General features: G+C 42.7%; 1 protein-coding gene across 2 annotated transcripts; it reads left to right on the top strand.

Moving 5' to 3' along the window:
* The first annotated feature begins 10,227 nt into the window (after positions 1 to 10,227).
* LOC116324938 (immunoglobulin superfamily member 1-like) lies at positions 10,228 to 35,039 on the top strand. Of its 2 annotated transcripts, XM_039611136.1 has the most exons (22): positions 10,228 to 10,270; positions 13,228 to 13,309; positions 13,518 to 13,590; positions 14,548 to 14,583; positions 14,672 to 14,986; positions 15,867 to 16,175; positions 16,548 to 16,835; positions 16,939 to 17,232; positions 17,368 to 17,661; positions 17,749 to 18,042; positions 18,177 to 18,470; positions 18,603 to 18,896; positions 19,035 to 19,328; positions 19,463 to 19,756; positions 20,107 to 20,400; positions 20,490 to 20,783; positions 20,921 to 21,214; positions 21,434 to 21,727; positions 21,849 to 22,142; positions 32,324 to 32,668; positions 33,634 to 33,762; positions 33,857 to 35,039. In XM_039611136.1, the coding sequence occupies exons 3-22, from the start codon at positions 13,560 to 13,562 to the stop codon at positions 33,994 to 33,996; spliced, it is 5,121 nt and encodes a 1,706-aa protein (XP_039467070.1). In that variant the 5' UTR covers positions 10,228 to 10,270; positions 13,228 to 13,309; positions 13,518 to 13,559; the 3' UTR covers positions 33,997 to 35,039. The 2 variants fall into 2 exon arrangements, with proteins under 2 accessions (XP_039467070.1, XP_039467071.1); XM_039611137.1 differs by lacking the exon at positions 19,463 to 19,756.
* Positions 35,040 to 66,735: the final 31,696 nt, after the last annotated feature.

Raw genomic sequence — 66,735 nt, 5'->3', positions numbered from 1 at the left:
TGGTCCATTTGATTGACCTTTGTTGTTATTATTAATTTTATTTTATTTTCAGTTGTTACAGATGGGACAGACATGACCGGGGGGAGGGAGGGAAACAAAGACAGCGGGGAAGAGGAATAGTGATGAAGGGCAAAGAAAAGGGAAAAGAAAGGGGGGGGGGCAAAAAACAAACAAACATATTTTTATATATATCACCTAGATCACCTGTTGAGAGAAAAAAAAAAGAGAAAACAAGCAAACAAGAATAGCAATAATAAACACAACACCATCGCGATACTCTATGTGTATATAGCAGTAAATATTAAATATTGAATATTATTATGCAGCACGTAAGATTTACAGTGCACAGTGTGCTTTGAGGTAGGAGCCAAAAAGGGTGTAGTTTGTGTGTGTGAGCACCCTTGTGTACACCTGTGAGCATGAGCGCGCTTGTATTTAAAAGGTTCCTTCATGTAATGATCTGCTAGAGCAGGGGTGCCCAATCCCAGTCCTCGAGAGCTACTGCCCTGCAGCTTTTAGATGCGTCCTTGTTCCAGCACACCTGAATCAAATGAATGGCTCGTTATCAGGCCTTTGCCAGACTTGATGGCATGCCGAATTGGTAATCCAACTATTTGATTCAGCTGTGTTGGAGTAGGGATGCATCTAAAAGCTGCAGGACAGTAGCTCTCGAGGACTGGGATTGGGCACCCCTGTGCTAGAGGGTGTGTGGAGCCATAGCCCTGTCCTCCAGGGCTTGAAGCAGGTATGGAGGAGATCTAGGCCCCAGACATCTAGAGGCCCTCAGAGCACGAGCGACATCAAGAAAGAGAGAGAGAGAGAGAGAGAGAGAGAGAGAGAGAGAGAGAGAGAGAGAGAGAGAGAGAGAGAGAGAGAGAGAGAGAGATCAAGGAAGAGATCTGTTCCTTCTAATATATGTTCTAAGTATTTGATTCCTTTACCACTCCAATCTGGAAAGTTTATCATATTATTGTTTTGTAATATGTCAGGGTTGTTCCAGATAGGTGTACATTTGCATGGGATTAATGAAGACTCTGTCAATTTTAGAAACTCCCACCATGCTGTCAGAGAAGAGCTGATGTTGACGCTTTTGAAGCATTCATGTCGTTGGATGTTTAAGCTGATAAATGGTAGGTCTGAAATCTCAAGATTATTGCAAAGTGCTTGTTCTACATCTTGCCAAGGTTCGTCTAAGAAGGTATGTTTTAGCCATCTTGAGATAAATTGAAGCCTGTTGGCTAAGAAGTAGTGCTGAAAGTTAGGTAGATCTACAGGGAGTGCAGAATTATTAGGCAAGTTGTATTTTTGAGGAATAATTTTATTATTGAACAACAACCATGTTCTCAATGAACCCAAAAAACTCATTAATATGAAAGCTGAATGTTTTTGGAAGTAGTTTTTAGTTTTAGCTATTTTAGGGGATATCTGTGTGTGCAGGTGACTATTACTGTGCATAATTATTAGGCAACTTAACAAAAACAAATATATACCCATTTCAATTATTTATTTTACCAGTGAAACCAATATAACATCTCCACATTCACAAATATACATTTCTGACATTCAAAAACAAAACAAAAACAAATCAGCGACCAATATAGCCACCTTTCTTTGCAAGGACACTCAAAAGCCTGCCATCCATGGATTCTGTCAGTGTTTTGATCTGTTCACCATCAACATTGCGTGCAGCAGCAACCACAGCCTCCCAGACACTGTTCAGAGAGGTGTTCTGTTTTCCTCCTTGTAAATCTCACATTTGATGATGGACCACAGGTTCTCAATGGGGTTCAGATCAGGTGAACAAGGAGGCCATGTCATTAGTTTTTCTTCTTTTACCCTTTCTTGCCAGCCACGCTGTGGAGTACTTGGACGCTGCGTGTGATGGAGCATTGTCCTGCATGAAAATCATGTTTTTCTTGAAGGATGCAGACTTCTTCCTGTACCACTGCTTGAAGAAGGTGTCTTCCAGAAACTGGCAGTAGGACTGGGAGTTGAGCTTGACTCCATCCTCAACCCGAAAAGGCCCCACAAGCTCATCTTTGATGATACCAGCCCAAACCAGTACTCCACCTCCACCTTGCTGGCGTCTGAGTGGGACTGGAGCTCTCTGCCCTTTACCAATCCAGCCACGGGCCCATCCATCTGGCCCATCAAGACTCACTCTCATTTCATCAGTCCATGAAACCTTAGAAAAATCAGTCTTGAGATATTTCTTGGCCCAGTCTTGACGTTTCAGCTTGTGTGTCTTGTTCAGTGGTGGTCGCTCTTCAGCCTTTCTTACCTTGGCCATGTCTCTGAGTATTGCACACCTTGTGCTTTTGGGCACTCCAGTGATGTTGCAGCTCTGAAATATGGCCAAACTGGTGGCAAGTGGCATCTTGGCAGCTGCACGCTTGACTTTTCTCAGTTCATGGGCAGTTATTTTGCGCCTTGGTTTTTCCACACGCTTCTTGCGACCCTGTTGAGTATTTTGAATGAACGCTTGATTGTTCGATGATCACGCTTCAGAAGCTTTGCAATTTTAAGACTGCTGCATCCTCTGCAAGATATCTCACTATTTTTGACTTTTCTGAGCCTGTCAAGTCCTTCTTTTGACCCATTTTGCCAAAGGAAAGGAAGTTGCCTAATAATTATGCACACCTGATATAGGGTGTTGATGTCATTAGACCACACCCCTTCTCATTACAGAGATGCACATCACCTAATATGCTTAATTGGTAGTAGGCTTTCGAGCCTATACAGCTTGGAGTAAGACAACATGCATGAAGAGGATGATGTGGACAAAATACTCATTTGCCTAATAATTCTGCACTCCCTGTAATCCTTCTTTATCCTTGGTCTTTTGTAGTGTTTTTAAGCTTATACGTGGGGGTTTGTCTTTCCAAAGGAATTTGGACATATATGAATCTAGAGATCTGAACCAATCTTGTGGTGGTTTAGTTGGGATCATTGAGAATAAATAATTTATTTTTGGTAAGACCATCATTTTTATAGTGGCAACCCTTCCCATGAGTGATATGGGTAGACATTTCCATCTAGCCAGATCGCCTTCTACTTCTCTTTAAAAGTGGGATATGGTTTAATTTAGTCAGATCTGCAAGCTTGGGAGAAACATTAACGCCTAAATATTTTATATTTCCCGATTGCAGTGGTGTAGAAGAAGAATTATGGAAGGAGCAATTAATCGGAAGGACTGTAGATTTTGACCAGTTAATCTGATATTCTTGCAAAAGAGTTTATCAATGCAATCACCCCAGAGAGATTGGTTTGTGAGTTTTGGAGAAAAAGTAACACATCATCCACATAAAGGCTGATTTTATGTTCCACGTTCTTGCATTTTATGCCCTTAATTACTGTATTCTGTCTAATTGCTGCTGCTAGTGGTTCAATAAAAATTGCAAACAGTGAAGGGGAGAGTGGGCATCCCTGCCTGGTGTCCCTCAGGAGACAGAAACTGGAGGATGTTTGGTCATTTGTTTTGACACAAGCTGTTGGGGAATTGTATAATATTTTTAACCAGTTAATGAAAGAGGATCCAAAACCAAATTTGTGTAAATTTGCAAATAGAAATTTCCAGTTAACTCTGTCAAACGCTTTTTCTGCATCTAAAGAAAATATTGTAGTTTCAATGTTTTTACTGTATGAGTAGTCTATCAAATTAAGTAATCTACGTGTATTTGTTGATGAGTGCCTACCTTTTATGAAACCAGTTTGGTCAGGATGAATTAAGAGGGGGGTTATTTTCTCTAGTCTCTTTGAGAGAGCTTTGCAGATTATTTTGAGGTCTACATTTATAAGGGATATTGGACGATAGCTTGAGGGATATACAGGGTCTTTGCCTGGTTTTAGCAGGAGATTAATGTTTGCAGAATTCATATTTGATGGAAGTCTGCCCTTTTCTTTGATTTCCAACAACGTTCTGTAAAAAACTGGTGCTAGAATCGTCCAGAATTCTTTGTAAAATTCTGCAGGAAAGCCGTCTGGACCTGGAGCCTTATTATTGGGCATACTTATCAGGGCTTCCTGGAGTTCACCTGGCGTCAGTGGTGAATCTAGTGCCATTGCTTGAGTGTCTAATAATTTTGTAAGTGTTATGTTGTCCAGTTACTGATCAATTTCCTTTTTAGATGGGTTTATTTGTAGTGAATACAACGTTTTATAGAAATCCCTGAAAATGTCGTTTATTTGTTTCGGGTCATATATTGTGTTGCCAGATAAATCTTGAACAGCACATATAGTTGTTTTTTCTTTCTTTATTTTTAGCTGGTTCGCTAGAAATTGACCGGATTTATTACCATGTTCATAATTTTGTAAGTGTAGTCTTTGTACTAAGAATTTTGTTTTTTTATTAATTATCTCATTTTGTTTTGTGTATTTTGTTCAATGTTTCCTGATCTTGGTGTGACATGTAGGCTTCTTCTAGAGATTTGATGGTTTTTTCTAGTTCCTGAATATTTTTGTTTTCTTCTTTCTTTTTATGCGATGAGAAAGAAATTATTTTACCTCTCATCACAGCTTTCCCTGCTTCCCATAGAACAGAAGCTGATGTTCCGGGAGTGTCATTATAGTCTGAATATAGAGTCCATTCTTTTTTAAAATATTTAATAAAGTCTTCATCTTTAAGCAGTGATGTATTAAATGTCCAGTTTTTACTTGGCGTAGTATTATTCTTGTGTATTAGTGTTAGAGATACAGGAGCATGATCGCTGACAGCTATAGGGTGAATCTCAGTGTCTGAAATGTCACTCAGCAGTGAGCTGCTGACCAAAAAATAATCCAGACGAGAGTAGGAGTGATGGACATGTGAGAAGAAAGAGTATTCCTTACTGTTGGGGTGAAGGGAGCGCCATGCATCGCAAAGACCAAAGTCACTCATATACTGTTTGATTATATTTGTGGACTGCCAATTACACTGAGTTCCTGCTGTATTGAGCCAATCCATTTCTTCATTTAGTCCAAGGTTGAGGTCGCCTCCAAGAACAAGATGAGGGATCATCAACATTTGGACCATATACACTTACAATACATAGCTTTTTATCAAGCATAGATAGTTTCATGATTAAGAATCTGCCCTCTGGATCTATAACTGTATCGAGTACTGTGAAATTAATATTTTTATGGATTAAAATTGCTACTCCCCTTTGTCTAGAATTATAACAAGCTGAAAACACATCTCAGGTGTTTTAAGTTCATTCGAACCTCTAAGAGGTCTGTGGGTCTCTTGTAAAAGGACAACATCTGCCTGTAGTTTTTTGAGTTGGTTAAATATTTTTAACCTCTTTTCTCTGGAGCCAGCTCCATTTACCTAAAAAACCTAAACATTCACATTCTTTCTCTCACACGGCGCCTAAGTTATGACCTCGGCTCCTTGTTTTTCTGCTCCCAACAAGGTGGTGGTATGGAATGTGGTCTGTCTCTTCTATTATCGGCACAAGGCCCTCTGCACCCAACGTTCTCTTCATGATTCAGCAGTATGAAATGTCAAGAAACAGTGTAACACATTCACAGCAGTATCGGATAATGCAAATCAATTTAACAAATGTAATAGTTATTACCTTCTCCTAATTCTGGAGAATAATGCAAACTAAAACTACATAATAGTTTCACAATCATTAATCAGGGGTATAACATGGCATAAGATAATATAATAATCTCACAGCCTTCTTCATGACGAGATCCTGGAAGCACTGATCGAAATATAGATGACATTCGTGTGGAAGATGTCCATGTGAGTGACCATAGCTGCATATATTTTAACTTGTCATTTTATTTGGAACCTTCGGCTCCCAAAATAATGATTGAAAGGTGAATTATAAACCAGAACGCTACCAAAAGGTTCTCTGCCATGTTTGACACTGAAATGACTTATAATGATTTGGACTCCGTTGTCTCATCTTTTAATAATCAGTGTAATTCTATTTTAGACATGGTGGCACCTCTGAAAAAAAGTACTGTGCTATGTTTGAAATCTCGTCCTTGGATAAATGAAAACATTTGTAATTTCAGGAGATATTGTCGTAAGCTAGAACGTTTGTGGAAGGCTTCCAAGCTTGAGGTTTATAGGTTACACCTTAAAGAATCTATCCTCTTACTAAATGACATGTGGAAAAATGCCAGAACAGAGTATTTTTCCCACCTCATAGCCTAAATTCTTGTTTAAAACAATTAAGAGTATTGTTTCTCCTGATGCTCCTTGTCCACCAGTTCACTCAACATCTGAATGCAATGAGTTTATGAACTATTTCACAAATAAGGTCACTGCCATCAGGTCAAATATCTCTCCATCATCTTCTCAATATCAAACTTGCAATTTGCTCTGTTCTGATACTTGGTCCTCTTTTACTCCTGTTACATTACAAGACATCAGAGTCCTGCTTTGTCATATAAAACAGACTTCAAGCCCCCTTGATGTCCTTCCATCGTCACTTTTCACTAGTGTGTTTGATTCCATTGGCCCCTGTATTGTGGAAATGATAAATATTTCTCTTCATACTGGCTCAGTTCCCAGCTTCTTTAAACAAGCTGTTGTTGAGCCAATATTAAAGAAACCTCAGCTGGATCCATCTCTTCCTAACAGCTATAGGCCAATATCCAAATTGCCTTTTATAGCTAAGATTTTAGAAAAAGTAGTTGTAGAACAACTTAACTATTTCCTGGATAAAAACGCTGTTATGGACACTTTCCAGTCTGGTTTTTGTAAACTGCATTCCACTGAAACGGCCTTACTTAGAGTATCTAGTGATATCTTGATGGCAGCAGACTCTGGAGAGTATACAGTTCTGGTCCTGTTGGATCTCAGCTCTGCTTTTGATATTGTAGATCACAGTAGCATGATAAACAGACTCAAGAACTTGTTTGGGATTACTGGTGTTGTTTTAAAATGGTTTATGTCATATTTGTCTGAGAGATCTTTTACTGTTTGCATGAATCATGTGATGTTAGACTTAACAGTTTTGCCATGTGGGATACCTCAGGGATCTGTCCTGGGTCCAATTCTCTTTCTACTTTATGTATTCCCCCTAGGCCAAATTATTAAGTGCTATAACAATATCTCCTATCATCTCTATGCTGATGACATTCAACTGTACTGTTCCTTCAGGATTTCTGAGTTTTATAAACTGTCTAATTTAAGTAATTGCCTGACCGAAATCAACCAATGGTTGAATGACAATTTTCTCCAACTAAACTCTGATAAAACAGAAACTCTAATTATTGCTCCAGACCACATGGTCTCAGAAATTAGGCAGCATATCAGCTTCTTAGACCCTTATGTTAAATCGAGCCTCAGAAACCTCTGTGTCATATTTGACAGCTCGATGTCGCTCGAGCAGCATTCTAAGCAGCTGTTCCGAAACTGTTTTTATCATTTACGGAATATTTCTAAACTCAGACTAATGGTGTCAAAGCCTGAACTTGAGATGATTATTCATGCTTTTATTTCATCCCGTTTAGACTACTGTAACTGTCTTTTTGCTTGTTTTAACAAATCAGCCTTAAATCGTCTTCAGACTGTGCAGAATGCTGCAGCACGTCTCTTAACAGGCACGAAGAGAAGATCTCACATTACTCCAGTTTTAGCCTCCCTTCACTGGTTGCCTGTAAGTTTTAGGTTTCACTTTAAAATTTTAGTTCTAACCTTTAGGGCCCTACATGGTCAAGCTCCCTAATATTTATCTGACCTTCTGAAACCACATTCATCTTCTCGAGCTTTAAGGTCATTAGATCAGAGACTGCTGGTGGTACCGCGCACTCGTTTTAAAACTCGTGGTGATCGGGCCTTTCACGGAGTGGCACCACAGTTGTGGAATTCTCTTCCACTGTCTCTACGCTGCACGGACTCCATTGATTCTTTTAAAAAACAGCTGAAGACACTTTTATTTAGAAAAGCATTTTATTAATTTCCTTTTACGTTACTGTTATTGTTTTACATTGCTATTTACTGTTACATTGTTTTATATTTCCATTTCTTTCATTGTAAAGCACTTTGTGATTTTTTTATCTGTGAAAAGCGCTATATAAATAAATTTTACTTACTTACTTACTTTAATTTTCCACCAAAATCTCCGGGGTCTGACGTCAGTTACCACATGAGTCGCTTACCTTGTCCGTCACTTCCGTCACTTACCTCTCCCGTCACTTCCACTTCTGTGGGAAATATTAGGATTTTGAATCTTTGTTATATCTGTCTGACAGATGGTCAGATCAGACTAGCTGGGTCTGGGTCAATAATGTGGCCTGTTCAGGAACTGAAAGCTCTCTAACTGTGTGTCGACACAGAGGATTTGGGACACATAACTATGGACATGGTGAAGATGCTGGTGTCACATGTTCAAGTGAGACGACTCACCATGAAGCATTAGCAGCTCCTAAATAACTTGTTTAATTTGTTATGTACTATTATTCCTTCCCCAATAGGCTTACATAAGCTAATGAATCAGACTTATTACAAGCCAAACCAAGACAAAGGTGTACTACAATGTCAGCTGATCAGCTTATGACCACTTGTTCAATCTCAACTCAGCATTTAGGTGGAACATTGACTCTGCAGCAGACCTGAGGCTCATTCAGGAAAAAACAAATATCGAATACAAACTCTGTTACCTTTAATATCCCTCAAGTGATTTTGTCACTTGAGGGATATTAATGAGGAGGATATTAATGAGAAGAAGCCTGCAGCCTTGCCGCTCTGGCTGCAGGCGCCTTCTCATCACTCACCCAACATGGAAACACACTGAAATGAACGCAGTACATACACTTTATAATCCCAGGTCCAGCACCAGCACCCCATGAGAGGGAATCTGCCCCCAGACCCATGAGATGGTTTAAAAATATAGTAAAAACTTAGTGTTTAAAAAGTTTACCATCTTTATGATAAAATAAAACTTCAGTTCCGCTTCTAACAGCATGTTTGCCACTGCAGAATTCTCCCTGCAGCTGAAGTCTGTGGTAGCACGTGGAAATATGCCATACAAAAAGCTGCCAAACAGGAAGCAAATGTTCCACCGACTCAGCATCACTTTTTGGGACTGTTCTAAAGAAAATAATATCATTTGTCCTCTAGAGGTCACTGCAGTAAGTAAAAACATGTTTTTGTTTATCAATGCCCGGCTCACTCACTGCTGCTTTCTGCTCAGTTGTTTTTTATTGTGTGCACCTCTTGATGTCACCGTCTGTCTACACAGTGTTACTGCCTCACTACTTCCCTGCTGTCAGGTACAATTCATCTCTATTTCAGTGTTGTCCCCTTTACTGTGTGGTGAGGTAACACTGGAAAGTCTCACATGCAGTACGTTCAATAAAGAAGCATCACTCTCTTATAAATTGTGAAAATATGTGTTTTTGTCTTTGGTAAATTCTGCTGTTCACAGTGATTTTATAAATATCTTTAGGCTGATACCAGTACAGGACTTTGAAAATCAGTACTGGGCGGTGGTCAGAGGTGCAGGAGAAGAAGATCTTTGAGTGGAAATAAACCAAATTCAAATACTGTATGTTTTGGATTTATGGAGGAACTACCAGATTACTGATTTGCAGTAATTACTGATAGGTGTAAAGAGACCAATTCTTAGCACCCATCACCTCTGTCATTCAGCGGTATGCTGTGTGAGCTTAGTTTGTATGGAGCATCAGCCTTTTCCATCCATCCAACCAGTTTCTTCCACTTATCCAGTTCAGGGTAGGTTGTGTGAATCTATCAAGGCTGTAATAGTATGAGAGGCGGAGTACCCCTTGTTTACTCTTTGGGCAAACAGGGTAAACTCTAACCACAGCAACAGAAGAAGTTGAAGTACGAGAATTTTCTTCAGTTCATTGAACTGAACTGAACTGAAGAAGCTTCTTGGACAAGACGTGAAACATCTTCAAGAAACTTAAAGAAGTCAAGACGCTTTTCTTTCCAAGCTCCTTAGACTATGATGACCTGTTGAAGTTGAAGTACATTTATTTGACATTTAAATACAAAGTATGATCACGAGTATGGGAAGCTAAAAACTCAAGAACTTTAACTGTGTTAAATTTGGTACATTCATCCTCATCTTTTCTCAGAGAGGTACCAGTACAGCTTTAACCTCACTTCATCCAAGACACGTTGTGCCCTTTTGTACATCGTTCAACTATGACCTCTCCCTGGAAGTCCACATCTGACCACTTGCACATTTTCAGTGTGGGATGGGTCTTGAACACAGCAATAAAAAGCTGAATCTTGAACTTAAATTTCACTTCACTGCAGAAAGAAGAAGAGGAAAACCTCACATTAAGGGAACTTAATCTGGTGAGTAAAACTGGTGGTAAGCAATAATAATAGCATTAATAGCCCCATTAATGCCTACCATGGTTATTATAGCATTTAATCTTACATTAAAAACATCATTTAGACGTCCTTAATTTGATTTTTTCATTTTAGTTCTTAGTTGTTAAGTTTTAGTTTTAGAATATTTATGGTATTAAAAAAGGTCCAAACAGATATTACAATTTTTAAAAAACACACAATAGGTCTCAGTAAACATATGTGAGGAAGCTTGTTTATTTTGGTTATGTGAAAAATTGTTCAAAATGACTAAAGATGTGCCCAGGTCAGTAGGAGACTTGTTCCAAATAACAGGACCACAGAAACTGAGGCACACTTGGATCTCAATCTATGGTCAGTTGAAAGGTCTGCAGCTGATGACCTGAGTGATCTGACTGGGATTTGAACAGTGAGCAAGTAAAAGATGTAGTAGGGGGTCAACCCATAGAGTGCTTTGGGAATTAATACAATCATTTTAGATTGCACTGGAAGCCAATGATGTGATCCTGGTACTGGGGTAATATAGTCAGATCTCTGCAGACCTGTAAGCACTCTGACTGGTACATTTTGAATGTGCTGAAGTTGTCTTACTGATGATTTGGAGTGTACAGAAGATAGAGCATATAATGACCTAACCTGCTTGATATGGAAGCATAGTCTGTGCTTTGATATCAAGCAAACTGTTCAAATTTAATAATGTCTACTTTATTGATCCTGTAGGAAATTGCTTAGTCCTCTGCATTTTACCCATTAACTCAGTGGGCAGCTAACAATTCAGCGCCCGGGGAGCAGTGTGTAGAGACGGTACCTTAGGCGAGCTGTTCAGTGGATTTGAACCTCTGACTTTTTGATCATGGGGCGAAGACTCTACCTACTGAACTATCTCTGCCCTTCTTCACCGAACCCACTTCATTTTAGAAAAAGCAATGATAAATATTCTCTGACTTTTTTTGGACCAACAGCAAATGTTTCTGTCTTCACTCTGTTTAGTCCTAAAAAGTTATGTCATTAAGTGATTAATGCCATCAGTGCAGCTCATTAGTTTCTGAATAGAGGTTAGATCATCAGAGGAAAACTGATAAGTATTATGTGCACAAGAAGAGTAGGATATGTTATGATTCTTTGTGACAGTACCAAGTGGGAGCATGTAATTGTTAAAGAGTAATGGACCCAAAGGACCGAGCCTTGAGGAACACCTGATTGAATTTTTATTTGTGCAAATATTAAACCGCTAATAGACACACAAAAACCCCTCAAGTCTTCAATATGATGAGAGCCAACCATCAACCAACCTGTTAAACCAACAGAGCCATGAAGCCTTTGAATTAAAATGTCCCGCTCCAGTGTCAAATGCAGCACTGAGACTGAGCAGGACTCAGTCTGCTATTTCTGTGCTGTGATTGGATCTGAAACCTCCCTGGTAAAGTAAAGACTGCGACATGTAAGATATTCATTTAGTTACTTGTAATAAAATGTTTTCAATTTTTGATGAGGAATAAAAGATTAGAAATAAGTCTATAATTATTAAACACCAATGAGTCCAAGTTATTTTTTGTGATTAGTTGTGTGATTACAGCACATTTAAGAGAAACAGGGAAAATGTTCTCCAAGTCCCTGTGTTGGTTTCCTCCGGTATCCTATCCTATAAAGTTTGACGTATTTTGGTTAAGATATGACTTATTGTCTAAACTGCTTTGATTGGTCAGTGAAAGTTGCAAAGTGTGCACACATGACTTCATTACATTAATAAAAGCACTGATACAGTGTTAAAGCCAACTGTACTCAGCAATAAATCCTAGGATATCCTGTGAGGGCTGAACTCAAGTCAGGGTTCAGACTGGGCAGTATAGATGAAAAACTTTCTATTTCAAAAGAAGAAGTTGATCTCTACAAACAGCTTATTTTGCAAATTTACCTCCTCAAAAATCAGCAGTTCTTTCATTCTTGAGGATACAAAAGTTCTCTAAACAAAAACTGATGACCCTGCTGCTGATGCCCAATTTAATACAGCAATATTATTAATGTTGTACTGTTACCACTACGTGTTGGATACACTGTGTATGTTAATGCAGGTCAACAGCAAGCCAAACTCAATTTTCATGAGCCAGGAAACTGAGCGTCTTGCTCTTTTATTACAGTCTTCTTGACAGCTTACAATCCTTTACAATTGTGGCTTGAATAGCTCGATGAAAGTAATGTAATAAACTTACAGCCATTGCTTTTGATGGTGTATATAAAGATTCAGGCCACAGGAGATGAAGTTTAAACACGGATATGCAGGTTTTCTGTACAATGTTTTTTTCCAACTGACTGCGGCTTCTGCTTCCCACAATGCATTCTGAACACAGATTACTCCTTCAAAATAAGATACAGAAAAGCTAATGCTGACTGTATAGAAAATATTTTTTAACTAAATGACTCTCTTTTTTAACATAAATTACCACAGATGAAATATGACATTTTTATCACTAATTTAATATGAACTATTTTTAATCTTTTACTTGGGACAGAACAAATGTCATTAGGGTATGAGTGATGATGCTGACCTCAGAAACTGAAGTTATAAAGTTCAGTTACAATCACTGTGAGGTCTGATTTACACAATAATGGAATACATGTTACATAATGTTACTTTTGAGGGGGAAAAATGTCCCAGCTGGCCAAAACTAAGACCAACATATAGAATAACAGAGGTAAAGACTGCACTACCATTCCACCCACTATGCTTACCAAGTAATATAATTATTGCTTAAACATAACTTTTCAGGAACAGAACAGAAGAAATCATGTCCCAAAAACCACAGAGAGACTGTGTTGGTGTTTGTGATCAAAGAAGAAAACATTTATATGAGCTGAAGTGTTTAACTCTTCAACATATGTGACAACATGATTCCACTGTATCACATGCAGAGTAATCCATTAAATTCACCAAATCTCCCCAGGCCACTGTGGCTCCAGCATTGAAACTGAGCATCTTCTGAAGCTAGCAAGAACTCGTGAACGCTCATGAAATAAGCCATTCAGGTAAGTATCTGTTTTACATTAAGCTAATTTAAATTTATTTTGGACTGATCATTCATAAGAGATAGCATTATGCTTTGAGTGAGTCAATATGACCCTCTGTCTCAGTGTAGCTTGTAGCTTCAGAAAAATGTTAGGTTTTCAAACATTAACACTCTGATGCTGTTACTGGTGGACAAGCAGCAAACCTCACTGCTGTGCTATCTTACAGTTTCTGTCTAACTGTTGAGCTGGAAAACCTTCGTTCACCAGGATGTGCGGTCACGTAGAGAGACTGGTTTTAGGTGAGTTAAGAGAGGGTTTTCTTTATGTGTGAAAGAGGTCTGTGTGACTGGCCATGTCTAAAGAAGCTGCAGCTACTTTCAGCTTATTCACAAAGGGTCACCACAGCAGGTAGCTCAGTGTATTTATGCACTGGATCCCCCTCTTTGCACAGCCCCACATCCTTTGATCTTGATCTTTTCAAGATCAAAGGAAAATTATTAGTGCTTTATCCCAACAAATTTAGTTTTTGGATCATTACCAAAACACAAAATAATACATTAAAAAACTATAAAATAAAGTTCTGTAAACCACAAACATGTAGAATCACTGGTGGAAATGAAAATTCCTCTGCTGTTATGTCTTTTATCAATGAAGGGTAACAGCGTTGAACACAGAATAAAACACGATGTTTTAGAAAGAAGATATAGAAATTAGCAAAAAATAATTTAATGTTAAAATGGCTGTGGTAGTGTTAGAGTGCTGATTTTTCTAGTAAACAGAACTTGGGAGCAGTTTACACTGTTGAAAACCCTTAAATGGCCAACATCACCTTCAAGCTTTAGATACAAAAGTTGTGCATGTAATCATTGATTTAAGAACAAAGCTGCAAGAAGCCTGATGTATTTCTCTTTCTTTGTTCACCCTGAAACACTGAAAGAGCAAAAATACATCATTTTAAAAATATTTCATATTTAGCATAGCACCGGCCATATTCTTTATAGAAAAAAAAATTACAGAGAAATTGGAAAAAAATTCAGCTCTTCACTGAAATTCTTGTTTTCTCAAGTTGAATGAGCCACAGTTTTACCATTTATAACATAGAATTTTACATGGACAAAGTAGAAATGCAGTCGTGGTCTCAGTCATTCATTTCAAAACAATTGTTACCATTTATTGCTTTGCACTGTGAAACCAACATGTGCTTTAATACATTCTCTGCTAACACACTGATGCACAGTTTTGATTCTTCTCTCTAGTCTCTTTTCTCTTCATGACATCTTCACCGGTTGCAGGTTGGTCCATTCTACCATGTAACAAACTCCTGCTTTTGTTCTGTGTGAAATATTTGGATTTTGAATCTTTGTTATATCTGTCTGACAGATGGTCAGATCAGACTAGCTGGGTCTGGGTCCACTCGGTGCTCTGGAAGAGTTGAAATCTATCACAGTGGCTCCTGGGGAACAGTGTGTGATGATGACTGGGACTTAAATGATGCTGGCGTGGTCTGCAGACAGCTGGGCTGTGGGGCAGCAGAGAGTGTCCATCAATCAGCTCACTTTGGTCAAGGTACAGGACAAATCTGGCTTGATAATGTGGCCTGTTCAGGAACTGAAAGTTCTCTAACCGCGTGTCAACACAGAGGATTTGGGACACATAACTGTGGGCATAGTGAGGATGCTGGTGTCACATGTTCAGGTGAGATGACTCTTTCAAAAATTTCGTGGTTGGTTCAAGCTTAACAAAACGAATATGTATCTTTGGACATTTCGTTAAAGCTACCTTTGTCATTGATGCTACAAAATGTCCTAACTCATCTGTTTTGGTAAATCCAAATCACATTTTCTGACAATCTGATATTCTAATTCTACTTATTTTTGGCTTGAAAACAAAACAAAATAGACAAAAAAGCAGAGTTCATCTCCAAATGATACAAGAAAACAACTCAACTAGACTCTTTTTCATTGCTGAGACCCAAAGATTTTTTTTTCATTTACTGGTAGAATGTCTGAAACCATGCATGCAGTGGTTAACACTGTTGCTTCACAGCTTGAAGATCCTAGGTTTGAATCTAGTCTGGGACCTCTCTGTGTGGAGTTTGCATGTTCTCCCCAAGTATTCTGGCTTCCCCAGTCCAAGGTTAAGACATCAATGTGGTTAGATTAATTGGTGATTCTAAATTGACCTTGCATGTAAATGTGTGAATGGTTGGATGTGTTAGCCTCAGAAGTGAAGTAACTCAGAAGTGAAAGAAAATCGATGGATGGATGTTTTACCTGCATCTGTTACATTCGAGTTTGAATGTTTTTATTCTTAGTTGACACAGGTTGTAGCAACATTTACTGTATATTCAGTTTGTGATACTGTAAGTATGTTGTTCCATGGCTCTGACTGTTACACCTGCTAACTCTGAATTTCTCTCTTAATGTGCAACATAGGACCACCTGTTCGTTTTGCATTTGTTTTAGTTGAGCAAATTCTGCAGGCTTCTCCTGTGTATATAGATTTAATGATAATTTCCATGTGTTTTGTGTGTAAAACCTTGAAACTCTGTTAATCTTCTCTAATTTTTTCATAGTTGGCCAGATAAGATTAGTTGGATCAACTCGGTGCTCTGGAAGAGTTGAAATCTATCACAGTGGCTCCTGGGGAACAGTGTGTGATGATGACTGGGACTTAAATGATGCAAAAGTGGTCTGCAGACAGCTGGGCTGTGGGGCAGCAGTGAATGCCTATCCATCAGCTCACTTTGGTCAAGGTACAGGACAAATTTGGCTTGATGATGTGGCCTGTTCAGGAAGTGAAAGCTCTCTAACTGCATGTCGCTACAGTGGATTTGGGACACATAACTGTGGGCATGGTGAGGATGCTGGCGTTGCCTGTTTAGGTGAGAAGAAAGATTCATTTATAAATACTCTGTAAGGTATAGTTGGTCATCACTTTAGAAGTCACACAAAATTCTGAAGTAACAACTAATAACTGCTTGAATTAACCATGAACTAAAGATATTAGATATCAGATATTAAATGTTGTAACCATTCAATCTTTTTAGAAGAAAAACCAAACCAAAGGTGTGCCTGAGAGTCTGCATACTCTCTCTAAATGTTCAAAAACAGTCATTTGTTTGAGTTACATTATTTTTAAAAAATGCAGTTTTCTGCTTATTATGACTACATGCTCACTATTTGCCTCTTTTAATTTTAAAACTGAAAATGAAGATGTTATACATTAAACTCTATGTTGTTATGCTTTTCAACAGACAAACCAAAACCCAGGATTTCCATCAATCCTTCTGGTCAAGTTACCTGGGGTCAGAATGTCGCTATCACATGTTCGATCACAGGTGATCAGTTAAGTGGAGCATTTATCTTCACAAAGACCTCAGGCTCATTCAGCAGGAGAATAACATCAAGCAGAAACGCTGCTACCCTCAGTATCTCTAATGTAAACCTTGACAATGAGGGATCATACCAGTGTCAGTTTCAGAGGGATTTGATTCCAGACTCCAACGCCCCTCTAAGTGATTCTGTGAGACTCTCAGTGACAGGTAGTTTTTAATAAATTTGAAGGATGATCCACTTAATCCCTAATGAAAAGTTCCTTCTTTAGTTTAAAGGAAAAATGAACTTTTCACATATGTTATTTTTCAGTCAACCTCCCAAAGCCCAGAATCACCAAGAATATTATTGGTGCAGTAACCTGGGGTCAAGCTGTTACCATCACTTGTTCAATATCAACTCAGCATTTAGGTGGAACATTCACTCTGCAGCAGACCTCAGGCCCATTCAGAAAAAGCCAAACATCGAGCACAAACTCTGTTACCTTTAATATCCCTCAAGTGACCTTCAGTAACGAGGGATCGTACCAGTGTCAGTATCAGACAAGAGTTTCAAGTCGAGACTTCAGATCCCCACAGAGTGATTCTATGAGAGTTTCTGTTACTGGTAAGAGACAAAGATATTTCCTTTTTTTTATTTTTTGTTAACTTTAAATAAAAGTTCAGTTGAAACCAAGTTAAAATGTAAACTCATACCTTTCCTCAAAGGAAACACTCACTATGTTATTTATTTATTCTTCAGTGATCCTGCCAAAGCCCAGCATCTCCATGATTCCTGTGGGGAATGTGACCTGGGGCCAAACTGCTAGCATCACTTGTTCAATCTCAACTCAGCATTTAGGTGGAACATTCACTCTGCAGCAGAGCTCAGGCTCATTCAGAAAAAGCCAAACATCGAGCACAAACTCTGTTACCTTTAATATCCCTCAAGTGACCTTCAGTAATGAGGGATCGTACCAGTGTCAGTATCAGACAAGGATTTCAGGTCGAGACTTCAGCTCCCCTCAGAGTGACCCTGTCAGAGTTTCTGTTACTGGTAAGAGACAAACATATGTCTTTTTTTAAACTGTGTTTCAATTACTTTTATTTCTTTTAATTACTATGTTATTTATTTATTTTTCAGTAATCCTCCCAAAGCCCAGCATCTCTAAGAGTCCAGTTGGAGAGTTGACCTGGGGTCAAGACGTTAGCATCACTTGTTCAATCTCAACTCAGCATTTAGGTGGAACATTCACTCTGCAGCAGACCTCAGGCTCATTCAGGAAAAGCCAAACATCGAGCACAAACTCTGTTACCTTCAATATCCCTCAAGTGACCTTCAGTAACGAGGGATCGTACCAGTGTCAGTATCAGACAAGAGTTTCAAGTCGAGACTTCAGATCCCCACAGAGTGATTCTATGAGAGTTTCTGTTACTGGTAAGAGACAAAGATATTTCCTTTTTTTATTTTTTGTTAACTTTAAATAAAAGTTCAGTTGAAACCAAGTTAAAATGTAAACTCATACCTTTCCTCAAAGGAAACACTCACTATGTTATTTATTTATTCTTCAGTGATCCTGCCAAAGCCCAGCATCTCCATGATTCCTGTGGGGAATGTGACCTGGGGCCAAACTGCTAGCATCACTTGTTCAATCTCAACTCAGCATTTAGGTGGAACATTCACTCTGCAGCAGACCTCAGGCTCATTCAGGAAAAGCCAAACATCGAGCACAAACTCTGTTACCTTCAATATCCCTCAAGTGACCTTCAGTAACGAGGGATCGTACCAGTGTCAGTATCAGACAAGAGTTTCAAGTCGAGACTTCAGATCCCCACAGAGTGATTCTATGAGAGTTTCTGTTACTGGTAAGAGACAAAGATATTTCCTTTTTTATTTTTGTTAACTTTAAATAAAAGTTCAGTTGAAACCAAGTTAAAATGTAAACTCATACCTTTCCTCAAAGGAAACACTCACTATGTTATTTATTTATTCTTCAGTGATCCTGCCAAAGCCCAGCATCTCCATGATTCCAGTGGGGAATGTGACCTGGGGCCAAACTGCTAGCATCACTTGTTCAATCTCAACTCAGCATTTAGGTGGAACATTCACTCTGCAGCAGAGCTCAGGCTCATTCAGGAAAAGCCAAACATCGAGCACAAACTCTGTTACCTTCAATATCCCTCAAGTGACCTTCAGTAATGAGGGATCGTACCAGTGTCAATATCAGACAAGGATTTCAATTCGAGACTTCAGATCCCCACAGAGTGACCCTGTCAGACTCTCTGTTACTGGTAATGAGAAACTGTAGTTGCCTATTTAATTTTTGCTTATCTTAAATATATTAATTAAAATAACAACAATTTGAAATATAGAGATAAACCTCAAAAAGTCAAATATGTGATTTTATGTTTTTATGTTTTGTGTTTCAGTGATCCTCCCAAAGCCAAGTATCTCTAAGAGTCCAACTGGAGAGTTGACCTGGGGTCAAGACGTTAGCATCACTTGTTCAATCTCCACTCAGCATTTAGGTGGAACATTCACTCTGCAGCAGACCTCAGGCTCATTCAGGAAAAGCCAAACATCGAGCACAAACTCTGTTACCTTCAATATCCCTCAAGTGACCTTCAGTAACGAGGGATCGTACCAGTGTCAGTATCAGACAAGAGTTTCAAGTCGAGACTTCAGATCCCCACAGAGTGATTCTATGAGAGTTTCTGTTACTGGTAAGAGACAAAGATATTTCCTTTTTTTATTTTTTGTTAACTTTAAATAAAAGTTCAGTTGAAACCAAGTTAAAATGTAAACTCATACCTTTCCTCAAAGGAAACACTCACTATGTTATTTATTTAATCTTCAGTGATCCTGCCAAAGCCCAGCATCTCCATGATTCCTGTGGGGAATGTGACCTGGGGCCAAACTGCTAGCATCACTTGTTCAATCTCAACTCAGCATTTAGGTGGAACATTCACTCTGCAGCAGAGCTCAGGCTCATTCAGGAAAAGCCAAACATCGAGCACAAACTCTGTTACCTTCAATATCCCTCAAGTGACCTTCAGTAACGAGGGGTCGTACCAGTGTCAGTATCAGACAAGGATTTCAAGTCGAGACTTCAGGTCCCCACAAAGTGATTCTGTTAGAGTTTCTATTTCTGGTAAGAACTGAAATGTGAAATATTCTATTTGGGCAGACTTCTGATGAAATGTTAAAGAAGTTGTAAGTCAGCTTCTATCAGCCTACAAGACTATAGGTGCACTTGATCCACTCATTTGTCAGATTGGTTTGAAAGGTTTCAATTAGTTGGACTTTCTGAAAGAAAACAATAGCATGGAATTTGGCTAAATACAGGGTACATTTACATTTAATAACATTGGCTGGACGGTCGAAGGGGAAAATATATTTTCCAATCATTGTTTCAACGTGTATTCATGTAGTTTAGAATGGAAATGAAAGAACTAGGAAGATATTGCTTTTCTCATAGACCACTATTCGGTTATTTTTCAGTGATCCTGCCAAAGCCCAGCATCTCCATGATTCCAGTGGGGAATGTGACCTGGGGCCAAACTGTTAGCATCACTTGTTCAATCTCAACTCAGCATTTAGGTGGAACATTCACTCTGCAGCAGAGCTCAGGCTCATTCAGAAAAAGCCAAACATCGAGCACAAACTCTGTTACCTTTAATATCCCTCAAGTGACCTTCAGTAATGAGGGATCGTACCAGTGTCAGTATCAGACAAGAGTTTCAAGTCGAGACTTCAGATCCCCGCAGAGTGACACTGTCAGAGTTTCTGTTACTGGTAAGAGACAGACATGTGTCTTTTTTTTTAACTATGTTTTAATTATTTTTATTTTTTTTTAAATAATACGTTATTTATTTATTTTTCAGTAATCCTCCCAAAGCCCAGCATCTCTAAGAGTCCAGTTGGAGAGTTGACCTGGGGTCAAGACGTTAGCATCACTTGTTCAATCTCAACTCAGCATTTAGGTGGAACATTCACTCTGCAGCAGACCTCAGGCTCATTCAGGAAAAGCCAAACATCGAGCACAAACTCTGTTACCTTCAACATCCCTCAAGTGAATTTCAATAACGAGGGATCGTACCAGTGTCAGTATCAGACAAGGATTTCAGGCCGGGAATTCAGCTCCCCTCAAAGTGACTCAATCAGACTCTCTGTTACTGGTAAGGAGGAACTTTAGTTCGCCTTTTTCTTTTTATCATCTCAAATATATTAATTAAAACAACAACAATTTGAAATATAGAGCAAAACCTCAGAAAGGCAAATATATGATTTTATGTTTTTATGTTTTGTGTTTCAGTAATCCTTCCAAAGCCCAGCATCTCTACGACTCCAGTTGGACAGTTGACCTGGGGTCAAGACGTTAGCATCACTTGTTCAATCTCAACTCAGCATTTAGGTGGAACATTTACTCTGCAGCAGAGCTCAGGCTCATTCAGGAAAAGCCAAATATCGAGTGCAACCTCAGTTACATTCAACATTACTGAAGTGAATTTCAATAACGAAGGATTGTATCAGTGTCAATATCAGACAAGGATTTCAAGTCAAGACTTCAGATCCCCACAAAGTGATTCTGTCAGAGTTTCTGTTACTGGTAAGAACTGAAATGTAAAATTTTGTGTTTCGGCTGATTGCTTATGAAATGTTAAAGAACTGTAAATCTCCATTTCTCAACCAAAAGTTATCCTTTCAGCCTCTGTACCACTGTCACCTTACTTGAAATGGAATTGAGTTGACAGGAAGCTAAAATGAAATGAAACTCATACCTTTCCTCAGATGAAACACCCACTGTGTTATTTACTTTATTTTTCAGTAATCCTCCCAAATCCCACCATCTCAACAAACACTGGTGGTGCAGTAACCTGGGGTCAAGATGTTAGCATCACTTGTTCAATCTCAACTCAGCATTTAGGTGGAACATTCACTCTGCAGCAGAGCTCAGGCTCATTCAGGAAAAGCCAAACATCGAGCACAAACTCTGCTGTCTTTAGAATCCCTGAAGTGAACTTCAGTAACGAGGGATTGTATCAGTGCCACTATCACACAAGGGTTTCAGGGCGAGAATTCAGCTCCCCTCAAAGCAGTTCTGTCAGAATATCTGTTACATGTAAGAAAAACCATTTGCCTATTATGATTTAACATTTATGTTCATGAATACTGAAATTCAATTTAGTGAGTTATTCCTCACCAAAAAGAAAATAAACTAATAATGTTTTATGTTTCTTAAGTGATCCTCCCAAAGCCCAGTGTCTTTGTGATTCCTGTGGGGAAGGTGACCTGGGGACATCACGTCAGCATCACTTGTTCAATCTCAACTCAGCATTTAGGTGGAACATTCACTCTGCAGCAGACCTCAGGCTCATTCAGGAAAAGCCAAACATCGAGTACAAACTCTGCTTCCTTCAATATCACTCAAGTGACCTTCAGTAATGTGGGATCATACCAGTGTCAGTATCAGACAAGAGTTTCAAGTCGAGACTTCAGCTCCCCAGAAAGTGACCCTGTCGGATTGTCTGTTGCAGGTAAGAGAAACATATAAATAAAATAAATATAACTAAAGCCTAATTGAATGGATAGATAAAGCTGGGTATTATGTGCATAGCAGTGAAAATGTATCCTATGCCTTGTAATGATACCACATGAAGCATGTAAAATGCAAACAGAATTGGTCCTTGCAAGGAACCATGTGGAACTCCATAATTAAACTTAGTGTTTGAAGAAGACTGTCCATTTACATGAACAAACTAGAGTCTATTAATCAGATATAATGCAAACTACTGCATTGCAGTACCTTTATTTCATATAGCATGCTCTAAGCATTGTATTGGAGATTATATATCGGAATTTCAGGAGCAGGACGACACCTCCAAACCCGCTCCTTCCGGTTGTCATCTATATGGGTTCCCCTATTTTTGCAAGCTGTACATTCTCGTTTACGTCAGGGTCCAGTCTCGGTGAATACCTCTAAACACAGCTTATCTCACAGGAGTAATATATTTTACTCACCCACCCGCATCAGATGAACAACTACTCAAGCTTTGCGTTCATCGCTTTTCCTCCGGCAATCCACGAAACACTCCAAACCTCACGGCGGCGCTTCCGAAAGACCGAATGCTGACGACCTTCTAGCAGTTTTCTCGCCACCTGACATACAGTCTGCTACGTCGATCCATCCAGTCGTCTTATCTCCACTAAATCCAGTTATGAAGTAACTCTGGATGCCCGCCACTTCAGCGAAAACAGGCGGGATCGCCCACCAGCAGAACCCACAGCTCCTCTCATGTTGCTCTGAAATGGGCCTCAGGCTGGGCGAGTTAGTCGAAAAGCTGACAGACGTCAGCGCCGAACCCAGAAGCCACGCCGTACCCACGCTTCCAAGCAAATCGCAGCTCCAACAGCAAAAGCTACAGTGTACTTCATAGCTCCACCCACCTGCCAATGCCAGGTAGCAGGGACAACTCAGCTCTGTGCTCCTTCCTCCTAACACCATTTAATGGAAGCTGGAAATATGTCGCTAGCCCCATGTTCTACTGTTTCTCCATCGCTGTGATGTTTTCTATCCCTCCTTTGTCTAAATGCTTAAGCAAGTTGGCACTGGGATGCCTGATTCTTCGCTATCCACCATTCGCAAACGCAGCAGCAAGCTCCTACCACCGAACTGCCAGTTTCTCAGCAAAGACGCACACACACACAAAAAAAGGCACTGAGGTATGGGCTCAAAATGTGGTCATAAATATTTTGTACTTGTAAATCAGTTTTGTACTTGTAAATCAGGATTTGTATGTGTAAAAAAAGAATTTGTGCGTATGTAAAAAGATTTGTATGTGTAAAAAAGATTTGTGTGTGTGTAAAAAAGATTTGTATGTGTAAAAAGAATTTGTGCGTGCGTAAAAAGATTTGTATGTGTAAAAAGAATTTGTGCGTGCGTAAAAAAGATTTGTATGTGTAAAAAAAGATTTGTGTGGGACTTAGCCAAAACCCCCCTGCAAGTTACAAGTACAATTTTGACCCTATTTTTCTTCCTGTCATCTGATTGGTCAATGTCATGTCAATCACAAATGTAACAATCCAATCAGAGAACAGATGGGTTTGGCTGTCGGAGGGCACTTTTTGAACTGCAGGTCCTTGAAGGGTAATACAGTTTGAAGCTGGAGGATCTCTATATAAATATCCGATAGCAGCTAGGTCCCCTTACTTTCAGCAGCTGTTGAAAGGATAAAGTTGTGGTATGTCAGTGGTTAGAAATACCATTATTACTTTAGGATTAGTTTAACACAAAGTCAGGGCTGACCCGGGACCATTGCTGTGAGTCACAGTGCGCAGCATAAAAGTCCTTTCACATCGGACGCAGGATGTGCTGCTAATGCTAACTGCTAACTAAAAGCAAAGGATCCAGAATTTGTTGCGCTGGCTGCTGAGCTCTGTGGGTTTTTTCAGCAGCTCTACCTGTACTAGATGCACCTGCTCCTTGTCGTTTCTATCTCTCACTTTATGTCCTCTACAGCAGTTTCTGTTTTTTTTGCTAGTTCTTCAAATGTTCAATAAAAACATGTATGCTAATTCATAACGAAGAAAGCTTTGTAATGAAGACTGTCATTTCCAAAACACTGCCCCCCCCCAGCGGTCCGCAGCGTTGTTGAAAAGGCTGTGGAAGTCCCTGTATAAACCACGTAGACCTGTGACACAAAAATCACCAAACTCGGACGACCACAGACTGTTTTCCTTCGTGGTGATAAAGGAAAACGCTGGGTTGGCATGTAAAGGGCATTTATTCCCTTCAAGGACCTGCAGTTCAAAAAGTGCCCTCCGACAGCCAAACCCATCTGTTCTCTGATTGGATTGTTACATTTGTGATTGACATGACATTGACCAATCAGATGACAGGAAGAAAAATAGGGTCAAAATTGCGTACTTGTAACTTGCAGGGGGTTTTGGCTAAGTCCACACACAAATCTTTTTACACATACAAATCTTTTTACGCACGCACAAATTCTTTTTACACATACAAATCCTGATTTACAAGTACAAAACTGATTTACAAGTACAAAATATTTATGACCACATTTTGAGCCCATAACTGAGTCGCCAGTTCTTCATTCCTCTGTAGCAAATGCAGCACCGAGTTGCCAGGTTTCCAGTCTCTTCCCTCCTTCTCAAAATTCTGCAGCAAACCTCGGCACCGAGTTGCCAGGTTCTCAGCCACTCATCCCTCCTTCGCAAATTCTGCAGTTAACCTCGGCACCGCAAAAGTTTCCCCGTCGTGGGATCAACAAAGTCTTATCTTATCTTATCTTATCCATCCCTCCGTAGCAACTGCAGCATGCTTCGGCACCGAGTTGGCAGGCTCTCAGCCGCTCATCCCTCCTTTGCAAAATTCTGCAGCAAACCTCGGCACCTAGTTGCCAGGTTCCCATCCTCACATCCCTCTTCAGCTAAACTCTGCAGCAAACCTTGGCACTGGGTTGCCAGGTTCCTTTATCCGTCATTCGCAAAAGCAGCAGCAAGCTTTTGTACCATCGTGTTGCCAGTTTCTCAGCATAGACAAAATAAATAAATAAATAGAATTAAAAGGCACAGGGTTGCCAGGTTTTCCTTCATCCCCCATTTGCAACGCGGCATCTAGCTTCCCTACTACCAAACTTCCAGTTTCTCCGCATCTATCATGGCAAAAAGCAGCAACGAATCCTTCTCATTTGCAAACGGCCAGTTTCTCTGCATGAAAAAGGGGGGGAAAAAGGGACTGGGTTGCCAGGTTTTCCTTTATCCCTCATTTACAAAAGCAGCAGCAAGCCTTCTACCAACGCGTTGCCAGTTTCCCTTCCCTCCATCTGTCCTCCGCAAGATTCAGCAACATGCTTTCATGGCACCAGGATGCTAGGTCCTTCCCTTATATCCAATCGTAGCAGCAAGCTTTTCTGTGAACGAGTCGCCAGTTTCCCTTTCCCGTATCCCATATTGGCAAATGCAGTAGCATGCTTTTGGCACCAGGATGCCAGGTTCTTTTCCTCTATGCTCCTATGCCAATGCAGTAGCAGCGTTGGCACCGGGATGCCAGCTTCTCTTCCTCTATCTTCCCTGTGGAATACAGTATCAAGTGTTGGCACCAGAATGCCAGCTTCTCTGCCTCTATCTCTCCTATGCAAATACAGTAGCAAGCTTTGGCACCGGGATGCCAGCTTATCTTCCTCTATCCCTCTTATCCTAATACAAAAGCAAGCTTTGGCACCGGGATGCCAGCTTATCTTCTTCTATCACTCCTATGCAAATACAGTAGCAAGCTTTGCCACCAGGATGCCAGCTTCTCTTCCTCTATCCCTCCTTTGCAAATGCAATAGCAAACTTGGCGCCAAGATGCTGGTTCTTCTTTGTCCCTCATTCGCAAACTCAGCAGCAAGCTTTCTAATATACAGTTGCCAATTTCTCTGCATTTATCACAGCAAAAGCAGCAGTGAATCCTTCTACTGCTGGAATGCCAGCTTCTCTGCCCTTCTTGCCCTCATATGCTAAGCAGCAGATGTTCCTTTTGGCACCAAAATGCCAGGTTCTCTATTTCCATTCCTCATTTGCAAATGCAGAAAAAGCTCTTTGCACCGAGATGCATTCCTCTCTACAGGATGCCACTTTCTCCGTTTCATCCAGTCTTCCACAAGATGTAGCAGCAAACCGTTCTGGCACCAAGATGCCAGTTTCTCTGCCATCTTTCCTACCTTCGCAAAGCATCGGCAAACCTTTGTGGCACTGGGATGCCAGGTTCTGTCCTCTATCGCTCCTTTTTAGACATCCAAACTGCGCCATGCGCATAATTCTTCACGGCATCCCTTCACTTATCATGTGCTTTCACCAGCAACCCTTCCCAAGCTGCTGTCACTTCTGTTAATTTCGGAAATAAGCACAAATAGGCGCTACCTTATCTGAAGTAATTAACCAGCTAAGCACCCCCTCTCCATCTTCTACTTAAAGACAAGCTCATGCAAGCTTTACGAGCCATCAAGCCTTACCTGATCGAGGGTTCCCCTCATTCATCTATTAAGATTTCCGTTTTTTGCAATTTCCTTTGATCTCTTCTCCTGCCATTCCATCCTAATTGTCTGAGCTCATCCACTCCACTCCATGGAATCCTTGACTACCTTATTGAGAGCTGTTCAGCTCGCTAGCCTGCCACCAATTACTTTCCTCTTCTTTGGATGGTGATGTCACTCAGCATTCCTGCGTTGTCTTTGTTTTCTTCTCCTTCTTTCACCTCAACCAGTCGCGGCAGATAGCCGCCCCTCGCTGAGCATGGTTCTGCCGGAGGTTTCTTCCTGTTAAAAGGGAGTTTTTCCTTCCCACTGTCACCAAAGTGCTTGCTCATAGGCGGTCATATGATTGTTGGGTTTTTCCTTTAGACATCATCGTGGGGTCTTGAGGTATCTGTCACCGTGGTTTGGTGCCTTATAAATAAGTTGAATTGAAAATCGAATTATAACCGCTGAGGTCATCGACGTTTGTAACGCACAGTTATTACTGCTTTCAGGGGATGCCTTCTTTGGGGATCTGCCAGGCCCAGGAGCCATCACCAGTCCCCTTCGAGGCCTACGCCAAACCACAGCTCAATTCATGTCAAAGCATTCACTTTTACCTACTAAAACGCTGTCAAACGTAAAATGAGGATGTGGGCTTAGCTAGTGAATTGGAGATTATGTATCGGAGTTTCAGGAGCAGGACCATGCCTCCAAACACGCTCCTTCCGGTTGTCATCTATATAGGTTCCCCCAGTTCTGCAAGCTGTTCATTCTTGTTTATGTGCCCCACCCTCCGTCCCTCCTTGTTTTCAATTCTTTAACGTCTTCATTTCTATATAGTGCATGGGGATCTGGCCGGCCCGGGAGCCGTCGCCAGTCCCCTTCGAGGCCTTCCCCAAACCGCAGATCAATTCATGTCAAAGCATTCACTTTTACCTACTAAAATGCTGTCAAACCTAAAATGAGGACGTGGGCCCAGCTAGTGAAATTAAATATTATGGTCAACAGTATCGAACGCTGCACTGAGGTCTAGCAGGACAAGCACAGAGATGAGTCCACTGTCAGATGCCATAAGAAGATCATTTGTAACCTTCACTAAAGCTGTTTCTGTGCTGTGATGAGCTCTGATATATGACCGAAACAGTTCTTCTGCAGATAATCTGTTAGCTGTTTTAAAACTACTCATTCAAGAAATTCTGAGATAAAAGGAACGTCAGAGATTGGCCTATAATTAGCTAAGAAAGCTGGGTCTAGAGATGGCTTTTTAAGTAAAGGTTTAACTACTGCCAGCTTGAAGGCCTGTGGTACATAGCTGATTATTAGAGATAGGTTATTCATATTTAAGATTGAAGCATTAATTAATGGCAGGACTTCTTTGAGCACTCTTTTTTATTTGGTCTTCATGAGCTTCATTGCATGTGTGTTTGTGTTAGTAGGATTAATGCATTTTTCTGTTTGTGTAATTTTTGTGTACCTCTCCTCTTTGCGGTGCTCCAGACACTTTTCAATTCTCCACGCAAGGCAGTCGTTTTTCTTCCCAGTTTCCTAAACCCAAATTTCATTCCCCACACTAAAACAGCCATGTTCTCCCCTGCTCCTTCCACTGTGGTCTCATCTCATCTCTCCCCCTTGCAGCAGTCCAGTGAGAGTCAGTTGTCTTTCATCTTTGTCCTGTGTTTTCCACTTTCTCATCTTGCCATTTTGCTCCAAAAGTGGCAAATGTCCAACTCAGACAGTCTTTTCAAAGGTCCATTCACACACAGTGAAGTTGCAGCTCATTGGAAATGCACATCCATCCATCCAGTCATGATGATGTCATTTTTCTCCTTGCTGTCGCTGTCTTGCACAGCTGCTGCTGCAACTTTTCTTCACTGCTCAGGACACTGCTGTGAGCTCCTGATATCCATCTCGTTGTTCTGGAACTGCATTTCTTGTCTTCAGGGAGAGAATCTTGGAGCTTGTGTTCTCAGGGTGACAAACACATGGAAGTTAAGCTGTAAAACAATTCAGCCAAAACTTGGCTTGAGTGTTTCTAAATGATGTTAACCTATAATTTTCTTCCGACTGCTGCACGTGAAAAATTGATCAGGGTCTGCTCTTCACCTGCAAGTGACACACTGAGACATTTTGATCATTCTTATCACTGCTTAAAGAAACACGTCTCCCTCTCTGGTTCTGAAGTCCCTTTCTTAAAAACCCAGAGAGATTGTAGTTGTTCTACATTGAAAATCACCAAACCCTCTTCCTATTTTTGCTTATTTTCCTTTTTTGCTTATTTTCATCAACAAGTCTGCGAAATTCTTGTGTGTCCACCCTAGGGGAGCTGGTGGCCTGCAGTACCACCCTCTCCTGCTAGTTGGAAACAACTTTTACACACATGTCTACACTCCTCTCTTTTTTTTTTTCTTTTTTTCCTGTTCCCCATTTTCAACATTTTGAACCCCATTTTTTGCTGTTTTTACACACACATCAACTTTTCCCACACAACCACTCTCTTTCATCTCACACCACACATTTACTCAGTTCTTATCATACAGTCAGTTATTGAGTTTTGTCTCTGGCTGCCTGGTGGAAGGCCTGCCGCTTTACTGGATCCAGTTTCCCATTACTACACGAGGCGTCCCCCATGAGGTTCCTTGCCTTCTACGGACCAAGGAACGAACACCGCCACTCTGCGCACTGTAGTACGCAGAAATGGTCCCCGACAGTGTACCCGAACCGCCGCTCCTGTGGCGTGCTTGGACCCGAACACAGGTCTGGGCCGGCTTCTCCCCAACTGCATGTTCGAACCACTGTCCTTGTGATGAGCCGTTCCCAACACAAGCCTGGGGTCTCAAACCACCAGGATTTTCCCCGACAGTGTACCCGAGCCGCTGTCCCTGTGACGTACTTGGACTGACCACAGGTCTGGGCCGGCTTCTCCCCAACAACGTGTTCGAGCCACTGTCCTTGTGATGGGCCGTTCCCAACACAAGCCTGGGGTCTCAAACCACCAGGATTTTCCCTCCGGAGACTCGAACTCCGGAGTCGGCCAGCGTTCCCCCCCCTCGGCCAGACAAAAAACTCTCCATGACTGTATACAAGTTAGCTACAACTCACCCATCTGCAGGAGTCCCCTCAAAGTTGATGGTCTCGGTGGTGGCTAAAACACACGGCTCCGTGACTCCTCCATTTCCTTCGCTTCAACAGCTGGTAGGACAAAGGTACCTTTTCCCTCAGGGGTGATCAGCCCATCCACGGAACCGTTGTTCAGCGACCACACGGACCACCCTGCTCGCAGCGCCATTCTGTTGTGGAAGTTTTTCCACTTAAATAAAGCCTGCAGATGAGCGGTGAGCGGTAGCTAACATTCTTTAATCAAAACACACAGAACAGAAAATCAAGCTTGATGGAGAGCCTGCATGACCACGGGGCAGGGTCAGCAGAGTCTCACTGAGAGTAGTGTGGCTCTCAGTTAAATACCTTCTCCAGGAACAAAAGGCAGTACACAGCTGTTTCACACCTTAAGGTTCACACTCCCTTCCCAGAGTCCTCGAAGAGACAAAAGACTCTCCCTCCTGTGGAGTTGTCTGCTTCCCCCAACTTCCTAAATAGACCCCCACCATTTGTCTTACAGTATGGGTGTCAGACATGTTAAAATCCAGTGGCACCAATTCATTACACAATAAAATAATGTGATTAGTACATAAGTGAAAGAAATTCCATTACACTAGCTAGCTAGATGCTAAAGTACAGTGACTTCACTTACGTAATTTACAGGCACCTGGACTCATTCTAGCCCACTTTAACCCCCAAAATGTAAACACTATAAATGATACTGTTGCACATAAAGTAATGTGTGTTTTGAAAATGTAAGGATTAAAAGTACAAAGTTACCAGAAAAATAAATACACAAGCAAAGTACAAAATTCCACTGTAGACTACTTTGAGAGTAGTGCTAAAAATCAGAGGGGTGTTGACTTTTTATGTTTTTATAGCTTCACCTACAATACCTCTGAAGAAGTCTGTGAAGCACTTTCAACCAACCAACTTTTTAGAATCCAGGGAACTCAGAAGGAGTGTAAAAATTGGCCCCTCTTCCGGAAGACATGGAAAGTTGAGGATACTCTGACGAACATAGTTTCTTATCTGTAAATAATGGAAAAAATGTGATGCAGGGAAAGAGAACTTGTTCTGCAACTGGGTAAATGATGCAAATTGCCTGTCAATATATAAGTCTTTGAGAGTAAGTATACCTTTCTGTGTCCAAACCTCAAAAGAGACATCTAAACATGAGGGTGGAAATGCATGACTACAATATAGTGGACTATGGATCGAAGTATCTGGTAGAGCACAACCTTTTTTGATCTGACTAAAGATTTTAACGCAGTTCGAAACTATAATTGACCTTGGTTCGCGGATTAGAAGACGAAAAAAGAAGAGCAGGAAGGGAACTATTCTCAACCCCACCACTCAACTGAAAACGTGGCACACTAAATCCACCCTCAAGTTTAGACTTACATAGGTGAACTTTTGATATCCTGTGAGTTTTAAAGCCCCAAACAAATGGTAATACTACTGAGTCAGTCAGTTTGAAAAATTGCTTATTCAAGAAGATAAGTTTAAGGTAAGTTTAAAAATAGATACAAGAATTTAGGGAGAGAAACCATTTTGTTTACATTAATGCAAACTACCATGGAAACAGGGAGAGCCCTCCATTTCTCAATGTCCTTTTTCAGTTTTTCAACTTGTTCAAGATAATTCAACTTAAAGATCAATTTAGGATCCTTAGGCAAAATAACACCCGGGTATTTCAATCAGTCTGTAATTTTAAAAGGCACAGTTTTCAAAAAGTCAACATCCAAATTTGCAGTTAAAGCCACAAACTCACTCTTCTGCCAGTTAATTGTATAACCTGAGATTTCCCCAAACGACCTCACCAGATCCAATAGTACAGGAACAGATGACTCAGGATTTGACATCATCCGCATATAAAGAAATGTACTGCTTGATATTCCCCAATTGGACAGGGTCAATGGAGGGCTCATTCCTAATGCCTTCTGAGAGAGGTTCAATAGCAATTGCGAAGAGCAAAGGGCTCAAAGGGCAGCCTTGTCGTGTGTCCCGTGGTGTAAAAAAAAGGGGGGCGCTGATCTATCTTGGTTAGTAAGAATGGAAGAAGAGGGATGCCGATATATCATATCAACCCATGATATAAACTGTTCGCCAAAACCAAACTTCTCCAGTACCCGAAGCATATAGGCCCACTCGACCTGGTCAAACGCCTTTTCAGCATCTAAGCTCAGTACTGCGATCTTGGAAGCCCCCCCAATGCCTATGATACATAATGTTCATCAATCTTCGAACATTAAAGAAAGAAAACCTCTGGGGGACAAACCCAGTTTGATCCGAATGAATAATTGATCCAACATGTCCATTTAATCTATTTGCAAAAATAAATGGATTTGAATTTTTCAATTGAACTTTTTTAATAAACATTTCCTACAAAATATAACTCAGAATTTCCAAAAGTTGATTCTGTTCATCTGGACGTAGCGTTTTGTGGGAGAAACATTTCGTCACTCATCCAAGTGACTTCTTCAGTCTCAGCTGACTGCAGGTTTCCCCAATCTTATAACTCAGAATTATCAGCTTCACTACAGTTCACTACAGAATCCTTAATCTACCCTAAATTGTGTTTACTCTGTCTCTCTTTTGGCCAGTGACACTGCAGCAGCCCAGCATCTGCCTGACATCTCCTAACACCGGGCTGGTCTGTGGTCCTGAAGGTGCAGAGGTCATCAGAGGTGACGACTTTGTCTTCACCTGCTCCATTTCCTCCCACTTTCCTGGAGGGGTTTTCTCTCTCATCTTCTCAGGCTCCAACATCACCGAGACCAAGCCAGCTATCAATAACTCAGCCTCCTTTAGTTTTCCTGAAGCTGACTATGAACACCAGGGCAACTATAGCTGTGTGTATGAGGTCGTAGTCGTCTCGAGGACATTCACCTCAACCTTCACAGCAATGAGTGTCACCATTAAGAAGGCTGGATTGAAGCTGTACTTAAGTAAGACCTATGATTGGTTTGAAAATTACCCTGAAAAACAAATATATCTCTGGGTGTCCAATGAGCTTCGGGCATCCTCAGAAAACCATTATTATTAATGACACCTGTGGCTGTTAGGTGAAGTGCCGCCTAACATGCATTTTTATGAGAACTCCCAAAACAGGGATGAGACATACACAAGACATTCCTCACTATTATATTGCTTGGTGACATGTACTTGATGTTATGCAAACTGGTGGGAGTTGACTGTATGGGTTAGTATCAGTTAAACATAGCGTAATAATAATAAGTTAACTTGGACGTTACAAAGCAGCTAATGCTATATACATGCTGTATATGTCAGTAATATGGAGCTAACCTTTTGCTGATGATAAAGTTAGCAAAAAAGATGTGATTAGCTGGCTAACTCATCAGCACCACAAAAATCTGCTTAGTTGTTACTTCAGCTGATAAAATGAATTGAAAATGGCCAGTTAAGTTACCAGAACGATCTTTGTTGGATGGTCTTTCTTCTGGCTAGCACTGACTTATCTGTTTATGGCCACGGTTACGGGTTTACTTACTTTAATGTGATTATTTCCGTTTTTTTTGTTCACTAGCAAAAAACTGTCTCAGTCAATAGCTGTGTTTTTTGCTTTTTTTTCTTTGTCATTTGTGTTGTGCTAACAGCCAGTTGTTTGTGTTCTGTGGTTATTCATTGTTGACCCTGAAACTACAAGAGAGTCACTTAGGCAACACAATTGGGAGAGAGCGTTTTAAATCATATCCTGTGGCCTGACCAATCCTTCACATAGAAATCAGTGTACAGACTGTGAGAGGCAAGTGCTGTCAAGGAAGACGAGGGAAGTTAGGATACACTCCACTCAGACAGTGGTAATAAAAAGCATTTAATATCTGAGGAAAACATTTCTACTGTATGTTAAATAACACAAAATCCATGTTTTTCTCATGTTTTTCATTTGTAGTGGGTATGACCATGCTTGTCTCAGTCTCAGCAACCTTATTGCTGCTTCTGCTGGTCTTGCCTGTGGTCTTTCTGGTCTGCAGGAGAAGGAGACAAGTGGAGAAGTCTGAAGACCTTGTCCATTTTCAAAGTGTGTGCGCACAGAGTTACAGTAAATTACAATAAAAGATGAACTGAGAAAGTATTTCAGCTTGCTGACGTATGATATTCTGTTTGTGTTGCAGTTATTTCAAACAATTACACCACTGATGGTGAGGAAGAGCCGCATTATATCAGCTTTAAGCAGAACAACACAACGAAGAAGGTGGATCAAGAACAGTGTATGGAGAGAGTTGTGTGTGAAGAGGATCATGATCATGAGTGAAAAAGAAAATGAAAGGGCTGCCAACTTTTTCTTTTCAGTTGGAGTAGAAGGTGGGGGAGCTGAAAGGTCCCTTTAAATTGTTTATAAGTGTGACTGTGTGTTCAAAAATAGAATAAATACCACAGCACGATAATACTTTTAATAATTCAGTCATTATCAGCCCAAATTTGCTCTCTGTGTTGCTTAGAAAAAGATTTCTTAGTTTATAAATAATTATGAAACACTCAGCAAAAACTGAGACTTAAAGTCTCAGTATTTGCATTATTAATCATTATCGCAGGTCAAGGTCATAGGTCACTGTTCTATCATAGGACTCAGTGTTTAAATGTAATGATAATTGATTATTCTTTCTAAATTAAAATGCCAATGAGACGTGTACCAAATATTGATACAATTATCAAATACTAACTTTGATTATTTGTACGTTTATTTTTATAGTTGTTCACTTTTTGCCTAAAATTCAAAGTTTTAGTAACTACAGTTTATGTATTTGATTTGTCAGAGAGATCTGTGTGCCTCATGGTCTGATAAATCATCAATAGGATATAGATTTGTGTTGGTTGCTTCCAGCTGTTTGAATTTAACACCTGCAGATTCAGACAGTAGACATATGTGTACATTTGTGAGCTGTGTACATTTTAGCATGTAACACAGTAACGCTAAATTTATTAATTATTCAGTTATTCCAGTCACACACACAGAGGATAGTTCCAGCAAATCACACTTTACTTTTATATAACTAAGTGAGGTGAGTGGTCACACACAGTTGCATTAGTTACACTCGGTAGCTGTCCTCAGGTTGAAGAGTCCTGAGCTCCACGTAGCAATTATCTATTTTATACTTTATTCTAATAACAAGTGATGTGTAAGTTGATGCACTTATTATAGCAAATAATAATCATTTTCATCATCATCATCATTGTTGCAAAATTTAAATGTAACCTCATTATTTGTGGTTTTAATCATTGTGTCATTACTGTGCACATGGATGTTGTTCAGCTTTACTGCAAATTTAAATAAAGACTACTGCCAAAATATAGAAATGCTTAAATCTCATTACACACATAAAGAATTTCAACTATTTAGGAAATTATTAATAAACTAATGAAACAATTGTGTTTAGATTTCTTTTTGGCTGATAGCTTTTTAAAGGGGGGTATTATTTTCATCTTAGACTTTTTTTGCTTTACTAAATAAGTGTAAACTCCATTTAAAGGGTTACTTTACCCAAAATGGCTAGAAAGCAACCCTAAGATTCTAACCTTCCTAATATCATTTTTATGCTGATCAACTGTGTTATGTGCTCAGTTGTTTTCAGTATCTTTTCTACAAGACAGATTTAAAGCTGTACATGTTTGCATTGCACAGTAACTTTCTCTTATGTATATTGATAGACAGATATAAGACAGAAGGAGCTGGTGATGGCCCCTAGGTGGTCATATATGTATATACATACATACATACATACACACACACACACACACATATATATATATATATATATATATATATATATATATATATATATATATATATATATATATATATATATATATATACATACATATATATATATATATATATATATATATATATATATGATACATATATATATGATACATATATATATCATAAATATATATATATATCATAAATATATATATATATATATATATATATATATATATATATATATATATATATATATATATATATATATATATATATAGAGGCCAACCCAAGCCCATAGCACAAGTCACCATCAAGTGCAGGATCTACCAAGGAGATGCTCTGTCCCCACTGCTGTTCTGCATAGGCCTGAACCCCCTCAGTGAGATCATTAACAAGACTGGCTACGGATACCGACTACGAAACGGAGCGGTTGTCAGCCACCTCCTGTACATGGATGACATCAAGCTGTATGCCAAGAGTGAACGAGACATCGATTCACTGATCCACACTACCAGGCTATACAGCAATGACATTGGAATGTCGTTCGGACTGGAGAAGTGTAGTCGGATGGTAACAAAGAGAGGGAAGGTAGTCAGAACCGAGGGAATTGAACTACCAGAAGGCAACATTGCAGACATAGAGGACAGTTACAAGTACCTGGGGATCCCGCAGGCGAATGGGAACCATGAAGAGGCCGCTAGGAAAGCTGCAACCACCAAGTACCTGCAGAGGGTCAGGCAAGTCCTGAGGAGTCAGCTGAACGGTAAGAACAAGATCCGGGCCATCAACACCTACGCCCTGCCCGTGATCAGGTACCCTGCTGGGGTAATAGGCTGGTCAAAGGAGGAGATAGAAGCCACTGACATAAAGACAAGAAAGCTCCTTACCATGCATGGAGGGTTTCACCCCAAGTCCAGCACCCTGAGGCTGTACGCTAAGCGGAAGGAAGGGGGGGCGGGGACTGGTGAGTGTCAGCACCACAGTCCAGGATGAGACAAGAAACATCCACGAATACATCACGAAGATGGCCCCAACTGACAGTCACTCAGTGAATACCTCAGGCAGCAGAAACCCAAGAAAGAGGAGGAAGGCGAGGAACCATCATGGAAGGACAGGCCCCTGCACGGTATGTACCACCGGCAGATAGAGGAGGTGGCTGATATCCAGAAATCCTACCAGTGGCTGGACAAAGCTGGACTGAAAGACAGCACAGAGGCACTAATCATGGCAGCACAAGAACAAGCTCTGAGTACAAGATCCATAGAGGCTGGGGTCTATCACACCAGGCAAGACCCCAGGTGCAGGCTGTGTAAAGATGCCCCAGAGACAATCCAGCACATAACAGCAGGGTGCAAGATGCTAGCAGGCAAGGCATACATGGAGCGTCATAACCAAGTGGCCGGCATAGTGTACAGGAACATCTGTGCCGAGTATAAGCTGGAAGTCCCGAGGTCAAAATGGGAGACGCCCCCAAGGGTGGTGGAGAATGACCGAGCTAAGATCCTGTGGGACTTCCAGATGCAGACGGACAAAATGGTGGTGGCTAACCAACCGGACATAGTGGTGGTAGACAAACAGAAGAAGACGGCCGTAGTGATCGATGTAGCGGTTCCGAATGACAGCAACATCAGAAAGAAGGAACACGAGAAGCTGGAGAAATACCAAGGGCTCAGAGAAGAGCTCGAGAGGATGTGGAGGGTGAAGGTAACGGTGGTCCCAGTGGTAATCGGAGCACTAGGTGCAGTGACTCCCAAGCTAGGCGAGTGGCTCCAGCAGATCCCGGGAACAACATCGGAGATCTCTGTCCAGAAGAGCGCAGTCCTGGGAACAGCTAAGATACTGCGCAGGGACCCTCAAGCTCCCAGGCCTCTGGTAGAGGACCCGAGCTTGAAGGATAAACCACCCGCAGGGGCGTGCTGGGTGTTTTATATATGATATATATATATATATATATATATATATATATATATATATATATATATATATATATATATATATATATATATATATATATATATATATATGACACATATATATATATATATATATATATCATATATGATATATATATATATATATATATATATATATATCATATATATATATATATATATATATATATATATATATATATCATATATGATATATATATATATCATATATATATCATATATGATATATCTATATCATATACAGTATATATATATATAACATATATATATATCTATATCATATATATATATATCTATATATATCATATATCTATATCTATCTATATAATATATATATATATATATATATATATCATATATATATATATATCTATATATATATATATATATATATATATATATATATTATATGCACCAAACAGGGTGGATTACACATTCGAGTAACACACAACAGGTCATGTGTGCGTGCATATGTTTGTGTGTGTCTGTGTGTGGGGACGTGTCATGTTTTTATTTCGAAGAAAGAAGAAGTTAGCAGACATGAATATGTATATCTGGTCATATAGATACATCAAACAGCTGCATGTACTGAGATGAGTCGGCTGTCAGAGGTCATAAGAAGAGCCTTCCATACTTTTACTAGTGCTGTTTCTGTACTGTGACCCATTTTAAATCTTGACTGATACTCTTCAGATCAACCATTTCTTTGTGTGGGGTAGCTCAGGAGGTAGAGTAGGTTATCCACTAATTGGAAGACCGGTGGCTGAATCCATGGCTGTTCCAGTCTGCATGCCAAAATGTTCTTGGGCAAAATTGTCACGGCTGGGGCAGCAGTCGTGTTGTGGAATGAAAGGAGGACCCAAAATGCAGGCAGCCGACTGATGATATGAGTGAGTTTATTTACACAGTGGCAGGGTGACAAAAACGGGCAATAAAGTATGAGCAGCTACTGAAGCAGACCTAAACTGGGATAAACTAAAGAGCAAACCTGAAGTAATACGAAACGGAGAATGCAGAGAGACGCAGACGAACGCAGAGGTACACAGAGGTACACAGAGATACACAGACGAGCCGACGACAGGCACAGACTGACACCCACTATATATACACACACACACACAAACAAGGAGACCAGGTAATGACATACAGGTGGGAGCACAGCTGATTCTAATACACAAGACGACCTGAGGATACAAGCTGAACACGATAACAGACACAGACCTTCAGAACAGAACAGGAAATCCAGAACACGAGCCTTCAAAGTAAAACAGGAAACCTACAGACTGTTTTACAATACGAGGACATGACAGAGCACCGAGGACAGACACAGGTAGGGCTGATAAAACACTGAGCTCCAGATTCAACCCTAAACTACTACAAAATCAGAATAAACACAAGGCACAAAGTGAACTCCAAGGAAACACAAAACGCTGGGTCAAAATGACCCAGGATCATGACAAAAATGCTGAACAAGTAAATAGCTGAATGAGGCATGTCTTTCAGGAGGCCGCCCTCGACGGCCATGATGCCAGCTTAGAGGCCTGGAAAGCGGCCAACAAGGATGAGGTGGCACAGGGCGAGCTGGCTCTGACGGCACTGTTGACGAGGCTGAGGCTGACTCGGAGGCTGCAGCCGGAGCTGGACCAGGCGAGGCAGGAACAGATGCTGAAGCCGGACCAGGCGGCGAGGCAGGAACAGATGCTGAGGCCGGACCAGGCGGCGAGGCAGGAACAGATGCTGAGGCCGGACCAGGCGGCGAGGCAGGAACAGATGCTGAGGCCGGACCAGGCGGCGAGGCAGGAACAGATGCTGAGGCCGGACCAGGCGGCAAGGCAGGAACAGATGCTGAGGCCGGACCAGGCGGCGAGGATGAAGGCGCGGAGGCTGCAGCTGGCGAGGATGAAGGCACGGAGGCTGCAGCTGGCGAGGATGAAGGCACGGAGGCTGCAGCTGGCGAGGATGAAGGCGTTGCGGGGGCTGGGCCAGGCGACGCTGAAGACGAAGTGGACTCGGAGGCTGGACCAGACGAGGGCGTGGGAGAAGCCGCTGCTGCAGGCGGCGTGGGAGCCGAAGAGGAGGCGCTGCAGGCGGCGGCATGGTGGATGAAGCTGTTGCTGCTGCTGGCAGCGTGGATGAAGCTGCTGCTGGAACAGCTGGTGGCTGGACGGGCTCCTCGGGCCCCCCAGCAGACGAGGAAGGAGGCTGGACGGGCTCCTCGGGCCCCCCAGCTGACGACGAAGGAGGCTAGAGCGGTCCCTCGGACCCCTCCAGCTGACGAGTCAGGAGGCTGGACGGGCTCCTCGGGCCCCCCAGCTGACGACGAAGGAGGCCGGAGCGGTCCCTCGGACCCTCCAGCTGATGAGGCAGGTTGCTGGACGGGCTCCTCGGGCCCTCCAGCGGAGACAGGAGGCCGGAGCGGTCCCTCGGACCCTCCAGCGGACGAGGCAGGTTGCTGGACGGGCTCCTCGGGCCCTCCAGCGGAGACAGGAGGCCGGAGCGGTCCCTCGGACCCTCCAGCTGACGAGACAGGAGGCCGGAGCGGTCCCTCAGACCCTCCAGCGGAGACAGGAGGCCGGAGCGGTCCCTCGGACCCTCCAGCTAACAAGGCAGGAGGCTGGATGGGCTCCTCAGAACCCCCAGCGGACATGAAGACGGGCTGACCGGGCTCTCCAGAACCCCCAGCGGACATGAGGACGGGCTGGACGGGCTCTCCAGAACCCCCAGCGGAAACAGTCACTGAACCAGCGGGCACAGGGGCCCCCGGCACACACACGGCTGACCGCAGCTGCACGGAGCACTGACCCTGCTCAGGCAGCAACAGCCGGGTGCAGTCCTCAGCTGGGCCTTTAGCCTCCAGGGGTCCAGAGCGGGCTGAGGGCTGAAACTCAGCCTCTGGGGAGGCCCTGGAGTGCATCACAGTCACTGAAATGGCCAGCTTTTGAGGACTGGTTACAATACTATGCGGTTTGTCTCTCTGCTTAGAATGAACAGACGAAACACAGTTCTTTTCGGGTTGAAATGACTTGCATTGTTGTACAGGTGGAGCAACAGACACAGGACGCAGGGCTAGTGGCTGCTGAAGAGGAGGCTGGACTGAGGGTGACTGAAATAATGGTTGGGACGACAATGGTGGTGAAGTTGGAGACTGAGCTGATGGTAAGGCAGATGATTCTTTTACCAACTGAGCTATTGACTGGGCTATGGATTCTAACATAGTTTGCAGTAAGTCTGGCTGTGGTAGTGACAGAGCTATGGGTTGTGAGGCAGAATGTGATGGAGGTGACGACTGAGCGGCTAACTGAGCTTGTGGCTGCCGTGCGGCTAAGTGAGCTCCTAGAGGCTGGGCAGCTAAGTGAGCTCCTAGAGGCTGGGCAGCTAAGTGAGCTCCTAGAGGCTGGGCAGCTAAGTGAGCTCCTAGAGGCTGGGCAGCTAAGTGAGCTCCTGGAGGCTGGGCAGCTAAGTGAGCTCCTGGAGGCTGGGCAGCTAAGTGAGCTCCTGGAGGCTGGGCAGCTAAGTGAGCTCCTGGAGGCTGGGCAGCTAAGTGAGCTCCTGGAGGCTGGGCAGCTAAGTGAGCTCCTGGAAACACATTCTTATAATCGACAGTAGCAGGTGAGCCAGGGAAAACACCATAGTCCTTACTGGCGGCACAGAAAACGGCCCCAGAATAAACAGTCCTTAAATTGGAAGGTTCGTGGTTATTGTCTCTTTTACTCACCACAGCCGGCAATTCAGAAGTCTCGGGGTCCGGCTGTGGCAATGGGCGTTGGTGGCATGAACGTCGCTTCCTTCTTGGGGATAGCACCGACCAGCCGGGTAATTCCACATCCGGCGGGCGGGTCAGCAGATTCCCCGGGCGGGCAGAGCAAAACATTCGCCGGGCTGGGTTGGGAAGCGGTAGCGGTTGAAGGGTGAAGGTGAAGCTCGTTCAGAATGAAGTCCTGTGCGAGCGGATGAAGAGAGTCCAGTAGCCAGGGGTGAGCAGAGATTAAGTGCTGTAGCCTGGCTTCTACAGCGCGGTGTAATTCCTCTCCCCCATGTTCGAGCCACAGATTGACCAATCGTGAGACAGAGTCGATTACCCCCCCCCGAAACTCCTGGGAGGGCGCGGATGCTGCTGGGTCCATGTTTGGTCGGCTCGTACTGTCACGGCTGGGGCAGCAGTCGTGTTGTGGAATGAAAGGAGGACCCAAAATGCAGGCAGCCGACTGATGATATGAGTGAGTTTATTTACACAGTGGCAGGGTGACAAAAACGGGCAATAAAGTATGAGCAGCTACTGAAGCAGACCTAAACTGGGATAAACTAAAGAGCAAACCTGAAGTAATACGAAACGGAGAATGCAGAGAATGCAGAGAATGCAGAGAATGCAGAGAGCCGCAGAGAGCCGCAGACGAACGCAGAGGTACACAGAGGTACACAGAGATACACAGACGAGCCGACGACAGGCACAGACTGACACCCACTATATATACACACACAAACAAGGAGACCAGGTAATGACATACAGGTGGGAGCACAGCTGATTCTAATACACAAGACGACCTGAGGATACAAGCTGAACACGATAACAGACACAGACCTTCAGAACAGAACAGGAAATCCAGAACACGAGCCTTCAAAGTAAAACAGGAAACCTACAGACTGTTTTACAATACGAGGACATGACAGAGCACCGAGGACAGACACAGGTAGGGCTGATAAAACACTGAGCTCCAGATTCAACCCTAAACTACTACAAAATCAGAATAAACACAAGGCACAAAGTGAACTCCAAGGAAACACAAAACGCTGGGTCAAAATGACCCAGGATCATGACAAAAATGCTGAACAAGTAAATAGCTGAATGAGGCATGTTGCATAAGGCACTTTGAGTTGAAAATCGCTGTATAAGCACCAGGCTAAATGATTACTAAACTGTCTGACAACAACTCTTTCAAGAGTTTCTGAAATAAAAAAGAAGGTTACGCTTTGGTCTGTAATTCGAAAGACAGCTGGATCAAGAGAGGGCTTTTAAAGTGAAGGTTTAATTATCACCATCTTAAAAACCAGTAGTGCATACTCTTTAAATTGAGCTAGAATAATCATATTTAACATTGAATCATTAATTAGGGGTGAAACTTTTTGAGCAGTCTTGTAGGAATGGGATTGTTTTCCCATTTTTGCAAACAATTCCCTTATCGATTCCAGTCGCCCCGAATGACGTCACCACGTTGCGGAGCGTCATTTACCTGGCAGGGCACCTAAGCGTCTCAAACGCTCAAAAGTTTGGTTATACTTTATGAGAATGGATGACAACGGGGCAACTTGCAATACTTGCAAAGTAGATATTTCATTTAAGGGAGGAAACACTACGAATATGCAAAACCATTTGCTCACAAAACACGCGATAACCTTAAATGAATGTCGTGTTTTTAATTCCGCTCCGGACTCGTGAATCTCAACCCAGCAGCAGCGGTAATGTTTGCACATCCTCTCCTGTTAATACGGCAGGTAAATAATCAGCTAACAGTGCATATTATGTTAGCGCGATCTGCCTTATTACAAAACCTGCCATTACTGTGCGCTGCATTTAGGTGACCATGATGAGAGAGACAGACAGAGTCTGGCTGGCAGTTCTCGCTGCAGTCTACCGTTAGCGTCTCCTTTCAGGCCAGGATAGACGAATTTCACCGAGCAGTGACTAAGTTTGTGGTCAAAGGCTTGCACCCATTTGCCACAGCAGATGCCCCGATTTTCGGTAAGTGAATGTGTTTAATTGTAGGCAGGGACATTACTGGATATTCTTGTGTAATTGCTACAGAATAATTCATGTTATACTTTGTTATTGCTACAGAAGAATATTTATTTTATTATTTTACATTTACAATTTTTTTTTCCTGGGGACCCTGTGACACCCCATTGAAGAGTTGTAGGCTGTGGATCTCTTAAGATCTCACTGTTGGGTTTGTAAGGCCATGTTACTCCTAAATTTCTATCTTGTTCAAAGAGAAGATATAAAACAAAGTTCTAAGCTAATCGACCTTAGTGTTCTCTTTTAAAAAAAATAAGAATCGATAAGAGAATCGATAAAGAATCGAAAATGGAATCGGAATCGTGAAAATCTTATCAATACCCATCCCTATCCACCAATAACACTCTCTAAGTTGGGAACAGTTTATCAGCTTCCAGACTAGTCTACTCTGAATGAATACAGTATTGTTCAGAGTCCTTTGGGTTGATTGTTGTAGTAGGTGTAGTGCATAGATCACTCCAAACATTACCAAGAACTTCCTCAGCAACTCTTGGGATACCTCCACAAAGTGACTCTGAAAGATGACAGTGCTGTCCCATCTCAGATCTGGCTCATCAGACTCATCCTGAATAATTGACAGTGAGTAATCACAAACTAATACACTAATTCACAAGACAATTTACTCTTGTAAATTAATTTTACAAGAGTATTCTGCAAATCGTCACTTTACCTTTCTGTGTTTAAGTGTCACCCACCAACTTTTGGTGTGTAGGAGTTATGTTTGAAAGCTATGTATTCTTTTAGTTACAACTCTGCATTTTTCCATTTGTTTTGAAAGCAGACTACCTATGGATGGGTCAAAACTTAAACACACTGAGCATGCTCTGTTTGAACCTCTTTGAAGGCTGGAACAGACAAACCTACAGTCCTGCAGGGCTGAGGAGGCTTTCTTAGTACATACTTAGTACATGAATTTATTAATGGATAGTCTCTGGCCCTGATCCCACCATACAAGTCATTTGAGCCACTATTGGTAGAGACAGATGATCTCTGAATCCCAAATGTATAAAAGGCCCCAAAGTTCATAGAATAGTTTACTGGTGTTTATAAGTTTATATAAGTTCATTTAATATTCAGTCTTCTGTCGGTTTGGGCCAGCCCACCTTCTAGTGACATCATCCGGTTAGTAAGGTGGGCAGTTTAATGGCGGATGAGCAGTGTTGGTCTGGAGGGGTTCCACTAATTCCTGGGGAATGTTATGTGTGCGTAAATGACAAGTGAGTATTGACCTGTGTTGTATTTTGCCTTTGTTTGTGTCAGTACTGTAGTATGCTTACCATTTAGGAGCTAATGTAGTCCGTAGTTGGAGCGGTAGGCCACGCATGCAACGCGTGAGTCCACCCTCAGTTCATCTGCTAACTTATGTCGTTAGCTTATCCTGGTTTAGCTTTGTTGACGCATGTACGGCCGCTCGTATGTCCATAACGTCATTCCTGTGTTATCAAACCTTCTCTGTATGTTGTACGTGATGCTTGTGATTGTTTACCTTAAAGTAGCGGAGTTTGTAGTGTACAATTAGGTAAGAGGATTAATAAAATAGCGATCGTAGTTTGACCGGAAGGATCGCGTTCCCGCTTGCCCTTCACAATAAGAGCATTACGGCTGATTATAATGGGGAAGCTTTTATTTTGTACAACTACCGGAAGTAGTTCCTGTGTACTGACGGTAACTTAACCTCGCACTGATGCTGTTTAGTTGCATAGTGTGAGCAGTTTGAAGTGTACTGTATTGTCTTATTTCTATATGTGATTATGTCAACTATGTTGGATCATGTTTATATTTGAGTGTTTTACTTGTTTATTCTCTTTATTTATCTTTATTTCCCTTGTGTATTTCTTTTGTAGGAAAACCACACACACACACACACACACCCACACACACCTATGTACACTCGCTGTGTTTACAGCCCCAGGAATTGAGTGTGGACAATAAAGTGCCTCAAACGGAACCGCAAGCTCCCTTCTTCTTTCCTACTCTGGGACAACTTGGCCTTAAGTGGTGTTCTGGCCGACACACCGGGGTGACCGTAGTGCTCCAAGTCTGAATCAGTGCCACAGCCGTGCCTCTCTTTGATATCTCCACTACATTTAATGGTCCTTCGAGCCGGATGCACTAGGCTTGCCTCAGAGATGGAATCAGTCCCTGAGTACGAAGCTCGTGGCGCACGCCCCAAACGACATGCTCGCCCACCTGTGCGCTACGCAGATTATGAGGTGGAGTACCCAGGCTACATTAGCCAGGCATATAAAGAGGATGTAGAGCTCACACACCAAGAGGACAAGGCCAGGATGACCTCCCTCGCTTCCCCCTTCAGCTACAACCTAGCCAGCCCTCAGTGGAGGCGGGATGCTATTCTCCATGAGACGGCCTCGCGCTATGGAGCTCAGGGCCAACAGCACATCCAGGAGAATCAGCTAGCCCCCCAGCTGTATCCAGAGAGAAGTCGTGGGGAACAAGCCTATGATCACTCTACTCCTCTACCCTTTGTGCTCCCCTATACACATCCAAATAAGGAAATAGGTGCAGAGTTAGAGGACATCCGTCAGGAGCGCCACCTCATCCAACAGACCCAGCAGCGTATGTCATCAGATCTGGTCGAACTCAAGGCACTGCGAGCAGAAATGAGACAGTTAGTGGAAGCTGTCCAGAGCCTGCAGGGCCCATCCTCCCTCCAAACCAGTAAGTTAATGCAGTCACCGCTACCGGGTGATGCACCAGAGATTGAGGAGGATGATGACTGGCCTGCTCCACCACCGTGGCCAGATCCAGTTGAGGAAGCACCACTGCCTAGTAACCCACCAGTGTTGAACCCCCATCACATAGATGCATGTGTTTTTCCAGCCATTAAGACAGAGGCAATGGCAATCCCACCTACTAATAGGTTTGTGGACCACCCAGGACAGAGTCTGTCACCAGATCCTCTCCCTGCTCTCAGGTTTCCAGATAAAGCCTCCCATGATCCACCTCCTTGGTTTAAGCCGGTTCATCTTCCACCTCGCTCAGGCAATTTCCCACTGGGCGGGTCCAAGCATCCATGCGCCGCCTATGGGGACAGTAAGACTGAGCATGACTGTAATCCAGCATCCCCTGAGCAGCAGTTCAATCTGTCTTCTACACAGCCATTGCCGGACAGACCGAATCCGGGCAGGACTTCTATCACCTCAGAGATAGTTTACCATGGTCCCCGCCCAACGATTCCCAACTTCTCAAGTCGAGACCCTAGTGAGTTTGCTAGGCTTAAGATGGCATTGGGGAATCTTCTACCTGAGGACGCGACTGAGCTGTTCAAGTATCAAGTGTTGGTTGATCACCTGCACCTAGAGGAGGCCAGATTAATAGCCGATGCTCACCTCAACTCTACCACACCCTTCACTGATACTATGGAGGCCCTCAATGACAAATTCGGCCAGCCACATCAGATAGTGCTGAGGCGTATTGCTGCAATGATGGACTCACCTGACATCAGGCGTGGAGACATCTCGGCATTTGAGAGATTTGCCCTCCAGATACAGTCACTAGTGGGGATGTTAAGGACACTAGGCCCAGAAGGAGAAGTGGAACTACACTGTGGTTCACATGTTGCTCGTCTACTTAGTAAACTACCCCCCGAGCAGAGAGCAGAGTTCCGCCGCTGCATGTTCCAACAAGGTGTGAGGATGCATACCTTGGCAGATCTCGCAGGGTGGCTTAAGTACGAGTCCTGGTGCCAAGACTCTGAAGGGCAGCTAGCAGCGAAAGTGACAAAGGAGAAACAGTGGCCCAGGCCTGAGGTGCGCCAGGGTAAGAGATCCATCACAGTCCTTCATGGTGCAAAGGAGGTAACGACAAAGCCACAGGCGGTGAGGCCAGGTGGTGTGGGCAGTAAGAACAAACCATACTGCCCATTCTGTAACACGGAAGAGCACTATCTCAGTCAGTGCACAGTGGTATCCAAGTTGACAAAGGACCAGCTAACAGAGTGGATAAAGAGTAACAAGAGGTGCTGGCGCTGTGCACGGTCACACCAGGCGGCCCAGTGCAATCTGAGGAAGACGTGCAGCCTCTGCCAAGGGAAGCACCTGCAGGTACTGCATGATGTCAATGTTAGAACACTGAGAGGGTCACCAACAACAGCGGTGGTGAGCGGTGACTCGAAGGCGGCGACCGACGTCCTGTATCTAGACAGACCCACTGAAGGCTGCAGAGTCCTTCTAAAGATCGTCAAAGTCTGCATTCATTATGGCAAGCGAACAATCAGCACTTATGCCATCTTGGATGACGGGTCAGAGAGGACAATGCTTCTGCCAGAGGCTGCCGAGAAGTTAGGCATGTAAGGGGTCGCAGAGGACGTCCCACTGCGCACGATTAGGCAGGATGTGCAGACTCTTAGAGGTGAGTCAGTGTCGTTCTCTGTTTCCTCTCCCTCAAGGCCCAGGACCAGGTTCAAGATTGCTGGGGCCTTCACTGCTGCACGCATCGGACTTGCAGGCCACACTTATCCCATGGAGCAACTTAGAGAAAGGTATAAACACCTGATTGGCCTTCCGATCCACACCTTGATAAATGTGAAACCCTTGCTACTCATTGGCAGTGACCATCCCCATCTGGTTACCCCCGTTGAACCAGTCAGGCTGGGACCTCCAGGAGGGCCTGCTGCTATTCGCACCAGGCTAGGTTGGGCGCTACAAGGGCCAGCAAGTATAGTCGGCCAGCTTGCCCAACCACAGCAGTGCTTGCTGACAACTGTGGCACCTCAGGTCAGTCAATTAATGAAACATGTGGAGAAACTATGGCAGGTTGACATCGTCCCGTTCTGAAACGAGAAGGTTGTTACTCGTTCAAGGCAAGACCAAGAGGCCATACGCATTCTGGAGACCAGAACTGTCCGAGTAGAGGTTGAAGGCATACTTCGCTATGCCACCCCACTGCTTCGCCGGAGGGGGATGCCTATACTGCAGGCCACCAAAGACGCCATCATGCCAAGTCTACGGGGGGTGGAGAGAAGGCTGGCTAAAGACCCAGAACGAGCTGAAGCCTACAAGGGGGAGATGGAGAAGCTTATCAAGGCTGGCTCCATCGTTAAGTGTGGCTCTGAGACACCTGTGACAGAAAGTCAGGAGGCGTGGTACATCCCTCATCACATGGTGAGCCACAATGGCAAGAACCGCTTGGTTTTCAACTGCTCATTTCAGTACAGAGGACAGAACTTGAACGACTACCTGCTGCCTGGGCCCACCTTAGGTGCGTCGCTTCTGGGAGTTCTATTACGCTTCAGAGAGCATGCAGTTGCAGTGAGTGGGGACATTAAAGGCATGTTCCACCAGGTTCGCCTTACCAGAAGATTGTGCCCTGCTCAGATTTGTCTGGCGTGGCGCCAGTGACGAGAGCCCTCCAGCAATCTCACGAGTGGCGGGTGCTCCCGCTCGAACCACGTGTAGCCCCTGCTGTGCCACATTCGCCCTGCAGCGTCACGTCATGGACAACAGCCAGCCAGGTGATGACGTGAGACTCTCAGTCAAAAGGTGTTTTTATGTGGACAACTGCCTTCAGAGTTTCCCCACCGTGGGAGAGGCAAGGAACCTTGTCGACAAGTTCCGGGCCATCCTAGCCTCAGCAGGGTTTGACCTACGACAGTGGGCCAGCAATGAACGTGACGTCATCAGTCATTTACCAGAAGGGAGCTGCTCTGCTAGTGTGGAGCTATGGCTGGCCCAGAACAAGGTAGATACCCCAGAATCTACCCTGGGATTGAGCTGGCTATTCCACACAGATGTCCTAGGCTACAAGCATCGTCAAGTTCCATATGCAGTTCCCACGATGCGCAATATCTACAAGGTCCTGGCCAGCCAGTACGACCCCCTGGGGTTCATCCTACCCTACACAACCAGAGCGAAGGTAATCATTCGTCATCTTTGGGACAAGCAAAGGGGTTGGGATGACCCACACCTACCTCAGGAGCTTATGCAGCAGTGGACAGCCTGGGAGGAAGAGCTGCAATTTCTACCTGAAATTACTCTTCCCCGACCATATGTGCCTAAGGAAGTGGACCCCTTCGGCTGTCAGAGAGAGGTACACATATTTTGTGATGCCTCTGAAGAAGCTTATGGCTCAGTAGCTTACCTCCGGACCACTGGCAGAAATGGAGAGGTGCATCTGTCGTTCTTGGTGGCCCGGTCCAGGGTTGCCCCCAAGCGGTTTCACTCCATGCCCCGATTGGAGCTCTGTGCTGCACTCACAGGGGCACAGCTCTCACAAGTGCTGGAAAGGGAGCTCACCCTTAGAATCGACTAGACGGTCCTATGGTCTGATTCTACAACAGTGCTGACATGGCTGAGGTCTGAATCCTGCCGATTTAAGGTCTTTGTTGGCACTCGTGTAGCCGAGATACAAGAGCTGACAGACAGGCACTCCTGGAGATACGTCGACTCTGGAAGGAATCCAGCCGATGATGTGACACGTGGGAAGAAGCTGAAGGAGCTCGCTGTACCAAATAGATGGAGCCAAGGACCATCCTTTCTCCTGCACAGTCCAGATTCCTGGCCAGAAGATCTCACGGTTGACCAAGCCGATGATGCCGCGGAGCTGCGCAAAGCTGTGTTCTGTGGGACCACTGCAGCTGCTCCATCAGGTCAGCCAACTTCAGATTTGAGCCGCTACAGAACCTGGAGTGAGATGTTAGAGGTTACAGCGCAGGAGCTACATGGGGCGGCCCAACCAGATGGTCATCCCACTGCTGAGGACTATCGCAGGGCAGAGAGGCTGATCCTACAGAGGGCCCAGATGGATAGTTTTCCGGAGGAGTACAATCTGTTGAAAGTCGGTAAGCCAGTTCCCAGGAGCAGTCGTCTTCTCTCTCTGTCACCCGAGGTGGATGAGACCAGACAGCTCATTTGTGTTGGAGGACGACTTCGTCGATCTGAAGATTTGGCACTGGAGACACTCCATCCGATTATCCTAGACCCAAGCCACCCAGTGACCAAACTCCTGATCCAAGACTTTGACAGCCGCCTCCATCATCCTGGCCCGGAGCGGGTGTTCGCAGAGCTTCGGCGCTCTTACTGGATTCTGCGAGGGCGTGAAGCTGTCCGGCGCCACCAACACCTTTGTGCTGATTGTCAAAGGTGGAGAGCTAGACCTACAGTGCCGAAGATGGCAGACCTGCCAGCAGCCCGGCTACGTCTATATAAACCGGCTTTCTACTCTACGGGAATGGACTGCTTCGGGCCGTTTGAGGTCAAGGTTGGACGGCGTATTGAGAAGAGATGGGGAATCATATTCAAGTGCCTTACCACCAGGGCAATCCACTTGGATGTTCTTAACACCATTGATGCAGATGCATTCCTGATGGCTCTTCGGCGATTTGTCGCCCGTAGAGGTACACCTGCCGAGCTGTTTTCAGACCAGGGGACCAACTTCAGGGGAGGTGAGAGGGAACTGCGTGAGACCTTTCTGAAGATGGCCCCGGAACTACAACAGCTTCTAGCACCCCATAAGATCAGCTTCCGCTTTAATCCTCCGGGTGCCCCTCACTTTGGGGGAGCATGGGAAAGGGAGATCCGGGCGGTTAAGTATGCCCTCTATGCCACAGTTGGTGCTCAGTCAGTTCCAGAAGAAGTGCTTCGCACTGTACTCATCGAGGTGGAAGGGATACTCAATAGTAAACCCCTGGGGTACGTGTCGTCCGATGCCAGAGATGCAGATCCAGTGACTCCCAATGTTCTTCTGATGGGGCGGCCGGATGGATCCCTACCTCAGATAGTATACCCAGAGAATGAGCTCCTCAGTCGCCGTCGCTGGAAGCATTCCCAGGTGTTGGCTGACCATTTCTGGTCACGTTTCATCTGTCAGTACATTCCCAGTCTGCAGACTCGCCAGAAGTGGCAATCGACAGCAGCTGATTTGGCTGAGGACTCTGTGGTGATGATCGCTGATCCACAGCTTCCCAGGGCTCTCTGGCCTATGGGGAGGGTGATTAAAACTCATCCTAGCCCTGATGGACGCATCAGGTCGGCGGACGTGAAGGTGAAGGAGAGAGTCTACACTCGGCCAGTTGCCAGACTGGTTCTCCTCCCTGCGCTGCCCTCTAGAGAAGATGAGGACAGCTCTGCATCGAACTCACCACAACCCTAGAACCTTGTTGCCTTATTGATGAGCACATGTCTTGCATACATTTGGGGGCGGCTGTATAAAAGGCCCCAAAGTTCATAGAATAGTTTACTGGTGTTTATAAGTTTATATAAGTTCATTTAATATTCAGTCTTCTGTCGGTTTGGGCCAGCCCACCTTCTAGTGACATCATCCGGTTAGTAAGGTGGGCAGTTTAATGGCGGATGAGCAGTGTTGGTCTGGAGGGGTTCCACTAATTCCTGGGGAATGTTATGTGTGCGTAAATGACAAGTGAGTATTGACCTGTGTTGTATTTTGCCTTTGTTTGTGTCAGTACTGTAGTATGCTTACCATTTAGGAGCTAATGTAGTCCATAGTATGTCCATAACGTCATTCCTGTGTTATCAAACCTTCTCTGTATGTTGTACGTGATGCTTGTGATTGTTTACCTTAAAGTAGCGGAGTTTGTAGTGTACAATTAGGTAAGAGGATTAATAAAATAGCGATCGTAGTTTGACCGGAAGGATCGCGTTCCCGCTTGCCCTTCACAATAAGAGCATTACGGCTGATTATAATGGGGAAGCTTTTATTTTGTACAACTACCGGAAGTAGTTCCTGTGTACTGACGGTAACTTAACCTCGCACTAATGCTGTTTAGTTGCATAGTGTGAGCAGTTTGAAGTGTACTGTATTGTCTTATTTCTATATGTGATTATGTCAACTATGTTGGATCATGTTTATATTTGAGTGTTTTACTTGTTTATTCTCTTTATTTATCGTTATTTCCCTTGTGTATTTCTTTTGTAGGAAAACCACACACACACACACACACCCACACACACCTATGTACACTCGCTGTGTTTACAGCCCCAGGAATTGAGTGTGGACAATAAAGTGCCTCAAACGGAACCGCAAGCTCCCTTCTTCTTTCCTACTCTGGGACAACTTGGCCTTAAGTGGTGTTCTGGCCGACACACCGGGGTGACCGTAGTGCTCCAAGTCTGAATCAGTGCCACAGCCGTGCCTCTCTTTGATATCTCCACTACACCAAATGTGGCAGAGAGTTTGTGTTGGGTCTGTGTTTCCACAAGCCCCGCTGGTTTAGAGACTTATTCATCATGAAGAAAACAAGACAGTCAGCGATCGATCAATTTACTTGCAAGGGAGGCCTCGTCGGTATCTCAGAAACGCACTTCGAATCTCATTACGAATGACTCCAACGACGGCCTCCTCTCGCTGCCTATATATTGAAAACGGTTCACACAATACAATAGTACCTCCCCTCGTAAACCCCCCTTGGTTACAAAGACAAGGCACTGTATGTATATGTGTTTGTGTGTGTGTGTTATGTGAGAATGTGTGTGTGTGTGTGTGTGTGTGTGACCTCCTGCTGACCAAAAGGGTCATAAAAGCAGGAAGCAACATCACAAGAAAAAGATCTTCCAGATAGGATGTATCTGCAATAAAAGCCTCTCCAGCCAGTGGTCAGAGACAAAGGAATTCCTTTCATCACAGAGTTAAAACAATGTAGAGATGGTAAGCATAAAAATGACAACATTTAACAATTCACTTTAACAGTTTGCTTTTTAGAAGTGTGATCTTTTGCAGTAGATTTGATATAAAAGGTCCTTTTCTCTTGTTAAAGAACGCTAGTGGTATTTTGGTACAACAGACTTCAGGTTAGCATGATTAAAGCCTTCTGTTACTGCAAAGGTATAATGGAGTGATTTCGCTTGGCCAGCTTGCACTGGTACATAAACAGCTGTTATAATGAATAATGTAAACTCTGTAAAGTCTCTGTAATGTCTGCAATGTCACATTAGGTACTTGATATAGGGGAAGCTATGAGGATCATGGCCAGCGCCACTGTCACATTTGTACACTTGCTATTGTTCAAATATCTAGTGTAAAATAGCTGTTGTTTAAATACAGAGTCCCCCTCCACTTTTCTTGTGAACAGTCCTATCCTCTCTGAGGAGCTAGCTCAACAGCCACGTCCACAATGTTATTATTCTGGCAAAGTGTCACGGTCCTGGGTGTTTAACCCAGCATTTGTGTTTGGACTAGGGTTGTCAATGTTAACTCATTGACGCGGATTAATCCGTCGTCACAATTTACATGATTAAAATTTTAAATGCAATTAACCCATCTGGAGCGCATGACTCAAAATCCCTGAAATGTCTCTGTCAAAGCATATCCGGCAGTTTGTTCATTCTGCGCTCCAGATGGGTTAAATGTGTTAAAAATTTCAATTGCGTTAATCGCATTAACGTTTACAGCCCTAGTTTGAACTTTGATTCTAGTTTATTTGAAATTCTGAAATTCGGGATTTTGTTCCTAGTTTTGGTTTATAGTTGTGATCCCTCTGTTTATATATATGTATTCTGTGTGAGCTCTTCACAGGCAACCAGAGCCTGTTGTGTGCCCTGCGCAGCCTGGTCCTGCTCCTTCTCCGCCAGAGATCTCTGCACCTCTTAGTCCTGTTCCACCAGCACCAGGTTTCTGCACCGCCTGGTCCTGTTCTGTTCAAGGGTCCCCATTTCCACTGGTGTCGGCCTCCGGTCCTGTCGGAGTCTTCGTCTGAACTCCTCCGTCTAGACTGCTGGCCACACAGTCAGCCCCCTGAACTGCTAGTTTTTTGTTTTGGACTCTTATGCTACTGTTTTTCGTCATGTTCCGAGTCATTCACATTTGTAGCTCATTCATGTTGATGACCAGGTTTTGGTGAAAATAAAACTTGCAATGGCCTGCTTAGCTTCTAGTTTTACTTGGGACCTCCTCTTTCTCTCAGTAAGGGGATGATGAGACCTCTCTTGTGCAGGTGCTAGATCTCTGTAGGGTTGTAGTTATTATTGTCCAATTTGTAGTGAATGTTATGTGGAACTATAAGGTGCTCAGGTGTACTGTGTGCATGCAGCTGCTAATGCACGTACAAAAATCTTCATAAATATAAAACAGCTGCCAAAGCTTATAGAGCACTCTATGTTTGGGCCCCAACTATTCTGCAGTACATCCAGCTTCCTCCATAACAAGGAAAGGTGGAGGTTGGCAGAGTTAATGTATTTCTGCTTCGACTGCTGCCCCTCCACCTTTGCCTAGAAAGGTGGTAGAAAATGAATGGATGCATGGAAAAATACCTACATTTTTAATGTAGATATGTCAACATCAGCAAACAGACATAGGTGAATGCAAATCAAAGGATAGAAAAAGTAATCCATCAGGACAGCAAGACCTCATGAAAACTCATCTAAGGCTGTTACTAGTAGATACTAATATTCTGTTTTAAGCCCAGTTTCAAGCTTTTTCACATTGTGGCAAATTGGAACCATAGCTATTGTCAGTTCCTGTTTGCAGCACACAACTGAATACAGAAACTACTCCCACATTACTTTCACACTAAGAAAAAATCTCCCAGGTTTCAGGTCTAAAGTGTCTTTTTTCTATTAGCTTGATTTACATGATGATACTGCATCAGGTGATGATACAGCACAGATAACATCCTTAGAGAATGAGTTAGTAAAACTCTGCATCTCAGTATGAGATACAAACCCATTAATATGCTGTTATTGTTATGATATACAAACACATTCAGATAGTCACTTCCTTTTTTCTTATATGCGCATCACTGTGTATATAGCTTCAAAAAAACTGTCAGAAGTAAATGTTAACTTGTGTGATGTTAACTCACTTCCGGCAGAACTTACTGTAAATGTATCAAAAATGGGTGTATGTGAAAGATTTTGTCAGAAAACAGAAAAGCAGCAAACCTGTTGCTGTCTTACAGCGTCTGTGTCTGACTCTTCTGGGCATTTTCACCAGGATGTGCGGTTATGTAGAGAAGCTGCTTTTAGGTGAGTTAGACATTTGTGTTTGTGTGTAAAAGGGTCAAAATGCTGCAGGTCTGTGTTCATTCTCATATCCACATATCATAATTTAAAAGTAAGTCTGTTATCAGTCTGTTAGAGTTCTGCTTATGTTTCCAGTATTGGTGCTGAAGTTCAAACAGTTCAGCTGAGAGCACACCCATTTATGTAATAAAAGAAATAAATCAAGACATCTATTGTATCTCTATTTTTTCTTCTTTCAGTTCAAAGCATAAAATAATTTTGCAATTAATATAAATACTACAGTATTGTATAAGTGCAGAATACAGTATGTAATTCTTTTCAGTTTCAATACATTTGACATGTATGGAATGACACCTGTTTTTCTTTGTTCTGACCTCTAGTGTCTTTTTTCTTGATGTCATCTTCACCTGCTGCAGGTTGGTTTATTCTCCTACCTAACAAGCACTATTTCTGTTCTTAATCCTTGTGAAATATTCACATTTTGGATACTGTGTGATATATCTCTGCCAGATGGTCAGATCAGATTAACTGGATCGTCTAAGTCATGCTCTGGAAGAGGTGAAATCTATTACAGTGGCTCCTGGGGAACAGTCTGTGATGATGACTGGAACATTCATGATGCTCAGGTGGTCTGCAGACAGCTGGGCTGTGGGGCAGCAGTGGAAGCCACTTCATCTGCTCACTTTGGTCAAGGCAGTGGACATATCTGGCTTGATAATGTGGGCTGCTCAGGAAGTGAGCATTATCTGACTGAGTGTCAGCACAATGGATTTGGGACACATAACTGTGGGCACAGTGGGGATGCTGGTGTTGTCTGTTCAGGTAAGGAAAAGAAATGAGTATGCTATTTATATAGTGTCCAAGAAAACAGGTCAAAGCAATAGCTTCCAAGTTTGGTGGTAATAAAGGGCCCCTGAAGTTTATAAAGGAGAAAAAAGTTGTGCAAATATTTATCAAGTGTCAGTGCTAGAAAAGAGCTCAGAACAATAGCACAGAAGTATATCATTCTCATCATGGTCCCTAAACCTAACCCTAACTCTATACTATACCCTAAAAGTAATTTTTGCTTTTGTTTTTTTCAAAATGTGGGGCTAGGTTCTAAATTGTACCTTAAATGTATATGACTTGACTGGCTGCAGCTTAGTTCATTCAAATGTTTGATATTTATTAGTACATTTTTAGATTTGTATTCAATATTAAATTATTTTATGCATAGTAGATGTTCAAGTGAGATTGGTTGGACCAAATCGGTGCTCTGGAAGAGCTGAAATTTATTACAACAGTGCATGGGGAACAGTCTGTGATGATGGATGGGACATGAATGATGTTCAGGTGGTGTGTAAGCAGCTGAACTGTGGGATAGCACTGGAGGCCCCTGCAGTGGCTCATTTTGGTGAAGGACATGGACAAATCTGGCTTGATAATGTGGCCTGTTCAGGAAGTGAAAGTTCTCTAACGGAGTGTGGACACAATGGATTTGGGGCACACAACTGTAGACATGGTGAGGACGCTGGTGTCATTTGTTCAGGTGAGAAAGGCATTTATTATCTAACTTCACTAGTTGCTTGAAGTTTAACACACAAATAAGTACAATTAGTAATATTTAAGAGTTACTTTGTCAGTGATAATACAATTTGTTCTTACTGTGCTGCTTTAGTACATCCAAGTCTAATTTTATGAAGATGCATAGTAAGTCTGCCAGTGTTTAAAAAAAAAAAAAAAAAATTATAATTATTTTGGTAATTAAATCAATTTTACTTCAGGACATACAAAACAGAAGTCAGTAGTACAAAACAATAAACTGGCTAAAGCCAGGTGTGTGCAGAACAAAATACCTAAGAGGCTTATTATATTGCAATTAACTATAGTTTAGTGATTTTGCAGAATTTTAAAAGTTAAGGTGCATACTCCATGTATGAGTTCACTGCAAACCAAGCTGATCTCTTAATCCTGTGTAGGACATAAAGTCTGATCTATTAATGGTGTCATCAAGATTATATGATTTACTGAAACCGGGCCGAGTCACACTGATGTTTTCCTTCTGCAATGCTACATCCCCTTTAGCTCAGGCTAACAACTAGAGGCCACATCATGCAAAAAATCTTCTGCTCCCACTACTCAAGTAGGCTGTCTTCTTTGTTGGAGTCCCAAACAAGAGTTTGTTTTACTTTTCACAGAAGAGCCAGTGTCCTGTTGATCAGTGTGTCATTTCAAGATGTTGTTGTGCCATTGGCTTGCCTATTGAAAATGAGCTTTGAATAGCTATCTTTGTGTGACACAATGCCTATTTGGAACCACAAAGTAACAATAACGATCATGTCCCAAAAAGTATATTCTGTTCATCTCAATGTGGCATTTTCAGTGTGGGAACATTTTTATCACTTGGATAAGACTCCATTTTTAATTTTATGTGTTTGCTAGCTTAAATTAACTTTTAACTTTTAAATTAACATTTTTTTTTAACTCTAAACTAACTCTCTTTAAATGGAAACACTTCTAAATTGTATTTTAGTAATGTGTACAAGGGCCTTTTAAAATGGTAGGAACAAACAAAACACATCAATCATATAATTTCATTGAGATACATAATGTGCAGAAGACCAGATCTGCTTCAGAACAGTCTAGTTCTTTTGCCATCCATATATGTGCTACTGAACTAATGCTATTCATATTTCAATTGTCTCACAGCTGGCCAGATCAGATTAGCTGGGTCCACTCGGTGCACTGGGAGAATTGAAATCTATCACAGTGGCTCCTGGGGAACAGTCTGTGATGATGACTGGGACATTAATGATGCTAAGGTGGTCTGCAGACAGCTGGGCTGTGGCACAGCAGTAACTGCCACTCAGTCAGCCCGTTTCGGTGAAGGAACTGGACAAATCTGGGTTGATGATGTGGGCTGCTCAGGAAAAGAGCGATATCTGACTGAGTCTGTTCAGGTAAGGAAAAGAAAAGACTATCACATTTACATAATACCTCCCAAATTTGATGTTATATATAGATAGATAGAGATAGATAGATAGATAGATAGATAGATAGATAGATAGATAGATAGATAGATAGATAGATAGATAGATAGATAGATAGATATGGTCCTGAGAGTCCAAACTCGACTGCAACTGAAGAAAACACCAGCAATAAGAAAAACGCTGCAAAAGCACACAAAACACAATGGAAATAAGAAAAACGGAAACGGAAATAGAAAAAACAAAAACAGGAATAGGAAAAAACAGATTTCCAAAAGCACAAGGGAAGTGTTTTTGGGGGGGCAATAACCCGACGGACCAGTTGCAGGAACCAAAACATGGTAGGTAGGTGTGTTTTAATCTCATGATTCATATAATACTGATGACGGATTTTTAGGCTAATAGTTAGGCTAACACACTTACCTTTCATCTTTTCTTTCCTCACAAAACCGCTAAATCCTCCACTTCTTTTAAGTGTCTCCCAGCGCAATTCTTAGCATATTTTGGTTCCTGCAAATGGCCCATCAGGTTATTGTCTCCCTAGAAACACTTCCCTTGCCCTTTTGGAAATCTCTTTTTTCCTATTTCTGTTTTCGTTTTTCCTATTTCCACTGTGTTTTTGTGTTTTCTTAAGTTGCAGTCCATTTGGCCTCTCAGGGCCACCGTAAAAAATGGAGTTAAGTAACTAAGTTGCAACATTATTTGGAGTGAGCCCTAGTACCATCTCTAAATTTAAGGTTCAAGTTCCTAATAATGGGGAATGACAGAGACAGGGTGTAAAGTGGGCTTTTACAGATTTGCAGTCAGTGTTTGCTGGATGGTATGGCTGAAGGCTCTCAACAATCTTGAACAGACTGCACGCAGCCAATCCCTGGTCTCATATGGCTTCCAGGAGGCCTGTCATTATTACCCTTCACCATTAGGACAGGTTGACGAAATGTTCAGCTTTCAGTCCAGAGTATGCCTATGGCAGTTGGGTCAAATATATATTACCAGTCAAAGGTTTGGACACACGTTCTCATTTATTTTTTATATATTTATTTGACTATTTGCATTGAACGAATCAAAACTGAATGAACATGGAATCATGCAGTAAATAAAAATGTGTAAAATAACTGAAATCACCTTTTATATTTTAGATTCTTCAAAATAGCCCCTTTTTGCTTTGATTACTACTTTGCACACTCTTAGGTCAGGTGACTGTGGAGGCCAGGCCATCTGGCGCAGCACTCCATCACTCTCCTTCTTGGTCAAATAGTCCTTACACACCCTGGAGGTGTGTTTGGGGTCATTGTCCTGCTGAAAAATAAATGATTGTCTAACTAAATGCAAACTGGATGGGATGGCATGCCACTGCAAGATGCTGTGGTAGCCATGCTGGTTCAGTATGCCTTCAATTTTGAATAAATCACCCAACAGTATCGCTAGCAAAGCACCCCCAAAACCATCACACCTCCGCTCCATGCTTCACGGTGGAAACCATGTATGTAGAAACCATCCGTTTACCTTTTCTGCGTTGCACAGAGACACAGTGGGTGGAACCAAAGATCTCAAATTTGGACTTATCGGTAGTGATGGTGAGATGAAGCCTCGTGATGAGCTGAAGCTTTCCATCCAACTGGTCGACTCATGGTTCGAAGCATTGTGATGATTCATTTGCTCTACTGCGCCATCAAGTGGACGATTTAAGTGAAATAGGCTCTGTGATTATAATGATGTGATGTGTAAACCTCTAAACTGAATAAATAGATTGTTTTCGTGGTTATTTATCCCAAATATTGTCTCAGTATGTCTGATACAAAAGAGAAAGTGGAAACTATTAGGACAGAGTTTTGGTATGATTGTGTAACTGTTAGGCCTGCGTATTGTCACTGATTTCTAGAATCGATTCGATCCAGGATTCGATCAGGGGAAATTGTGCCTCAGTCAGAAATATTATAATTCAGATCATGGATCAGTACATTTCTATATTTTTATATCTATAAAAAGAAAACTGACACTTGCGAGACTTTATCGAAGGTGTGAGCATCACAGCAGATGCCTTTGTGTCAAAGCAGCTAAGGATAAAACAGAAATACGATTTATAAAAATATTCTGCAGCAGATCAAAAACGAAAGAAAACCATTCATCAACATATGAACATTACCTGATGCTGCTGAATGAAGCAAAGCAAAGTTACAGAGGTTTAGAGACACGGCTAAGCGTTTTGCAATTTTGCATAATTTTAAAAAGTTTAAATTTGTTTGGTAGCCTATTGAACAGCAGAAATTAGGTTTTCTTTTCGGTAGTAAGTAAAGGAAAAAACAGCGGCTGACAGCGCTGTAAACAACGGTAGACTTGTGCGTAACAAGCAAGGGAATAATGCAGAAAACAGATTTTTAGACGGGAAACTGTTCTTCAAGTACAGAGAGAGAGAGAGAGAGAGAGCTGTGCATGAAGTGTGATTTTTATCGTGGTGGAAGCAAAACAGCAAAAGTCAGAGGGAATTCATGACGATGTTTATGTGAAGCGTAGTTTGGATCTTCTTTTGCTGCTGGTTCGGTCAATATTGTTTGGAGAGAAATAAAACCTGCAGCGTCAGAATCAGCGCAAAAGACGTAAAAACGAAGCGCGGACCCGCCGACACACATGAGAATCAGTGAGCTGTCCTTTCAGCCCCGACCGTGTCCGTGTCGTCGGGTGAGAAAGGCGACATCTCACTGATTCTGATCCGTCAGCGGTTCCGCGCTTTGTGTTTGCGTCTTTGTGCAGAATCCGTGTACCTGCTGTCACTTACTGTTTTAGCTGTTTGGTGGTTGTTGAAATTTTTGTGAGGTTTAACCTGAGATTCTGGCATTTCGGGCAAAATAAAGTTATATTAAAAATCGATTCAGGATTTTAATTAAACAATATCACGTTTTCCAAGCGAGAATCGATTTTAATCGATAATCAAAACCCGCCCCTATAACTGTGTAATCATGCTTATGTACATCTGGATAATGACACAAACTGTGTGGCGCTTCACTTTTAATAAACTAAAAGACATAAATCAGGTTATAGGATCTGTAGTGTTGTTTATTTATATTATGGTACTTATCATTTGTGATATTTATTACTGTGTGCATACTTTATTAGAAGAGAAACAAATCTCTTCCTTGCTGGCTCAAGTAACTATGTAGCACGTAAACAATCCAATTCCGCAACACAATGTGATGGGGAATCAGCTGTGTTTTGCTGCCCATTTTATTTCGAATCTGGCGCGAACCAGTGAACCAGTTCCCGAATCAGTCACGTGGTACGGACTGCCCGCGAAGCCTCGAAAGTCACTGCATACGTAATCAAAGCAAGCCTCGATACGCACTTCACAGACACGCCCCCGAGATTACCCGAAGCGCGATTCGAAGCTTCGACACACAGGACACATCACTACTTATCGGACCGAAGCACAGATTTCCACTGGTCTAATGTCCATTCCTTGTATTTCTTGGCCTAAACAAATCTCTTCTGCTTGTTGGTTTTCCTTAGTCGTGGTTTCTTAGCAGCTATTTGACCATTAAGGGCTGATTCACACAGTCTCCTCTGAACAGTTGATGTAGAGATCTGTCTGCTACTGAAACTCTCTGTGGCATTTACATGGACTCTAATCCGAGTTGCTGTTAACTTGCAATTTTGAGGCTGGTGACTCGGATGAATTTATCCTCAGCAGTAGAGGTGACTCTTGGTCTTCCTTTAGTGGAGTCATCCTTAAGTGAGCCAGTTTTATCATTGCGCTTGATGGTTTTCCTGACTGCACTTTGGGACACATTCAAAGTTTTAGCAATTTTCTGGACTGATTGAACTTCAGTTCTTAAAGTAATGATGAACTGTCGTTTCTCTTTACTTATTGGTTCTTGCCATAATGTTTTGAGTTATTTCACACTTTTTTGTTTACTACATAATTCCATATGTGTTCATTCACAGTTTTGATGCCTTCAGTTAAAATCTACAATGTAAATAGTCATGAAAACAAGGAAAAACCAATAAATGAGAATGTGTGTCCAAACTTTTGCCTGACCTTGCAGCAGGTCCTAAACCTGAGCAGTCAGCTGAATGGTAAGAAGAAGATCTGGGCTATTGACACCTACGCCCTGCCCATGATCAGGTACCCTGCTGGGATAATAAGCTGGCCACAGGGGGGGATAGAAGCCACTGACATCAAGACCAGGAAGCTCCTGACCATGCATGGAGTCCACCAACCTGAGGCTGTATGCTAAGCAGAAAGGAGGCCGGGGACTGGTGAGTGTCAGTACCAGAGTCCAGGATGAGACAATGAACATTCACAAATACATCAGGAAGATGGCCCCAACCGACCGCGTGCTCAGTGAATACCTCAGGCAGCAGAAGCCCAGGAAATAGGAGGAAGAGGAGGAACCATCATGGAAGGACAGGACTCTGCACGGTATATGCCAACGACAGATAGCTGACATCCAGAAGCCCTACCTGTGGCTGGAGTAAGATGGACTGAAAGACAGCACAGAGGCACTAATAATGTCAGCACAGGAAGAAGCTCTGAGCAAAAGACCCATAGAGGCTAGGGTCTATATGTTCGTCGTCTCATCCTGGACTATGGTGCCGACACTCACCAGTCCCCGGCCTCCTTCCTTCCACTTAGCGTACAGCCTCAGGGTGCTGGACTTGGGGTGAAACCCTCCATGCATGGTCAGGAGCTTCCTTGTCTTGATGTCAGTGGCTTCTATCTCCTCCTTTGGCCAGCTTATTATCCCAGCAGGGTACCTGATCACCGGTAGGGCGTAGGTGTTGATACCCCGGATCTTGTTCTTACCATTCAGCTGACTCCTCAGGACTTGCCTGACCTCTGCAGGTACTTGGTGGTTGCAACTTTCCTAGCGGCCTCTTCATGGTTCCCATTTGAGTGTGGGATGCCGAGGTACTTGTAGCTGTCCTCTATGTCTGCAATGTTGCCTCCTGGTAGTTCGATCCCCTCAGTTCTGACTACCTTCCCTCTCTTTGTTATCATTCGACTACACTTCTCCAGTCCAAACAACATTCTGCTGTCATTGCTGTATATCCTGGTGGTGTGGATCAGTGAATCGATGTCTCGTTCTCTCCTGGCATACAGCTAGATGTCATCCATGTACAGGAGGTGGCTGACAACTGCTCCATTTCGTAGTCGGTATCCGTGGCCAGTCTTGTCAGTGATCTCACAGAGGGGATTCAGGCCTATGAAGAACAGCAGTGGGGACAGAGCATTTCCTTGGTAGATCCCGCACTTGACGGTGACTTCTGCTATGGGCTTGAAGTTGGCCTCTAGTGTTGGATGCCACATCCCCATTGAGTTCCTGAAGAAGACTCTTAGGGTCCTGTTGATCTTGTATAGTTCTAGGCATTCCAGGATCCATGTGTGAGGCACTGAGTTGTACGCCTTCTTGTAATCAATCCAGGCAGTGTACAGGTTGGTTACTCTGGTCTTGCAATCTCGGCTGATTGTTCGGTCTACCAGTACCTGGTGTTTTCCGCCTCTGGTATTCTTGCCCATTCCTTTCTGTGCTCCACTCATGTATTGACCCATGTGCCTGTTCATCTTAGCCGCTATGATGCCTGACAGGAGCTTCCATGTGGTGCTGAGGCAGGTTATAGGTCGGTAGTTGGAGGGACCCGGTCCCTTCTGGGGGTCCTTGAGGACCAGGACTGTCCGGCCTTCAGTTAGCCATTCTGGGTGTCTCTTGTCAACTAGCAGCTGGTTCATTTGTGCTGCCAGACGCTCGTGGAGTGCAGTCAGCTTCTTCAGCCAGTAGGCGTGAACCATGTCGGGGCCTAGTGCTGTCCAACTCTTCATATTGGAGACCCTTTCTTGGATGTCTGCCACTGTGATGGTTACTGGACCCTGTTCAGGGAGTTTGCTGTGGTCTGCCCTCAGATCCACTAGCCACTGAGCATTGCCGTTATGGGTTACATCCTTCTCCCATATGCTCTTCCAGTATTTTTCCATCTCCAGCCTTGGTGGTGCTGTTCTCATATTGTTCCCCTGTCACTCAGAGTACACCTTGGCTGGTTCTGTGGAGAACAGCTGGTTTATTGTCCTGCCTTCTATCTCTCTGGTGTACCTCTTCAAGCGGCTGGCCAAGGCTGTGAGTCGTTGCTCGGCAGTTTCCAAGTCCTCAGGTATGGACAGCTTGCTGTACTTCTTAGGCACCTTCTAAATCGCACCTTTCTCCAGCTCCAATAGTTGGCTAACCTCCCTCCGTGCTATCTTGATCTTAGCCTCTAGCCTCCTTCTCCATGGAGGGTACTGCCCCTTTTGGCTGCATAAACATCATCTAGCAGACCTTCTGAGGGTACTTCACGTAGTATTGGTAACCGGCTACGAGGGGTCCAGGTTTCAAGCTTAGCCATGATCCTATCTTTCAAGGTCATTTATGTTGTACCTCATCAATCTCTGAGCGCAGTCCCTTCTTTCGAATGTTGGAACACTGAGCTACTAGTTGTTTCGCCGTCATTGTGGATGTATATACATATAGGAATATAAGTGAATGTATATACACTACTGAGTTAAAAAAAGAAATCATGGAATCAATTTATAGACCAAAATGTATTCTACACTTTTGACTCATCAAAGTAGACACCTTTGGCAGTATATAACAGTTCACATTCATGGCATTTTCATTTTCATTTCATTTATTTCACACTGGGTTAACAGTTTCAACAGTTTTGTTCTTTCATACACACAAACCATGCTTTCTCTTCTACAATAGAAATCCAATATTCTTCAGAAAGTTCTTCCCATAAATGTGTGTTGTAGGTTGCTTTGCTTTCACTCTTCTGTCCAGTTCAGCCCAAACCAGCTTGATGGGGTTTAAGTCTGGAGACTGTGCTGCCACTCCATGTTTTCAAGCTTACCATCTAATTCTTTTTTCCTGAGGTAGTTCTGGCATAGCTTGGACTTATGCTATCGGTCATTATCTGGCTGTAGGATGAACCCCGACCAACTAGGCACATACCAGAGCGTATTGCATGGCACTGCAGAATGCTGTGGTAGCCGTTTTGGTTTGGTACAAGTCACCGACCCTGGATCCAGTAAAACTGCCCCAGACCATCATACTTCCTCCTCCATGTTTGACAGGTGATGCCACACACTGTGGAACCATCCTTTCGCCTACTCGATGGCGTATAAAAATCCTGCGTGTGAACCGAACATTTCAAATTTTAATTTATTAGTCCACAATACCTTCTTCCAGTCTTCAGTAGTCCAATGGCGGAGTTTCATGGCCCAGGCAAGCCTCTTTGTCTTATTCTGACGTTTTAGCAATGGCTTGCTTGCTGCATCTCGTCCTGTCAAACTTGCAGCTCGAAGTCTTCTCTTCGTGGTTGAAACTGAGACTTGCTTACTATGAACAATATTAAGCTGTGCTTGAAGCTGTTGCCCTGTGATCCACCTATAACACAAACTCTCCGAAATTTATCCTCTGTGGCTTTGTGGCTTTGGATTTGCCAGACCTCTTCCTGTCAGAGTTTGCCCCAGCTTCTGAGAGCCATACCCCTTACGAGGGTATGGTATCACAGTGTCTTCCAACACTGCTTTTATGCAAACAGAGGTGGTTGTAAGTAATCCAGAAAAATTGGAACAACTGTAAGAACTAGTAGAACCAGCTTTTAAGGCTTTATCAAATGGCCTGTATTTGTATAGCGCTTTTACTAGTCCCTAAGGACCCCAAAGCGCTTTACACATCCAGTCATCCACCCATTTATCTTTTCATGCCTAAAGATGAATACAAGTACTTAAGAAAGAAAATCCTGATTGAGGTTGTGATAATTCATGCATGAAAGGGTTACATTGTTAACCCATTTTGTGTTCCCTGAAAAAGGCCTTTTGTATAATTCTGAAATGTACATTATTTTTCAGTCTTGTGTAACCTTACTTTTTGTAACCTTTGGCAGTTCACCACTTACCTTTGTACCATTTCAAGCTATTCATTGGACTTGAATGACTTGAATTGCAATAAATAACTAGAAAAACCGGGGTGTTCTAAAACTTTTGACCGGTAGTGTACATATATGAAAAGAGAGAGAGACATTGTGCTGAGATGTTTCTTCTTTATCATTTGTTGCTACCTGTTGTTATTCTTTCTATCTTATTACGATCTTGTTATTCTTACTATCCTATTAGAAGTGAAAAAACTATATATAGAGAACTTTCTGTGAGCAAATTATATTGTCCTAAGCAATTACTGTATACTATTTTTTAATTTATTGTTATGTTGTCTTACTCATAACAGCTCACTTAAAAGCTTAAAATAAAGGTAACACACTTAAAGCTTTAATGGAGTTTTGTTTTATAACAGATGGTCAAAATCCCAGCATCTCCATTAATCCTGCTGGTGCAGTTACCTGGGGTCAGAATGTTGCCATCACTTGTTCAATCTCAGCTGATCACTTAAGTGGAACATTTGTCTTCACGAAAACCTCAGGTTCGTTCAGCCGGAGTTTAACATCAAGCAGCAACTCTGCTACCCTCAATATCCCTCAAGTAAACTTTGACAGTGAGGGATTATACCACTGTCAGTTTCAGAGGCTTTCACATCAGTACTTCAGCACACCTTTAAGTGATTATGTGAGGCTGTCTGTAACAGGTAAAGAACGTATTTTTTTAACCTTATGCCTAAATTCTA

This window comes from Oreochromis aureus, linkage group 4, assembly GCF_013358895.1.
Source record: "Oreochromis aureus strain Israel breed Guangdong linkage group 4, ZZ_aureus, whole genome shotgun sequence".
Lineage (NCBI taxonomy): Eukaryota > Metazoa > Chordata > Actinopteri > Cichliformes > Cichlidae > Oreochromis > Oreochromis aureus.
This window is presented reverse-complemented; position numbering and strand designations above follow the sequence as displayed.

What these genes read in the sequence shown, in the direction of transcription:
- LOC116324938 (XM_039611136.1), top strand. Translation starts at nt 13,560, where the DNA reads ATGTGCGGTCACGTAGAGAGACTGGTTTTAG. An exon ending in TGCTGGTGTCACATGTTCAG is followed by an intron (nt 14,987 to 15,866) that starts GTGAGATGACTC and finishes ATTTTTTCATAG; the next exon opens with TTGGCCAGATAAGATTAGTT. An exon ending in TGGATTGAAGCTGTACTTAA is followed by an intron (nt 32,669 to 33,633) that starts GTAAGACCTATG and finishes TTTCATTTGTAG; the next exon opens with TGGGTATGACCATGCTTGTC.